Source organism: Caretta caretta, chromosome 9 (assembly GCF_965140235.1).
Source record: "Caretta caretta isolate rCarCar2 chromosome 9, rCarCar1.hap1, whole genome shotgun sequence".
Taxonomy (NCBI): domain Eukaryota; kingdom Metazoa; phylum Chordata; order Testudines; family Cheloniidae; genus Caretta; species Caretta caretta.
This window is the reverse complement of record NC_134214.1, coordinates 65359692-65431555: the sequence shown is the minus strand read 5'-3', so window position 1 is coordinate 65431555 and position 71864 is coordinate 65359692. Positions and strand designations below refer to the sequence as shown.

Sequence of the window (71864 nt, the reverse complement as noted above, 5' to 3'; positions counted from 1 at the left end):
TAAGCTTCTTATCTTCAGACCTAGTTGGATCACTGAGTTAACCCATTCCTTTCTCCCTTCCTCCCCCTTCGGCCTCTCGCAACCTGCAAAGGAATCTTTCCCTCCATACTCACGCCTTCAACCCCTCCCAAAATCCTTTCCCGTGCATATGCATATATAGGCATTAGAGATATACAGTGCTAGTGCTTACCCAGGGGACCCCATGGGGGGCAATTTTACTGTGACTGGGACATTCCTATGGGGCAATTTTACTGTGACTGTGACACTAGAGCCTGCACCCCTCCCCCCTTCTCCCTCCCAGAGTCTGCAACCCCACTCCCTCCTCCTGCACCCCCACCCCCTGCCCCAGCCCAGAGCCTGCACTCCAGATCCCCTCCCCCACCCAAACTCCCTCCCAGAGCCCAACCTCTCACCCCTTGTTTGTCTCAGAGTTTTTGGGGGGTGGAGTTTTGGGGGGCGGGTTCTGGGCAGCATGAGTGACATTATTGGCCCGCTGGGAGGATTTGAGGACTGGCACTGGCCCTAAGGTAAACTGAGTTTGAGACCCCTGATTTAGACCTTTCTAGTCCTGGCAGTTGCAGAGAAACACTTGAAACCATGAGCCCAAAAGGGTCAAAAGCCAGACAGCACATAAAAAGAAGCCGTTTATTATTTTTTAAATCTCGTGACTGTGCTGTCACTTTGATGATTTTGAGGGTCCTGGTTTATGATTTTTGACTTCTCAGGGTTTGCAATTTGTCCAGCAGAAAAGTTTCAGATACGTTGGTTTAGCTTCCTTGTGATTAACAGCACTATTCCGGTAGCGCAATTATGCTGTGCCATGGGAGGTATTCTGGGAATTATTCCAGAGAGCTTTCTAGTGCGTTCCTGGTTGTCTCCCTCCCAGAGTCCTTTAGGGTGAAGAGTTAGAGCCGCTTTCAAACAGCTACTCGGCCCGAGCCCTTGGGGGAAGGACAGAGAGGGGTGGGAGTGACAAGGCTGCTTTAAACCACCTTTGCATTCCCTGAATTCAGAGGTGATGGTGTAAGATAGAACAGCCCTAAGGTAGATGGTGTAAGATAGAACAGCCCTAAGAACTCGCCTTCCCATGGCCCCCCATGAGCCCTGGGAAGCAAAGAATAGCCATATAGTGCAGTGTATTCTGGCAACACCCTGAAAACATCTACAACCTGCCCCCTACAGCAGAGCCAGGGAAGCTGAGGGGCATTCTTAGGGACCTTTTCTGCCCCCTTTCAGACCAGAGCAAAATACAGAGGTCTAGGTGTAATGGAGACTCAGAGGTCCTCTGCTGCAGAGAGCCTGTATGAGCAGCAGAGTTTGGAAAGAGATCCCTCATGCTTTGGGAAAAGAGGAGATTAGCAAGGATGATTTCTCCTCTCTGTCATTAATCTGACATAATTTCTTTTCCACTGGTGGCTTCCAGGCTCAGCAGGTTTGTTACAAAATTCATTATCAGCTATTGCAATTGCAGTCACCTTTATTGGACTCTGCATTTATAATAATTAGACCAATAAACACTGATTTATAAAAATGACAAATGAGTGCCCAGTAAGTAGGAAGAATGGGGTTTCTTTATTGAACATTTTCTCATGGAAAAAAAGAAAGAAAAGAATATGCAGAAACCAATCATCTTAGTTTATGACAAAATTAAGCAGTTTTTCTTGGGAGCTTTCACTTGACCCCTCAAAAATAGAGACAGGCCTGGAAGAAAAATCCAGGAGCCAAATAACACAAAGCACAGTAGCATGATGGTCAAAGGGGTCCTGTGGGTTCCTAAGGTAGCCTTCTCTCTGACAGTAGGGGATGACAAAGCTGATCTATTACAAGTTCTCACTGCTGTGAATGCTAGCATGCTGTGAACATTAAAATGCATGGGAGATTAGATAGACAGGGGAAGCAGAGAGAGATAGAGTGATGGCTGAGCTAAACGTAGCTTGAGAACAATGGGTGATGCCAAGAAATAATGGTGGGTGAGGGTGCAGGAATGAGGGATGGAGGGGGGGAGAGTGAAAGGATGAGAAATGGACAGAAGGAAGGAAGAGTGTGGGGAGAAGTTACAAGAGAGACTGGCTGGGAATTAGGAATGAGAGACAGAAGGAATAAGAGAACAAGGAAGATGGCAGAGAGAAGGAAAAACAGTGAGAGGAAGGAGAAATCAAGAGGACACGGGGGAAAGAAGGGGAGAAGCAACAGGGAAAGCAAGGGAACAAGAGAGAAGGATAGAAAGTCAAACTAGGGGAAACACTGAAGAAGATGGAGCAAAGATCCTGCAATATACAAAAGAAGGAAGAAAGCTAAGTGGTAGAATGGAATGGGGACGAGAAATAGAAGCAAGAGAAACAGAGAGTTTCAGGCCAAAGTTTTACAAAAAGACTAAAAGTACATACAAAATGGTTTGTATACACAAATGCATTATAAACATAGTAATGCACATTGGAAAATAATAATCCCAAATATATATATAAAATGATGGGGTCTAAATTAGCTGTTACCACTCAAGAAAGGTTTCAGAGTAGCAGCTGTGTTAGTCTGTATTCGCAAAAAGAAAAGGAGTACTAATGGCACCTTAGAGACTAACCAATTTATTTGAGCATAAGCTTTCATGAACTATGAAGTGAGCTGTAGCTCACAAAAGCTTATGCTCAGATAAATTGGTTAGTCTCTAAGGTGCCACTAGTACTCCTTTTCTTTTCACTCAAGAAAGAGATCTTGGAGTCATTGTGGACAGTGCTCTGAAAACATCCACTCAATGTGCAGCAGCAGTCAAAAAAGCAAACAGAATGCTGGGAATCATTAAGAAAGGGATAATGCACACACCTTGAACTCTATATAAATCCATGGTATGCCCACATCTTGAATACTGCATGCAGATGTGATCGCCTCATCTCAAAAAAGATATATTGGAATTCAAAAAGGTTCAGAAAAGGGCAACAAAAATTATTAGAGGTATGAAACAGCTTCCATATGAGGAGAGATTAATAAGACTGGGACTTTTCAGCTTGGAAAGGAGACGACTAAGAGGGGATATGATAGAGGTCTATAAAATCATGACTGCAGTGGAGAAGGTAAGTAAGGAAGTGTTATTTATTCCTTCTCATAACACAAGAACTAGGGGTCACCAAATGAAATTAACAGGCAGCAGGTTTAAAACAAACAAAAGGAAGTATTTCTTCACACAACGCACAGTCAACCTGTGGAACTCTTTGCCAGGGGATGTTGTGAAGGCCAAGACTATAACAGGGTTCAAAAAAGAATTAGATAAGTTCATGGAGGATAGGTCCAGCAATGGCTATTAGCCAGGATGGGCAGGGATGGTGTCCCAAGCCTCTGTTTACCAGAAGCGGAGAATAGGCGACAGAGAATGGATCACTTGATTATTACCTGTTCCATTCATTCCCTCTGGGGCATCTGGCATTGGCCTCTATTGGAACACAGGATATTGGGCTAGATGGACCTTTGCTCTGACCGAGTATGGCCATTCTTATGTTCTTATACATTCTATGTACACATGCATATGCACAAACTGAGTATGTAGAAAAGGGAGATTCTACAGTATCTAGATGTTTTGAGACACAGGCAAATCAGCATAGCTCCACTGACTTTAATCAAGTGATATCAGCTGCAGATCTGGAACATAATGCATGTCTACAAATACACAAAGATACATATCCTGGTTGTGGTGGTGAGAGTCATGCCACTATCAGTGTAGCAAGGTCTCACCTGGCTCGGGAACTCTGCAGGAGAGGGGATTCTAGGAGCCTGCTGAGAAAGGAAATCTCAAAGGTAGACCCTCTGAGCCAAGCTCTTGGGAAGGCAGAGCGAAAGGGAGGCGTCATAAATATAAAGGGCAGGGTAAATACCTTTAAATCCCTCCTGGCCAGAGGAAAAACCCTTTCACCTGTAAAGGGTTAAGAAGCTAGGATAACCTCACTGGCACCTGACCAAAATGACCAATGAGGAGACAAGATACTTTCAAAAGCTGAGAGGAGGGAGAAAAACAAAGGGTCTGTGTCTGTCTGTGTGATGCTTTTGCCGGGGACAGAACAGGAATGGAGTCTTAGAACTTAGTAACTAATCTAGCTAGATATGCATTAGATTCTGTTTTGTTTAAATGGCTGAGAAATTAAGTTGTGCTGGACAGAATGGATATTCCTGTCTGTGTGCCTTTTTGTAACTTAAGGTTTTGCCTAGAGGGATTCTCTATATTTTGAATCTAATTACCCTGTAAGGTATTTACCATCCTGATTTTACAGAGGTGATTCTTTTACTTTTTCTTTAAATTCTCTTTCATTGTTCTTAAGATCCAAGGGTTTGGGACTTTGTTCACCTATGCAAATTGATTTTTATCAAGCCTTCCCCAGGAAAGGGCAGTGCTTGGGAGGACATTTTGGGGGGAGATGTTTCCAAGTGGGCACTTCCCCTGTTCTATGTGTAACACTTTGGTGGTGGCAGCGTTTAAGCTAAGCTGAAGAATAAGCTTGGGGGGTCTTTCATGCAGGTTCCCACATCTGTACCCCAGAGTTCAGAGTGGGGAAGAAACCTTGACAGAGCTGTTGGAGGATCTCCTAAGGAGCACACTGGACGAGGCTTGGCTCCAGAGGAATAGTAGCCAACATCTCCCTGTTGTGTATACTCCGTAGATAGGGGTTCAATGGCTGACACTTGGCTCCAGGTTCAGGTTTCAAACCTTGTCCGTGTTCAGGGCTCTCTGGATCCAAGGCTATGGTGCTGTAAAGGGAGGAGCCATTTGCGGAATTTGGCTGCAGAGCTGAGTTTGGGTTTCAAACACCTCTATAGTTCAAGTGTGCTGAAATCCAGCACTGCAGTTCTGTATAATCACACCCCTAAAAGAGGGAAAAGATGTTAATCTGTTTTTATAATCGCTGTATGTTGCATAATATGTGGCTCTCTAAAGGTATCTATAGTGCCTATTGCTGCAGCAATGGTAGCATGCTTTTGACATACCCCTGTGGGGTGTAACTTTTGTCTGGAATAAGCACGTTCCTTTTTCTTATTTTGTCTTTGCTCCTGGCAAAGCATCACCTTGGAGTGACTCGCATGCCAAAGTAACAGGTACAAACCCACAGCCAGTTCTGTGCAGGGTGAGATCTTTAACAAGATCCCACTAGATGGCATCACTGGGCCAACAACTGATTCACCTTAGTCTCTTTAATTAATATTTGGTGCTTAGTGCTAGTTAGATGGGTGAGTATCATTGTCCCCATTTTACAAATGGAAAAACAGAGACAAAGAGAGAGGGGAAGTGACTTTCCCAAAACTACACAGCAAGTTAATGGCAGAGCCAAACTCAGGAGCTCCTGAGAGTTAGCCCTACATCCAGTCCTCTTGTCAGGCTACCTCTCCATCCCACCCTCACCCCACTGGCCCTGCACAATTTTAATTCCCTTCTCGTTCTGTCAAATAGACAAAGGAGGAAGAAATCCTGTATATTCATGTAACCACCTGGTCAGTGGATGTACTATGCCCTCTCCTTGCCAGATCCAGTCGAACAGCGCTCAGCTGGACACAGTAGCTGCTGAATTGGCCATGCTGGTCACACTTGCAGGCTGTGAACAGCTACAATGAAGGGAGAGTGAATTTGATCCAAGACCTTCTCATGGGGCATCTTTGAGAGGATCTTACAGCATGTCCTAAACGCTCTGCAAGCTGAGAAGCCTGATTCACACAGTACGATGTATCAATAGGTACCAATGACGTAGGGAAGGGTAGGAGAGACATCCTGGAGGCCAAATTTAGGCTGCTAGGAAAGAGACTGAAATCCAGGACCTCTCTGGTGGCATTCTCAGAAATGGTTCCAGTTCCACGCGCAGGGCCAGGTAGGCAGGCAGAGCTTCAGAGTCTCAATGCGTGGATGAGACGATGGTGTAGAGAGGAGGGGTTTAGATTCATTAGGAACTGGGGAATCTTTGGGGATAGGGGAAACCTATACAGGAAGGATGGGCTCCATCTAAACCAAAGTGGATCCAGACAGCTGGCAGTTAACATTTAAAAAGGTTGCAGAGCAGTTTTTAAACTAAGAGATGGGGGAAAGTCGATTGCTGCAGAGGTGCAAGTGGATCAGAGGGAGACTTCTCTTAGAGGAGAGTCTATTGATAGAGATTCTCTAGGGTTTAGTCAGGAGGAGAGGATGAAAGAGGACAAAGTATGGGCCAGATCAGACAAGAAACATTCACATAAAGAATCTGACATATCAGAAATGGACAGACAAATAAACAGTGACAAGTTTTTAAAGTGCTTGTACACAAATGCTAGAAGTCTAAATAATAAGACGGGTGAACCAGAGTGCCTTGTGTTAAAGGAGGAGATTGATATAATAGGCATCACAGAAACCTGGTGGAGTGGGGATAATCAATGGGACACAATCATTCCGGGGTACAAAATATATCGGAAGGACAAAACAGGTTGTGCGGGTGGCTGGGGTCAGGGAGTGGCACTATATGTGAAAGAAAATGTAGAATCAAATGAAATAAAAATCTTAAATGAATCCACATGTTCCACAGAATCTCTATGGATAGTAATTCCATGCTCTAATAAGAATATAAATATAATATAAGAATATAATATAAGAATAGGGATCTATTACTGACCACCTGACCAGGACAGTGATAGTGACGATGAAATGCTAAGGGAGATTAGAAAGGCTATCAAAATAAAAAACTCAGTAATAGCAGGGGATTTCAATTATCCCCATATTGATGGATGGATACATGTCACTTCAGGATGAAATGCAGAGACAAAATTTCTCGATAGTTTAAATGACTGCTTCTTGGAGCAGCTGGTACAGGAACCCACAAAGGGAGAAGCAACTATCGATCTAGTCCCGAGTGGAGCGCAGGATCTGGTCCAAGAGGTAACTATAACAGGACCACTTGGAAATAGTGACCATAATATAATAACATTTAACATTCATGTGGCGGGAAGAACACCTCAACAGCCCAACACTGTGGCATTTAATTTCAGAAAGGGGAACTATGCAAAAATGAGGAGGTTAGTTAAACAGAAATTAAAAGGTACAGTGACTAGAGTGAAATCCCTGCAAGCTGCATGGACACTTTTCAAAGACACCATAATAGAGGCTCAACTGAAATGTATACCCCAAATTAAAAAACACAGTAAAAGAGCTAAAAAAGAGCCTCCGTGGCTTAAAAACCATGTAAAAGAAGCAGTGAAAGATAAAAAGGCATCTTTTAAAAAGTGGAAGTCAAATCCTAGTGAGGTAAATAGAAAGGAGCATAAACAGTGCCAAATTAAATGTAAAAACTTAATAAGAAAAGCCAAAAAGGAGTTTGAAGAACAGCTAGCCAAAAACTCAAAAGGTAATAACAAAATGTTTTTTAAGTACATCAGCAGCAGGAAGCCTGCTAAACCAGTGGGGCCCCTGGACGATCAAGATACAAAAGGAGCACTTGAAGACGATAAAGTCATCGCAAAGAAACTAAATGAATTCTTTGCTTCAGTCTTCACGGCTGAGGATGTTAGGGAGATTTTCCAACCTGAGACGTCTTTTGTAGGTGACAAATCTGAGGAATTGTCACAGATTAAAGTGACAGTAGAGGAGGTTTTGGAATTAATTGAGAAACTTAACAGTAACAAGTCACCGGGACCAGATGGCATTCACCCAAGAGTTCAGAAAGAACTCAAATGTGAAATTGAGGAACTATTAACTATGGTTTATAACCTGTCCTTGAAATCAGCTACTGTACCCAATGACTGGAAGATAGCTAATGTAATGCCAATATTTAAGAAGGGCTCTAGAGGTGATCCTGGCAATTACAGACCGGTAAATCTAATGTCAGTACCGGGCAAATTAGTTGAAACAATAGTAAAGAATAAAATTGTCAGACACATAGAAGAACATAGGTTTCAGAGGAACAGCCGTGTTAGTCTGTATTCGCAAAAAGAAAAGGAGTACTTGTGGCACCTTAGAGACTAACCAATTTATTTGAGCATGAGCTTTCGTGAGCTACAGCTCACTTCATCACATCTGATGAAGTGAGCTGTAGCTCACGAAAGCTCATGCTCAAATAAATTGGTTAGTCTCTAAGGTGCCACAAGTACTCCTTTTCTTTTATAGAAGAACATAAATTGTTGCCCAAAAGTCAACATGGTTTCTGTAAAGGGAGATCATGTCTTACTAATCAATTAGAGGTCTTTGAGGGGGTCAACAAACATGTGGACAAGGGGGATCCAGTGGACATAAATTTCCAGAAAGCCTTTGACAAGGTCCCTCACCAAAGGTTCCTATGTAAATTAAGTTGTCATGGGATAAGGGGGAAGATCCTTTCATGGATTGAGAACTGGTTAAAAGACAGGGAACAAAGGGTAGGAATAAATGGTAAAATTTCAGAATGGAGAGGGGTAACTAGTGGTGTTCCCCAAGGGTCAGTCCTAGGACCAATGATATTCAACCTACTCATAAATGATCTGGAAAAAGGGGTAAACAGCAAGGTGGCAAAGTTTGCAGATGATACTAAACTGCTCAAGATAGTTAAGACCAAAGCAGACTGTGAAGAATTTCGAAAAGATCTCACAAAACTAAGTGACTGGGCAACAAAATGGCAAATGAAATTTAATGTGAATAAATGTAAAGTAATGCACATTGGAAAAGATAACCCCAATTATACATACAATATGATGGGGGCTAATTTAGCAACAACTAATCAGGAGAAAGATCTTGGAGTCATTGTGGATAGTTCTCTGAAGACGTCCACGCAGTGTGCAGCGGCAGTCAAAAAAGCAAATGGGATGTTAGGAATCATCATCAAAAAAGGGATAGAGAATAAGACAGAGACTATCTTATTGCCCTTATATAAATCCATGGTACGCCCACATCTTGAATACTGCGTACAGATGTGGTCCCCTCATCTCAAAAAAGATATACTGGCATTAGAAAAGGTTCAGAAAAGGGCAACTAAAATGATTAGGGGTTTGGAACGAGTCCTATGTGAGGAGAGATTAAAGAGGCTAGGACTTTTCAGCTTGGAAAAGAGGAGACTAAGAGGGGATATGATAGAGGTATATAGAATCATGAGTGGTGTGGAGAATGAATAAGGAAAAGTTATTTACTTGTTCCCATAATATAATAACTAGGGGCCATCAAATGAAATTAATGGGCAGCAGGTTTAAAACAAAAGGAAGTTCTTCTTCACTCAGCGCACAGTCAACCTGTGGAACGTTGTTGCGGTTCAAATACAAGACAGAACAAGGCTTTAAGCAAGCAAGCAGGCTGGTCTGCCAACGGGCTGGTCTGCCTGTCAGCTTTCCACCCTCTCTTTTATTTCTCTCCCTCCTCCTGCACATTACATACTCCAACAGATAAAAGGAATACACTGGCTTTGTTTAATATTCTTATTTACCAATTTCTATCTACCGCATTCCTTGCTCTCGGGCCTTGAGCCCAGTCCTGGGAGGCTTCCCACGGTTCATGTCATCTGGGCGAGTTTCCAAGGTTCATGCCCTTGAGAGGAGCCATGTGTGCACTGCTCCTACACAACACTCAGGGTGTGCCCTGAATGTTGCCAAGCGCATGAACCCTGTATGAATCCTACAGAACTCCTTGCCTGAGGAGGTTGTGAAGGCTCGGACTATAACAGGATTTAAAAGAGAACTGGATAAATTCATGGAGGTTAAGTCCATTAATGGCTATTAGTCAGGATGGGTAAGGAATGGTGTCCCTAGCCTGTTTGTCAGAGGAGGAGATGGATGGCAGGAGAGAGATCACTAGATCATTACTTGTTAGGTTCACTCCCTCTGGGGCACCTGGCATTGGCCACTGTCAGTAGACAGGATACTGGGCTGGATGGACCTTTGGTCTTATGTTCTTATGTTCTTAATAGACGGGCTAATGCCAATGCTTTCTGACTCGCCTCCTCTCCTTTATTTGGGCCAAAGGCTGCTTAAGCGGCAAAGCTGTTTGTCAGAAAGGACAAAGGAAAGACATGGATTAGGCCTAGCAAACAACATTGTCAAGTTCATCTCTACCAACGAACAAAAGAGGCAATGGAGAGACGACAAAAATAAAAGCCGCTGAACTCACATAGCTCCTTTTACCCCAGCATCTCAGCGCCGGAATGGGGCGCTCTGCAGGTTTGGAATGAGGCTTCAGGCTGGTCAGAATGCTTCTGAGAGACTACAGTGGAGAAGACAACAAACAGCACATTTACCCTTAGGAGTCGCTGAGCCAGGAACATCTGGGATCACTGCCTAAAGGTTTTGGGACCACTAGGGGAAAGGGTTTCCTCTCCATTGGGGGGTAAAAAACAGGCCCTAGGATGGGTCAAGTCACAACCCTCCTGCCCGAGACACACATACTTGGAACCCTTCCTCCCCACCCCACACACACATGTGACCTTCTTCCCCTTCTGCTGCTTGCAGGTCCTTCTCTAGGCTGGGGGGCCACATGGGAGGCAGGTCACATGAGAAGCTCAGGCAGCTTGAGGCAGAACCAGCAGAGCAACTCCATGCAGGGAGGGAAGAGGGCGAACCTGAGGCCATTAGCCCATGGGACACATGAGGATAGACATCAGGTTACTAGCATGGGCATGACTATGCTAGTTCCTGTCTTCAGTCTCTTAGCATGCCCAGTTGGAATTAGGGCTTCAAGAAGCCTGACTTGACTCAGGCTGAGCCCAGAGCTCGTGCCATTAATAAAAATGTTGGCCTGCTCTCCTGAGTGCCTGTTAAATGTTGCAGGAGGAGCAGGGTGTCCTATAGCTGGGGGAGGGGAGACAGGGGGTTGGGCAGGGCTGGGGGACCAGCTAGAAACAGGCTAGGTAACTGGGAGAGATCTCCTGTTTTGAGGGGAGGAGGAGGAAGACATGGCTCTTGCAAGGGGGAGGATGGAGGAGCTGGAGTACAGAAGAACCTGAGTAAGGCCAAATATCATGGTGCCTGTGCTTCTGTTTTTCACCACAGGTGGCCAACTGATGGGGCCAAACATCACACGAGTTCCTCCCAGTATCTAGCTCCTGGACAAGAGCAATGGCACACAGCAACGCAGCTCTCCACTTATTGATGCCACACAAATGTCTCCCGGAGAGGTCGTCCAAAGCCCTGGAAACACAAATCCAAGGACAGAAGCAGATTCCTTTACAGGTTCTCTTCAGCTCTCCAGTGCAGCTCTCCAAGAGGGGCTCGCACTCAGCATCCAGAGGGTTAAACTATGTCATTTCTAGTCTCCCAGGGAATCCAAACAGATCCTGACCCCAGCACCCAATCCAGGCTCTCCACTTATTAAGGTGGCAGTTTTGTTTGCTCTACAGTGAATTTAGTGTTTTTGAATGCTGCTCAATCCACACTTCAGCAAGGAGATGAAATCCAGTTGAGAGCAGAGATGTGGCTCATAGGGGAAGCAGCAGATAAATATCCCACTTGGCAGATAGCTTGGGAGAGGAGGTGAAGGCAGCCGGGCTGGGGCAGAGTGACACATGGCAGAAGTATATAAACACAATACGAAAGGCAAAGACTCACCGAGTCAAAGCGGAGAAGGAGATGAGCAGCGATGACCCCGACATGTGGAAGAAGAGGAATCAGAACGACTCAACCTACATGCTGGGCTCCAGCTTGGCAGCATGGCCCACAAGGGAACCCAGTTAAAGAACTCCTTAAGGGATGTCTTCACCACACAGTTAACCCAGGCTCCTGCCTGCATTTGAGCTCCCATCTACACACAAAAACCCCTGACCTGAGTTTGGAGGGACTTTAAACCTGGGCCTGCTTACCTGGCTCAGGTAAGGGGCGGCAGGTTTGTATAATTTTTCGTGGTGCCCAGTACGGGTCCAAGTCCCCCCCATACACACACTTGCTTTGTAAGATGATATATGTTTTTTTTTAAATAATGTAAAAATGGACTGGAAACAGTAAGCATTTAACAGTTTCCTTAGATTGCACAGTGTGGGGGTGGGGGGGATGAGGGCTCTGGCTGGGGGTGAGGGCTCTGGGGTGGGGCTGGGGATTAGGGGTTGGGGTGTGGGAGGGGCTCAGGACTAGGACAGAGGGTTAGGGTGTGGGGGGTGAGGGCTCTGGCTGGGGGTGAGGGCTCTGGGATGGGGCTGGAGATGAGGGGTTTGGGGTGTGGGAGGAGCTCAGGGCTAGGGCAGAGGGTTTGGGTGCAGGGGTGAGGGCTGCAGGATGGGGCCAGGATGAGGGGTTCAGGAGGAGGCTCAGGGCTGGGGCAGAGGGTTGGGATGCAGGTGTGAAGTGAGGGCTCTGGCAGGTGGTGCGGGCTCTGGGGTGGGGCTGGGGATGAGGAGTTTGGGGTGCAGGCAGGCTGCCACAGGGTTGGTGCCAGAGAGGAGGACTCCCCCCAGCCCTCTCCTCGCCATCAGCAGTGAGCTCCGCACACTCACCCCGCACCACTGTCACTGCATGTGCTCCTAGGGCCCCTCTCAGGTCCAGGGGGTTACATTTCTCTGGAGTAAGAAATCCTCATCCAAAAACAAGAGCGACAAGAGTACAGAGGGAAAACTGACAATCAACAAACTTTTCCCCACCCTCAAAGGAGCTGCTCACGTGCAGGAGGTGCAGCGAGAAGTCCTGCTGGCCATGGGGCAGCAGGAGGCACATTGCACCCAGGCAGACAGAGGGGAAAGAAGCTGGCTCAATGGGAGGAGGGAGGAGGAGAAGCGGTGAAGTTGTTTGCAGTGAGGAGACAGGAAAACAGCCCAAATTTCTCGCCCTAAAGTGGAGATGGGGAGGAGGAAGCGGGGGGGCAGAGTGCCCTGGCTACAGCCACAAAGAAGGGAAACTAGCAAAAGAAAAGAAAGCGGAGGAGAGGAAGGAAAAGAAAAAGCCCAAAGCAGGCTGAGCAGCCACCTGGGGATCCCTGAGCTGCCGCAGCCACTCACTCACTCCTCTGAACCGCCACCCAAATGCCTCAGCCTGCCGCCGGCGCGCTCCCTTTTGTAGCCAGCCACGGCAGCAGCCGGCAAGGGAGTGCAGCGCAGAGTAGCAGGGCAGTTGCCCACTGCTCAGGGTGCAGTCAGGGACGCTCTGGGGGAGGCACGCGGGGGTGGTAGGTGGGACCCAGCCCCGAACATTGGTGGAGCCGGGCCCCCGGGCCCTGAATATTGCCCGAGCACTGGCACTACAGGCCCATATAACTCGCCGCCCCTTATAGTGTAGAGCCTGGGCTTTGCTTTAACTCAGCCTGGAACCTACCTACTTTGCAGTGAGGACGCAGGCTAAATACTCAAGACCCTGAAATGCTTCAATGCCTTCCCACAATTCCCCCAAAGGCCAGACAAGTTCTCCTGCAATTGACACACTTGACTGGGAAAGGATTCGAGAGTGTCTCAGCACTAAGAACCATGGGATATGCCTCCAGACATGCACAAGCAAGTGCAGAAACAGTGAGCTTTGCAGGGGGGATGCTCAGACCGGTGTTAAGCTAACCCAGGTGCTCAAACCCAGATCACCTGGGCTACATCTGCAGTGAAGACACATCTGAGAGACATAGTGAGAGGATAGGAAGTCATTCATGGGGGTAACATCTAAACCAAAGGACCCACATTGAATTGTCATATAAGATCCCCATCTCTTTCTCTATGCTGATGGAAGACCATTCAGAATTATCCTGATGGCCGCAAAACAGCAGCTGTCTCAGGACAAGCTGAACTCAAGAATTCAAACAACCATGTGTACTCACCGCACTCAGTGGGGCCCAATGCAATGTTCCTTCTGGTGTGTCTTCACTGCAGAGTTAGCTACGTGATCAGCACCTGGCTCTGAGCAGCCACACTCGTGTTGCTGCATCCAGCACTTACCTGTGTGAGGTGGTAGGACCTCTAGGTGTATTACAACAATTACAACCTCCTGGTTGTTAGCACTGCACTAAACTGCACCATGCTATGAATACTTTCACAGTGTATGGTGGGAGAACTGTCTGGCATTCTGGGCCCCTGTGCAGAAGTTCTCTTAGCCCCACTGCTAAACCACTTCCAGCTTGGCATGCTCTATACTTCTGTCTCTGGCCATCATTCCAAGGCATGGATCCAGCTCAAGACAATGACTGCTTCCAGCTGTTGGCATTAATGCCATGCCCATTTCCACAACCTGTATCAGAGGGCATGAGACATGGTGGAGGGCCATTTGGCAGCAGCTTGTTGCTCTGAGAAGGCAATGACCTACCTTGCTCAGGGGATCATGTTGGCTGCATGCAGTCATGGAGATAGCAGACACAGGTTTAAAGGCCAGAGAATCCCTCTCTGGTAACAGGTGGTTCTGGGAACTTGTGGGACACATACTCATGCAGACATGGGTCGACCAGCAGTGGGTCCAGAACTTCCACATGAGGAAAGCCACCTTCCTGGAGCTGCTGAGGAGCTTGTCCAGGCCCTTCAGCACCAGGGCCCTCAGATGAGGGAATCTGTACCAGTCCTGAAGCAGGTTATTATTCCACTTATGTCCCCAAATGATTGCAGGCCTTGTGCGAATGGGGTTCCAGAGCTGAGCTGGAGCCATCGATGGCACATGAGCCCATGGTCTGCCCCCCACCCTCCTACACAAGATGCACATATCAACCAGATAGGACTCCATCAATCTTGAGCGCCTTCAGAGCAAGGTTCATAGGCACCAACACGGGATGCACCAGCAGGGTGCACAACAGCAGGGCATTCCAAGAGGTCCAGCCATTTCAAATTTGGATAAGTTGGGACTTTCTTCCCACCCAGTGATATGGATGTCAATGGCGTATTAGTTTGGGAGACCCATCCTATCCCGTACTGCCCTAGCTTAGGAAGCCCAACCCTGGTGTGAGAGTATTCGTCAGAAGAAAGTTGAAGAATATAATGAGCAAGAGCAGCATGGTGGTGGAATGGGCATTAGGCATGATGGTGCGGCCAACAAATGAAGGCAAGATGGTGCGGCCAACAAATCCATTGGAACTGCAGCATGTATGATGCCACTAATTCATGAGACTGGGGTGGACTGTATTCTGCACAGCATAGGTGAAGGGAAGGAGAGTAGCTGGGCCAGAAGTAGGCCAATGCTTGTATTGCTTTACAGGCTCAGAACAGACAGCTTGTCTCTGATGGCTGGGGCAGGGTTCAGGAGAGCCAGGGAAGTCAGGGAGGCCTGGTGTGCCCACATCCTTGCTTTGGAGGGGGAGATGTAATAATGTGACCATGATCACACATAAAGTGTGTACCACATGAGTGCACTGTATCAATTTACCAGTGAGAGAGAATAATGTATTGTTAATCTGAAACTTTACTTTGAACTTCCTGCCTCTCGTCCTTGTTTCCTAACCTCTCAGACACGCAGGGGTTGGACAGCAAAGTCAACAACACAGGCAGGCCAGCTGCCACAAACTCAAGAAAGTGCAGGCATAACCAAAGCGCAAAGAAAACAGGACATGAAGCCAATCAGTGTAATGTGCCATGGAATGGGATTGCACAGGGTGGAGCGCACTACTGGGCACATCTGCTCACGTGTGCTGCAGGACATGGTTGTATGGAGGGGAAGCCATTGTAGCAGGCTGGAACAGGACTTGGGGCTGGGCTGGCATGTTTTGCTGGACATTATGTCAGGCAGCCACCTGAACAGCTCCTTTTACTGCTGCCATTCTTCACATTGCAGCTGCATCACCTGGTTGCAGTCCATCATCATCCTTTTCTCCATCTTCAGCGTGGTCTGGGCTGCAGCCCACATCAGGTGATCCTGCTCCAACATCTGCCTCAGCTGTTCCGGGCGCTAGTCTGACTGGCTAGCAAAGCTCTTCTGCATGACCCACAGCAGGTCACCTCTGGCCTTCTTTCTTCTCCCCCAGAGTTCAGACCCTCTGGCTAACAGTCAGTGCCCTCCTGGGCAGTTGCCTCCCCTGCACTGGAGTAGATGAATGAAACATTTCATTATACTTCTGTCCAGGGGGGAACAAAGTAAAGTTTCTTCTCTTTGACTTTCTGCCTCAAGCAAGGGAAAAGTTGTACCTTTTCTCTCCCAGGCCTATGTTCTCCGCCATCTCTGCCCTGCTCTGCTCTGATGCAGCTACTTCCCCATTTCTCCACACCAAGACAATGGGAAGTGTTGTATATTAATTATTAAAAAAATTTAAAATTGACTTTTGTGCGCTTGAATGTGTGGAGAGGACAGGTCAGGGACCTTTTACCAATGACGGTCTCGACATTATTTCAAGCTGTGGTGGCACTGGAAGATGGAAACTTGCTTCAGATCTCAGAACGGAACAGAGAACAGCTATTCCAGGCCTCTATTAGAAAACTATCCATCTGTGCCATGCAGCTCTTTCATCACCGGGTGTCTGATGGGCAGATTAGTAACTAGAGGGGACTAGTGAGGTACACAGAGAAGGGGGGGGGGGGTTGCTCTGCCTAGAAACCTGACAGACTGTTTAGAGTTCCTGCTTCATGAGACATTCTTCTGCATCATTACCCAGGAGTGAACTGAAGTTCAAGCCAATATAAACAAGATACTGAACGAGGATGTGGCAGCATACGATCATCAGCACCACCACCAGATGTGCCTTTGCAACACCTCCCACTCCACCCATGGAAGGTGCAGGTTTCCATTGAGGATGAGGACTGAGAGGTCAGATATACAGTGATCGCCTTTCAAAAGACATGCCTGGAAGCGTAGGTTCATAACTTTGCTAGACACTTAAAATCATGGACTGAATAGAGACACTAGATGTATGGCTTGTTACAAAAAGAAAAGGAGTACTTGTGGCACCTTAGAGACTAACCAATTTATTTGAGCATAAGCTTTCGTGAGCTACAGCTCACTTCATTGGATGCATACTGTGGAAAGTGTAGAAGATCTTATTATATACACACAAAAAGCATGAAAAAATACCTCCTCCCACCCCACTCTCCTGCTGGTAATATCTTATCTAAAGTGATCACTCTCCTTACAACGTGTATGATAATCAAGGTGGGCCATTTCCAGCACAAATCCAGGTTTTCTCACCCCCCCCCCTTTTCCTCACACACACACAAACTCACTCTCCTGCTGGTAATAGCTTATCCAAAGTGACCACTCTCCTTACATTGTGTATGATAATCAAGGTGGGCCATTTCCAGCACAAATCCAGGGTTTAACAAGAACGTCTGGGGGGTGGGGGGTAGGAAGGTAGCAAGGTAGCCTATTTCCCCTTGTTTTTTCCTTTAGATAAGCTATTACCAGCAGGAGAGTGGGGTGGGAGGAGGTATTTTTTCATGCTTTTTGTGTGTATATAATAAGATCTTCTACACTTTCCACAGTATGCATCCGATGAAGTGAGCTGTAGCTCACGAAAGCTTATGCTCAAATAAATTGGTTAGTCTCTAAGGTGCCACAAGTCCTCCTTTTCTTTTTGCGAATACAGACTAACACGGCTGTTACTCTGAAACCTGGCTTGTTACAGTAATCTATAACCCACTAATCCCTCCCCCTCCCCCAGTTTTCAGTCCCTCCATGACTGGAGAGGTGTTAACAAGCCACTTCACCTTGAACGGTTCCTTGAAATATGTGTTAACTACCTTTGCTGAACAATCTGTTCCACATTGTATTTAGCTGTGACACTTGGAGTACCTTTCCCAGACCTCTGTGTAAACTCAAAAGCTTGTCTCTCTCACCAATAGAAGTTGGTCCAGTAAAAGATATCACTTCCCCCACTTTGTTCCCCACCTTATTTCCACTTTGTAGTACACTTCATATGTAAAAAGAAAAGGAGTATTGTGGCACCTTAGAGATTAACAAATTTATTTGAGCATAAGCTTTCGTGAGCTACAGCTCACTTCATCGGATGCATTCAGTGGAAAAACATCCGATGAAGTGAGCTGTAGCTCATGAAAGCTCATGCTCAAATAAATTTGTTAGTCTCTAAGGTGCCACAAGTCCTCCTTCTCTTTTTGTAACAAGAGAGTGATCACTTAAGGTGCATGTTGGCGGAAGCACTCTATGTAGAAGTCCAATCTGTTGTTTCGAATTTTCAGGCTGAAATTGTGGAAAAGCAGCATCACTTGCCCCATAACCTCAGCCGTGCAGAACACAATGCCATCCACAGCCTCAGAAACAACTCTGACATTATAATCAAAGGAGGTGCTGTCGTCATCATGAATAGGTCGGAATATGAAGAAGAGGCTGCTAGGCAGCTCTCCAACACCACTTTCTACAAGCCATTACCCTCTGATCCCAGTGAGGGTTACCAAAAGAAACTACACCATTTGCTCAAGAAACTCCCTGAAAAAGCACAAGAACAAATCCCCACAGACACACCCCTGGAACCCCGACCTGGGGTATTCTATCTGCTACCCAAGATCCATAAACCTGGAAATCCTGGACGCCCCATCATCTCAGGCGTTGGCACCCTGACAGCAGGATTGTCTGGCTGTGCAGGTTTCAGAGTAACAGCCGTGTTAGTCTGTATTCGCAAAAAGAAAAGGAGTACTTGTGGCACCTTAGAGACTAACCAATTTATTTGAGCATGAGCTTTCGTGAGCTACAGCTCACTTCATCGGATGCATACCGTGGAAGCTGCAGCAGACTTTATATACACACAGAGAACATGAAACAATACCTCCTCCCACCCCACTGTCCTGCTGGTAATAGCTTATCTAAAGTGATCATCAAGTTGGGCCATTTCCAGCACAAATCCAGGTTTTCTCACCCTCCACTCCCCCACACACAAACTCACTCTCCTGCTGGTAATAGCCCATCCAAAGTGACAACTCTCTACACAATGTGCATGATAATCAAGTTGGGCCATTTCCTGCACAAATCCAGGTTCTCTCACCCCCTCACCCCCCTCCAAAAAACACACACACAAACTCACTATCTTGCTGGTAATAGCTCATCCAAAGTGACCACTCTCCCTACAATGTGCATGATAATCAAGGTGGGCCATTTCCAGCACAAATCCAGACTCCCTCCTCAGGCCCTACGCTACCAGCACTCCCAGCTATCTTCGAGACACCACTGACTTCCTGAGGAAACTACAATCCATCGGTGATCTTCCTGACAACACCATCCTGGCTACTATGGATGTAGAAGCCCTCTACACCAACATTCCACACAAAGATGGACTACAAGCCATCAGGAACAGTATCCCCGATAATGTCACAGCAAACCTGGTGGCTGAGCTTTGTGACTTTGTCCTCACCCATAACTATTTCACATTTGGGGACAATGTATCCCTTCAAATCAGTGGCACTGCTATGTGTACCCGCATGGCCGCACAACATTTTTATGGCTGACTTAGAACAACGCTTCCTCAGCTCTCGTCCCCTAATGTCCCTACTCTACTTGCACTACATTGATGACATCTTCATCATCTGGACCCATGGCAAAGAAGCCCTTGAGGAATTCCACCATGATTTCAACAATTTCCATCCCACTATCAACCTCAGCCTGGACCAGTCCACACAAGAGATCCACTTCCTGGACACTACGGTGCTAATAAGTGATGGTCACATAAACACCACACTATACCGGAAACCTACTGACCGCTATGCCAACCTACATGCCTCCAGCTTTCACCCAGACCACACCACATGATTCATCGTCTACAGCCAAGCTCTACGACACAACCGCATTTGCTCCAACCCCTCAGACAGAGACAAACACCTACAAGATCTCTATCAACCATTCTTACAACTACAATACCCACCTGCTGAAGTTAAGAAACAGATTGACAGAGCCAGAAGAGTACCCAGAAGTCACCTACTACAGGACAGGCCCAACAAAGAAAATAACAGAATGCCACTAGCCATCACCTTCAGCCCCCAACTAAAACCTCTCCAACGCATCATCAAGGATCTACAACCTATCCTGAAGGACGAGCCATCACTCTCACAGATCTTGGGAGACAGGCCAGTCCTTGCTTATAGACAGCCCCCCAACCTGAAGCAAATACTCACCAGCAATCACACACCACACAACAGAACCACTAACCCAGGAACCTATCCTTGCAACAAAGCCCGTTGTCAACTGTGTCCACATATCTATTCAGGGGACACCATCATAGGGCCTAATCACATCAGCTGCACTATGAGACTCGTTCACCTGCACATCTATCAATGTGATATATGCCATCATGTGCCAGCAATGCCCCTCTGCCATGTACATTGGTCAAACTGGACAATCTCTACGTAAAAGAATAAATGGACACAAATCAGATATCAAGAATTGTAACATTCAAAAACCAGTCGGAGAACATTTCAATCTCTTTGGTCACTCACTTACAGACCTAAAAGTTGCAATTCTTCAACAAAAAAACTTCAAAAACAGACTCCAATGAGAGACTGCTGAATTGGAATTAATTTGCAAACTGGATACAATTAACTTAGGCTTGAATAGAGAATGGGAGTGGATGGGTCATTACACAAAGTAAAATTATTTCCCCATGTTTATTCCCCCCCTCCACCCCGCACTGTTCCTCAGACATTTTTGTCAACTGCTGGAAATGGCCCACCTTGATTATCACTACAAAAGGTCCCCCGCCCCGCCACTCTCCTGCTGGTAATAGCTCACCATAAGTGATCACTCTCTTGTTACAGTGTGTATGGTAACACCCATTGTTTCATGTTCTCTATGTATATAAATCTCCCCACTGTATTTTCCATTGAATGCATCCGATGAAGTGAGCCATAGCTCACGAAAGCTTATGCTCAAATAAATTTGTTAGTCTCTAAGGTGCCACAAGTACTCCTTTTCTTTTTGCGGATATAGACTAACATGCTGCTACTCTGAAACTTAATATATAGACTACCTCTGAAAATGCTCTAATGCTAATGCCAGTGTAGATAGATAGATAGATAGACAGATAGATAGATAGATAATGTCACCCATGTGCGTGCGTTTGCAGGCATTGTTTGGCCGTACTAACAGCCCCTGCTTAGTACACATGCAGAAGTGGTTGCCACAAGAAATGTTTATCATTGTTTCCCCCAGTTTAGCCTCTAACTTGGATTGCGTGTGCTGGGGGGACGGGGGGAAAGAGACAGAATGGAGGTTCTTCCACTCTCAGTTGAAACTTTGCAGGAAAAGCCTCACCCACACACATAACAGCCCCCATCACAGTAATGAGACTAGCTAAGCCTTATGTTGCAATATCCTCCATAACAGTGACAAAGATGGAGGCTTGCATCTTACCCAGCTGCTGCAATGCTGGTTCCTCCCTGGTCCTTTCCCCCCTGTCTTCTCCCCGAAGAGGTGCTGGGACTCCAGCCTAAGGTCATCCTGGCTGTGCTCCATGCTCTCCAGTTCCAGTGCTCCCAGTGGCTGCTCCAAGTCCTCTCGTCCCCTCTGCCCCCAGTTGAGTACTAACACCATCCAGAGTCAAAAGCCCAATCAGCATGAAAGCAGGCGCCATACTCGGGGCGTGAGAGTGCTCAGGGCCAGGGGAGGGTTTGGGGCACCCCATCCATTTCCTTGTAGAACAGGCTCTGGTGTCAGCCTCTGGCCAGCTGGCAGCATGCTGGGGGGGATGATTTACCAGATGCCATCTCTTTTCAGGTGCTGTGCAGCAGAAACATAGCAGAGGTTTAAATGCCAGGCCAGTATATAGAAACTGGTAGGTGACTTCTGATGCAGGAGGGAGCAGACAGAGGGGAGGAAAATATGGCCAGGGGGAATTGTGGGAAGGCAACAAAGAATGATCAGCAGTTAACGTGATTAGCCTGTGTCCACAATGCCAAACGGGTGGGTTACCAGCCCGAGTGAAACCCTGCCTCAGATGCTAGCCTAGAGCTCCAGTCTGGCTAACTAGCCTGGGTTGAAAGCAACACTAAATTTGGGTCAGAGGGTTTTGTATTTGGGCAGAAGGAGGCTTAGGAGCATCACCCAAGTAAAAGGCCAGGTTGGCTGCAGTGTTGCAGCAAGACCCATGTATAACTTGCCCTCCCACCTGACTGGAATTGGGAGAGCCCACAACACAATGGCCTTCATTTTTCTTAATGTATCTGTTAATGTGGGGCACCCCATTTTGGGGTGCTCAAATTGAGACCTGTTGGACCTGATTTCCAGAGATGCTGAGCAACCGCAGCTCCTGCAGAGCTCAGCTGGAGTAACAGTGCTCAGCATCTCAGACGAACCAGGTTCTGGAGGTCGCACATTGAGCATCCCAAAAGAGAGGCACCCTTAATAAGTCGACACTTCTGAAAATTTAGGTCAACAAGTTTTACAATTATTCATATTCCTCCAGAGCTTTCCAACATTTTGTGAAAATTGGAACAGAGACAGGTTTCTTTTTAAACAACTTTTGTTTTTCTCAAAGCTCAAAAGGGTTCATGAAACCTAAAAACACTCCTCCAAATTCTCCAGGCCCTTTTTAGAATATTCTCAAGAACCCAACACATTATTATTACACTTGCATGTGTCTCATGAAAGACCACTAGATGGCAGCATTGCACCTGTCAGGGTCCTTGTTTCTCCCACTACAAAAAAGGAGTACTTGTGGCACCTTAGAGACTAACAAATTTATTAGAGCATAAGCTGTAGCTCACGAAAGCTTATGCTCTAATAAATTTGTTCGTCTCTAAGGTGCCACAAGTCCTCCTTTTCTTTTTACGGATACAGACTAACACGACTACTACTCTGAAATCTCCCACTACAGTAGAGGACAGCTTCAGACCCCATCATCATTTTGCTAAACATCGTAAAAAGAACAACTCAGAAGCTAAGTCTGTCACAGTGAAATCACGAAGTCACAGCTCTTCCTTATGTAGGGCAACATGGAGATCTGCAGGAAATAACCTCTGAACATTGGTCTGGGGGTGGGACAGGAACGACAACAATCCTTGGTACTTTTCATCTCAAATCACTTTACTAATTAATCCTCATCACCCCCTGGGAGATGGGTAAGAGAATAGATTGTTATTTCCACTTACACACAGGGAAAATGAGGCAAAGTGGTGAAGTGATTTGCCCTCGGCTATGTACCAAACTGGAATCATCACTCAGAGTTCTTTCTCCCAGGTGTGTGCTCTCAGACCACACCTGTCGGCACTCAGGAATATCACCCGATCTTTGCTCAGTGGATGCTGCTCTCAGAGCATCCCCGGCTATGCCTCAGAAAGAGGCCAGCATGATACCTGAATAACCTAGAGACACAACGGATTAAGCAGAAGAACATGTGGGGCAATGGGGGGAAGAACAGGGAAGGTTGATTGCTGTAGCTTCAATTTAGAGAAACTAGAGATGGATGGGAGGTGAAACTCCAGAGCCACCCATTACCCCAAGCCTTTGGGAAAGCAGGCTCTAGATCCAAATTTCATAGCTCAGGCCCATCTCTAAGCAGAAATCAATGGCTGGATAGTGAAGTGTTAGCTTGAGAAAGAGGATCAAGCAGATGTCCCACCTGATGAGCTCTGAGAACGACTTAGAATGGCTGCAGAAACCACCAGACGGAGGAGGCCAGAAAAGTCTGCAGGACCTGCCCCTGACAGAGAAGCAAATACCCTGAGCTGCTTCCTATCTGCTGTCCCCAGGGACGGGGCAAGACCAGAGGCAGCCCAGACCAATCTCACAAAAGAAGAGGCTGCTAGGAAATATTGGAGGGGGCACCATCGACCCTGCCTGGAGCCCAGACAAGCTGATCCGTTCAATCATGCCATAATCTGCTGCTGCTATGCCAAGTCAGAGATCTGTACTGAGCATGCAGAGTGGCCAGTGTTACCGGCCAGCAGCCTGGGCTCGGCTTGCCTGGCTGAGCCCCTGGTGCCGTGCTGAACCAGGTACCTCCTGAGCCTCACCCTCCTCCAGTGACATTCATCACACTGCAGTCACCCAGAGATAAGGGAGCAAGCTCACTTTCATTGGATGCAATCTCCTTAACAAAGGCTTTCTCCCAAAATTGCATCCTTCTAGTAATGGGAAGCCACCCTGAGGGCCTATTAATATCTGCCTTACTGACCCCTGTCTCCGCAAAGATCATATTGCCGGTGTTCAAGCTTTTCATACTAGACCTTGGTATCTGTCAGCCTCCCAGAGCTCCACCTCCTGGCACAGTTTTGCCATGGAGCAGAGCACTGGGGCCTTACAGCTCAGTCCCTTACTGCGCTGGCTCTTATTCTGGCAGCATGAAGACAATGGGAGTTTGCCTGAGTGAGGACACCACGACTGGGCCCTTAGTTACCAATCTCCTATTGCTTTGCATTGGCTACTCCCGCCCTTGTTAAAGAGCAAAGGGGGGCTTGGGGGCTGTTTGCTAGATTTTAAAGCCCATGATAAAAGTCGACAGGCTGCAGCGTTCCATGGTAAGCGGGGTGATTTAGTTACTGTCTGTGGAAGCACCCAGTCAATGTACTAGCCACATTAACATTACAGCTCATTTTTAACTTTACTGCCTCCGTTGTTCTAATTTCGTGCCGCTCAGAGATGCTGCCGCTGACCGTAATGGGTTTTTCATCAGAACAAAGAGCAACACATTCAGCACGACTCACTTTCTGCTGTAGGTTTCAGAGTAGCAGCCGTGTTAGTCTGTATTCACAAAAAGAAAAGGAGGACTTGTGGCACCTTAGAGACTAGCCAATTTATTTGAGCATAAGCTTTCGTGAGCTACACTTCATTGGATGCATACTGTGGAAAATACAGAAGATGTTTTTATACACACAGACCATGAAAAAATGGGTGTTTATCACTACAAAAGGTTTTCTCTCCCCTCACCCCACTCTCCTGCTGGTAATAGCTTATCTAAAGTGATCACTCTCCTTACAATGTGTATGATAATCAAGGTGGGCCATTTCCAGCACAAATCCAGGTTTTCTCCCCACCCCACCCCCCCCCCAAAAAAGAGTGATCACTTTAGATAAGCTATTACCAACAAGAGAGTGGGGTGGGTTTTTTTTTTGAGGGGAGGGGGGAAACCCGGATTTGTGCTGGAAATGGTCCACCTTACACATTGTAAGGAGAGTGATCACTTTAGATAAGCTATTACCAACAGGAGAGTGGGGGCTGTTTTTTTGGGGGGGGGGGGAGGGAGGGGAGAAAACCTGGATTTGAGCTAGAAATGGCCCACCTTGATTATCATACACATTGTAAGGAGAGTGATCACTTTAGATAAGCTATTACCAGCAGGAGAGTGGGGTGGGCGGAGAGAAAACCTTTTGTAGTGATAAACACCCATTTTTTCATGGTCTGTGTGTATAAAAACATCTTCTGTATTTTCCACAGTATTCATCCAATGAAGTGAGCTGTAGCTCACGAAAGCTTATGCTCAAATAAATTGGTTAGTCTCTAAGGTGCCACAAGTACTCTTTTTCTTTCTGCTGTAGGTTGCTGCCCAGACTGCCCTACTGCTTTGGGGGAGCTGCTTTTTATACAGAGCCTAGCGAGGGCCTGGATTGAATTTGTTGGTTAAAGGTTCCAGACACACAGATTTTACACAACTCCCATCAGATTTATTACTGGACTCAGAGAATGGGTTGCAGCAGCTGTCTAGATTATGGATGTGATAGGTTTTCCAGGGAAGATTAGAGTTGGCCTTTTATGGCGCAAGAGGCACAGAAAAACTTTGGAAGCACCAACCAACGGCAATAAGATGAGTCTCTTATTGTCCTATATGAAAATCAAAAGCCCTTTGACCACATGTGATGTTCTTCCAGGTACGGATTAGTCACACATTAATCTCAGAATTGCATCTTTTCTTTAGTTCAGACCAGACTAAAGTCTCCTCTGTTATATGGGTTCATCCTCATTGGCTTCTAGGATAATTTGACTCATTTTCTATTTCCAGTGTTTATTGCTTCTTCAGCAGGGCTGGTTGAAATTTTTCCATCTAAACCATTTTTTAATGGAAAATTGGATTTTCAGCAGAACACATTTTGTCATGAAAACTGTCAGCTTTTTGCAGAATATTTCAATTGTTTTGTCAAAAGCCTAAGTGCTGAAAACGGAAATATTTCAATCTGAATATGCAACGGCAGTGCCTCATGGGAGCTGTAGTTCATTTGCCTCATGTCCCCATTCTCCTCTATGATCTAGGGTCCCTTGGGGGTTGCTGCCAGTAGGGTTGTCTGTGGGTGGCACTTCCTGTGGTGCTCAGTGCCCTAGGATTTATAGTGCATGGACTACATCTATCCTGGTGCATCCCAGCCAGGGACTCCCATAATGTTCCTTCTCCCATTTTCAAGGGGGAGACCACCGTGCACCATGTCCAACCAGAGAGCCCGGCCTATAGAAGAGAATGGAAGGACAAGGTGCACAAACTACAACTCCCATGAGGCACCAGATGACATTTCATGGTCCTTGTTTGTTTGTTTCCCGCCAAAATGGTGGGTATTTCAATTTTCAACAAAAAATTGAAATTTTCCACAAGAAAATAAAACATTTTTCAGGATTTCTTCGTCCTTCCCTGCCCCCAGGTGTCTCTCTTTCTCTGCGTTAATTTTCCAGTTGACACACAGCACAATTTCCATGCACACAGCTGTTGACATAAATACATTTTCTGGCCACACAGGGGGTTTTTTGTTCATAGAAACTCATAGTTCAGGACTAGCTATTAAAAAGCCTCCAACTTGCTGTTTACTCGGGAAGTCTCTTACTGGAGGGAGTCATTTTAGTGGCTATCTCTGAGCTCTGGGTTTCAAAATAGATTGTTTATTCCAAACAGCAAGTGTTCCTTAGTCAGGGGAGTTCAAAGTCCTGAGCTGGGCTCATGGGGTTAGGAATTGTTCCTGAAGTCCACAAGCTCAGCATTTATATCTCAGCCAGCATAAATCAGAACACAAGACATCCTGCCTGAGATCTCTTTGACCTCCCAGCTGGTTTGACTCTCACAAATCAGTTTAAACCTCATGCCAACAGTCATACAGATTTCTTTCCAAAGGGTGTTTTTGGACACTGCCATTTGAGTAGTAAAAAGAGACTTCCCCAGGGAACCATCTGTTGACACTCCCCAGTCCCTGTTTCTCCACCATGATGGCAGTTCTGAAGGGGCCCTGCTCACTTATGTCACTGACCCTGTGGCCCAGATCCTCAGCTGGTGTAAATCAGCATTGCTCCATTTACACACATGGGGCTCTGCTGATTTACCTCAGCTGAGGATCTGGCCCTGTCTCAGTCTCTGGAGAGCTGAATATAAGCTGTGTGAGACTCCTACTGCTTACCTGTTCCTACGTGTTCACATGGCAAGTGGTCATACATTTTGCGCTCTGTGCAATCAGCTGGGTCCCATCACCCTGACTCAGATGCTGCCCGCTTTCCACCTTCACTGACCTCCTGATCACCACCCAGTTTATACCCAAGGGCTAGCACCTCGCCCTAAACCTCACCAAGAACTGACAGAAACTGAGTCCATTTATTATGCTTCATTAACTTCGATGCTTGTGAATCACTCACCTCTTGGTGCTAGTTCTGATGCTCAACTCATGCTGGAGCTACAGTGGTTGCCATGAAAATAAATGACATTTACCTTGTAACCATAATAAAATAATAACGCTTAATTCCCTTTATGGATGCTATTTGCTGTTCATTAATCAGAGTAAAGCAATGACAGCTTGTTCAATGGCACCCACTATACCTCCCTACCAAATCAAAGTGCCCTTTTAATAGAGCCTCTCCAAAGTTTTTCACTGAAACGTTATATTTGACAAGGGGACAAAATGGCTTTTTGTCCAAAACAAACATTTGTGCAAAAAATTTCATTTTGATTGAAATTTTTCAGTTATTCAATGAAAAACAGAAAAAAACAAAATTTGGGGAGTACACATCTTCAATTTTCGGCACAATATTTAACGTTTTGATTCAGTTTTTGGTTTAAAAAAATCCACTGGTTATTGAAAAGTGAACATTTTTACCAAAAAGCATTTTTGAAAGCCAAAAAATGTGTGTTTTTTTACTAAAAATGTTTTTTTCCCTAGTAAATTAATGTTTTCCCCAATGTTCCCTCAAAAATAAGTGGTACTGACCAGTTTAACTGGTTAACATCATCCCCTTTGCGTGCTGGCCACTCTTTTCAGATAAAAAAACCAAGCCTACTAGGCCCTGAACTGACAGCCCTTGAAATTTAAGGAACACAGTTTCTATACTAGGCTGCACAGCCCATGGTTAAGTGTATATATGGTGAAGCCCACCTCCAGCCAGTAAGCCCTATTCCTAGATCTTCACTTAAAAATATAGAGCCAAGTTGTTACAAAAAATAGCCTCCTATGAGCTTGTATATGCTAATACTCACGCCCACATAAACACTCACTCTCTCTGGTATATTACAAGACAACCACTCTGTTCTGATTTATCTTCAGGGTGCTGTCATGCTCTCAATACCATATTGAGATGATTTTACAGTTCTGGAAGAAATAAAGAGGGGAAGGATAATAAAATTATTAGGATGCAACCACATTCAAAACATTGTAGGGAGGGGGATAGGACCGAGAGAACCCATGAATGAGGCCCTGAAGCTACATTGAGGGGGAGCACACAAGAGAATGGTTCAGACGTTCCCCGCCTAACCCCACTGAGAGGTTGCACTTATGAGCTAGGCTACTAAACTAAATGGACTTTAAACATTTTGGATGAGATTCACAGCCCCCCTCCAGCCCCTTTATACCAAAGAAAGGAGTTGGAGCAGCATAAAGGGGCTTTACAAGCCCCATATCCAGCCGGGAAGAATTCCTCAGGACAAGCACTGCAGAAGATGGCTGCTAGCTGTCCCCCAAAACCCCTTCACAAGCCCTGCACACAGGCTGTGCATGGAAGGAAGATGTGTGGGCAGGGCTGGCCCACAGCACCTAATGGTGCAGAGATTTTGGGAAATGCTGCCACCTGTAGGGTGGCCCTGGTCTGAGATGCTGTGGTTATTTGCACAGGCCCCCAGGGCTGTGTTACGCCAGGAACCACTGCAGCTCCCCAGAACAGCCCAGATATGGGAAGGCACAAAGGTAGCTTAAAGCCTCCATAGCCCCCTCTCCCTCGGCTGTGACTTTTGTGCTATACCTCTTGGATGCCCAGCTACACACTGCCAACACACACCGCCCTTCCCACCTCCTGTGTCTTCAGTGAGGCACTGCTCCGGCAGGAGAGAACAGCCCAGTGGCATTATGGGTACTTCATTGCCCACTGGGAGCAGGAACAAAGCTCTCAGCTAAAGAGTCAGCTAGAGTGGAGGAGGGGGCTGGCGAAGGGGACAGCAGGACATGGGTCAGTGGTGAGGAAGGGGACGTAAAGAAACAGGACATTGTTTTTTCTGGAAGTGAGTAAATTCGTGCTCCCCTGACAAAGGATAGGGAAGAAAGAAGCAGACTCTCTTCTCCTTCCCAGGTGAGGTATGGCAGCAGGCATGGAGGATATGTCTACACAGCCTGCAGAAGTGAGCCTCCCAGCCCGGGTCACCAGATTTGGGCTATCATAGCTCATGCTAGCGCTCTGAAAATAGCCATGTAGACAGTACTTTGAAATTGTGGCTTCAGGCTGGAACTCAGGCTCTGAAGCCTAGGGAGAGAGGTGGGCACACCCACATACAGAAACACCACAGAACCATTGAATAGCTTCCCTAGCCTAGTCAGGCTCCTATACCAGACTCATCACCATGGTATCTGATTGCCTTCCAGCGGTGTGGTAAGCCAAGTAACCTGTCTCAACCAGGACGCGAGCGGTCTGGCCTTGCAGGTAGGACCAGGAGTCAGGTCTAGTGGTCAGATCAAGAGTAGGGCCTGGTGACTGGAGCAGGAGTCGGAGCCAGGCATCAGAGCCAGAGTCAGGGATTGAGGGGTCAAGCCAAGGATCAGAGCCAGAGAACAGAGCCGGAGTCCAAAGCAGGGAACAAGCACAGGGTCTGTTGTAGCAACAGTCAAGGTACTGCCAGCTTACACAGATAGCGTCCTGGAAGTCCCTCCGTTCATGAGTATTGCACCTGGACCAATCAGAGGTCATGGGGGTTATTGCCAATAGGGTCGTCTGTGAGTGGCACTTCCTGTGGTGCCCAGTGCCCTGGGACTTATAGTGCATGGATTGCAGCTCTGCTGTGGCTGTCAGGTGGCAGCATGGAAGTATTCTGCAGCTGAAGCCCTGCAGACTTGGGTCCTAGTTCTTCTGACCCTTCCATGGCCCATCACCTGCAGTTCTTTCTCCTTTTCTCTCCCCGTCCCCGGTGCTCAGACTGCGTGTGGATTTTTTAAGGCAACTTTAATTAATGTACAATGCACTATAGGGTTTTATTAGTAAAAGCAGGTTGGAAAAGTGCTCTTGGGAAAGAAAATGGAGGGGCTGGAGGTGGTTCTTAGCTGCTGGAGGAGAGAGATCCATAGCTTTGGATCAGAGCCCTAGGAAGGCTCTTTTTCTGCACATTGAGCCAAAACAGAGGAACTGTCAAAGGTAGGCGTGGTCCTGGCACATGGGGTGAACAATCCCAGAACCCAGAGCAATAACAGCCATGGCTACAGGGACAGGGATCTTGAAGCTGACACACTCATCTATGTTGGGGTCCAATGGTTAGAGCAGTAGCCAAGATCTTGGGAGATCCCACCAATTCCCTCCTCCACCAAAGACTACCTGGCTAACCTTGGGAAGTGCCAGTCTCTTTGCCTCCCTTCTACACCTGTACAATGGGGATAACAGCCCTTCCCTACCTCACGGGGGAGTTGTGAGAATAAATACATTAAAGAGTGTGAGGCACTCAGATTCTATGGTAATGGAGCCAGGTAAGTATATAAGGCAGATTGAACATAGTGTGTAGAAAGCAAATTTGGTACCAAAGGAGCTGCAGCTAACACACAAAGGATCCTGCAGTGCTCATGAACAGTAGCGGTTCACCCACTGGGGCACTGTCCCCTCCAGAATAATGGGGGAAATAAAGTCAAAGTAACATTAATTGACCTTTGTCCCAGTTCTGTAACAAGCATGTCTCCACCTAGTGGCCAATCCCAGGAACTAGAATAGCCCACTGCTTACTCAAAGCTAAGGCTACGATTTAGTCACAGAGGTCACAGCAGTCACGGAAGTCATGGATTCTGTGACTTTACTGGACCTCTGTGACTTGTTCAGCTTCAGCTGTCAGCAGCTGGAGTCGTGGCAGGGGTGGGAGCCGGAGCTATGCTCCCCACATAGCCCCGTGGTGAGGGCCACAGCTGGCCGTGCACCCTTGCCCTGCGGCTTCCGCCGGGGCCATGCACCCCTTCCCCACGGTGGGGGCTGCAGCTGGGGCCATGCAACTCTGCCACAGCTTGTACTGTTATTTTTAGTAAAAGTCACGGGCTCTGTGAATTTTTGTTTGTTGCCTGTGACCTGTCCGTGACTTTTACTAAAAATAACCGTGACAAAATCTTAGCCTTCCTCATAGCTAAAAGAATTTCCTACAGTGCAAGTGACAAATATGCCTGTATTTGGGGCTGAAAGTCCTGTGCTCCCGCCCTGCTGAAGACAATGTATGTGTTGTGGTATATGTAAGACTAGTTTGTGCCTTGAGTGCTTTGTAGTCAGACCTTTGCAAAGTAGCTTCTGAATAAAGAGAGACATTGCAGGAGCTCAGGTGTGGTCTCCACGACGGATCTCTCTCCAGCCTCTGCAGTCAGGCATTATTAGCCACTCACACCCCTTGCATGGGCAGAAAGGTGAACAACAACACTACAATGAGTTAAAAGCACAGCGGACATGTGTTTTAATAAACTTTTTAAAATTATTCCTTCCCTGCGGAAGCGTCTTGGCACCTCCTGCTTCACTGATGATATCCCAGAATGCATCCTGCTGTGAGATCACACCAAGCGCAGATTCAATAGGTCTGGTGGGGTACGTGAGGTCACATGCTGGGCCACATTCTGGGAACCAGGACGCGTCAAGAAGATTTCACAGAGGAAGATACGACTTCAAAAAAAGGTAGTTAAAACTTGTTTCTCTACTGAATGCCCCGAAGCTGGGGGGTTTGGGGGGAGTGGGGCCATTGGTGCATTTTGCCAGGCTTACCTCCATTTTCATGTTTGCATTACAGTTCAACATTCAGTGCCTAGTCGAAGCAGATGCCATTTAAAGTCAATGGAGCTCCGTTTATTTACACCAGACTTGAATTTGACCTAGTGCTTCCAGACGAAGGATCCAGGAGGGGCAGAGTGCTACTCTAGTGTCCTAGATGCTGTAGTCATTCCACTGGGGGGCTCCAAAGCAACCGGCAGCCAGATATCAGCGAGGGCACCCCCATTTCATCTCCCAGCTCCACGGCCGCAGAAAGGACCAAGGGGCTGCTTCTGAAGTGCCCTTAATAAACACACATGCAGCAAGGGCTACGGTACCTCACCGCCAGCTCTGATCCAGAACCCCACTGGCTGGCCCTGACTGGTCTAGTTAAGCAGCTCACAAAAGACCCAGGTGTCAGGAGGGAGAGAGTTAGAATGGGGTGGGAGGGGCAACATTAGATTTACTGAAAAAGCTGATGTGAGGCACAGCTGGAAAGGTGAAACAAAGGGAGAAAGAAGGGGGGTGATAGGGCAGAACTCTTTGGCTGCCCAGTTTTAGTAAGCGTATAAAATGCTTATCCACTGCCTCTGTAGGTACAGAGTGAAAGCTGTTGTATTATAGCTCACCCTCAGTCACTTTCCCAACCCACAGGGCAATCACTTGCACCCCGTACACCTCAACACCAGCACAGATGCAATAGGCACCACACACATATCCACACTTTGACTGGTGCATTATAGACTCCTGTAGTAAAGCAGGCTTCAGCATGACATATTGGAGTCATTGTAGCACAGAATTTCTCCTCACTGGCATGTGCAGTCCTGATCATTTGTAACTCCACCTCAGCAGTGGTTTCTCCGACCTCTCTACACACACAGAGAGAGAAGGAAATTTTACTTCGAGACCATGGAAAAGAATTCTCAGGAGAGCCCCGAGGTCTGTCACTTTCTAGATGTAAGTTAATGATTTTCTTTACCATTGTAGAATTTCCCATGTGATATTTATTACCTAGAGCATAATAGCTGTCTGATATATATGTGTATTCAACACTCCTTGGAATGATAAGCAGACCACTGGATATTGCTGTTTTGTAATTAATTAGGCAAAAGCATCTAAGACAAGAAAGAAGATCTGCAAAAGATACAAGATCTGTGGATTGCTCTTCTGCGTACTGGTGATTTTTCTTATTCTGATATTTTTTGGTGTCAAATATTTCTGGAACCCGTCACCTAAAAAAGTAAGTAAATATTCACTGATCCAGTATTTTAGTGTGTCAATTCTACACAGTGAGATCAAGAAATCTTTCTACAATATTATATCTATCAATACTGCTAACTGCTCACTCTAAAAATCCATACAATATTGTGATAAACATTTCTTACACTACAGAATATTCATGCTGACCTTTTTCTTTTCATTATTCAGATCTAGCCTTTAGTGTTTTTTGTGGAATATTTTCATAATTAATAATTGCACCAGATGGGATCTCAGCTATAAAGAGTTAAAATTACTTTATTTCACCAGCAGCAAATTTTATGACAAGTACAAAACTATTTTCCATTTTGTTTCAATTATCTTACCATAAACTGGTGGAAAAGTCATTATGCCATCACATAAAGAGGAGAGGAAGCTGGAATCCAGAATGATTGATTGTCATGATTTATATTTCTTACTTTAATGTGTTTGCAATGTTAAGGGACAATGAGACAGACTTGCTTTCAGAGGAGTTTCTGCTAACTGGATTGTGTTCATTTATTTTCAGTTCCTCAGCCTGTAGTCCTCTTATCCCCATTGTGCATATCTAGAGTAGCACAAAGTAGATTGAAATAAAACCACATCAAGGGCCAAAGTGTAACTCTGCTGACTCCACTACCTCAATATTTCTTGGTTCCTTGGGGGAATTCCACTTTTATAGGATCATTATCCTTAGACACATATTTCCTGTTTGATGAGATATTCAAATAGCAGCGATTAGAAAGGCATGTATTTTGGAGCCAATCTACATGTGATAGGCTGGCTACCTTCCCCTCCAAACCTGAACCTCCTCCTGCACCATCTTCCTACCCCACCAGTTAGGAGCATAACAACTAACACCCCATCACAGGTCTCTGTGGTCCATAGAGTCCATTATCCTGTCTACAACAGTGGCCAATGCCAGGTGCTTTAGATGAAGATCTGCTTCAAGGAGGACCCCAGATGGTGACCAGTTCATACCCTGAAGCACAAAGACTGCAGATCTTATAATTTTTTAATAATACTTTTATTAGTTTTACAATATGCAAAATACAAAACTTTAGAGGCAGGAATGTTATTATATGTGTGCATTAAACACCTCTTTGAAGGGGAATTGCAACATGTTTGATGGGCATTAAGATTTACGGTAAGGGGAAGTCCTTTTTATTTTAGCCAGTCTATGGCCCCGATTCAGGCCTCTCACATCTTAAGCAAGATTGCTAACCTCTAAGCCAACAAGCTGCTTGTGCTTTATCCTTGCCCCCTTGTGGGGAGGAGTTTCTATATTAGGCATTCTCTCAAAATTGGATAGGTACCATAGCTTGCAAGACTGCTCCCCGGGCTCACTCACGCCGAAAGCCGGACTCATACTTGGAACCACAAGCAGATGGGTGTCATGTGTCCCACTGAGAGGGGTCTGTCTGCCAGGCACAAGTCCTGACCTCAGACGTTGAAAAGACACCACTTATCACAACCCACGTAAACACCTAGCAGGGAATGTAAACCCTGAAGCAAGAACATGGACCTCGGCACCAACAAGCCGCTTTGTGCCTGGTCTTTGCCTTCCCCTGTCCTTTTGCCCCCTCCTACCAGGATTCTGTTTGCAGATAAAGTCCCAGTACAGACAGCCTGGGGTTGGAGCTCGCTGAACCAGCTATCAGGAGCTGCTGTCTTGAGCACAATGTGGGAAACCTGGGTCATGGGCTAGAAGCCCAGCTCTCTCAGACTCACCCTGTGGGCAAGACTCACCTCAGCACAGAGGGCCTGTGCAAGACCTAGGCACTGCTTGAGCCGCCCTTCAGTCCTTGCCCCAGGGCTGAAGGGGGATTGCAGTGGTACCTACACAGGCCTCGCACCCACTGTGCAGGGCTGAATTTCACTCTGCGCAGTAAGGGGTGGTGAGAGGAGGTTCAGTCGGGGGGATGCAAGGGGCTTGATGGGAGGAACTCTTGTGAGCTGGCTCTGGTGCTGCATGTGTGGGCATTTGCAATGCTTGTGTCAGCTCTGGGGCTGCCTGGAAGCCTGGTCTTGCCTCTGTTACTTTACTTGACTACATCTGTTTAAAATAAGCTGCTGTGATTCAGAGCCGACATCTGGTAGAGATATTTTCATTCCAATCATCTGCGGCCATAAGCCCATTGCCAAGCAGTAGGTTTGTAACCGAGTACGGCTGAGAGTCCTGCTATGACAGCATTTGTTTGGGCACAGAGCTCCTGCCTGGGGACATGTGGATCATACCTCGAACGCCATCGAATTGTCTGAGCTTCGGGAAGAGCTAGCCTCGGCTGCTATGCTGACCTCCAGGGAGCTACCTAGCTAGCAGTGGGCAGTGAAAGGGGCCCTGGCCTAGTCAGCCAACAATTGCCGTAGCAAAGAGCACTATGAACTCATTGTGACACAGACTCCAGCAGAGATATAGAGGGGGCAGGTTATACCACCCTTAGTCAGGGGCCACTCCCTGCTGCAAGCTAGGGCTGCCCCGAGGATTGTCCTAATTTGTGCCCATATTTCAGGAGCCTTTGTGGGGCTTTGCAGAGGTGCATAATCACCAGGGTACTAGTCCTCCCCAGCCATGTCCCCTCCCACCGCCAAATCTACCTCCTTCCTCTCCTGCCCTACCCACAACTTGCCTCCACCCTGGTCACAGCCACCCCACACACTCAGCGCTGCGGCAAGATGGCAACCCAACTTACACCTGTCCTAGGCCCAGAGGGGCCCAAGGGCAACAGAGAATCAGGCCCTTTGTCTAGCAGACGAAGGAGAGGATGAAGACTTCAATCACGTCACTCACCAAAGTTCCTGACATAGCAACTGATTTGGAGTGCAAGAAGCTCCAGGTCAAGCCCCAGCAGCAATAGATTAACCTCATCCTGACACTGATTTCCAGTGGCTTAGATGTGACAGTTTGGTGAAGTGCAGAAAGGACTCCGTTAATCTCGTAAAGGCCTGGAGAACAATAGACCTACATGTGGGATAGCTCAGTGGTTTGAGCATTGGCCTGCTAAACCCAGGGTTGTGAGTTCAATCCTTGAGGGGACCATTGAGGGATCTTGGGCAAAAATTGGGGATTGGTCCTGCTTTGAGCAGGGGGTTGGACTAGATGATCTCCTGAGGTCCCTTCCAACCCGGATATTCTATGATTCTATGAGTCGTGGTACTAGAGGCCCCATCCCTGGAGATGAGTGCCCAGTGCAGCTCTCTCTCTCTACGGGGATGGGTCTGGCTGACACAGGTCCAATAAAAGATATTACCTCACCCACCTGGTCTCTCCACAGATCCAAAAGGCATTGGTCAAGAAAGAGACTCCCCTTTAAACACGCCTAGCTTTACAGTGTGAAGACCATTTTTTCAAAGCACAATGCACTTTTAAACTGTCAAACAGTCCAGGCCCCAAGTGTGATCGTTCTATTCAGATAGGAAGTGTCCCACTTCCTGAAAGTTTATTTTCTTATCATCAAAAAGAAATAAAAGCCACACACATCTCCAAGCTGCTGCTGGGACCTCACAGAGTCTCTACTGTTCCTCTAGTTACACAAAGCTTGCCAGCCACACAATGGGAGCACAAGCTGTTAACCCTTTCAGGAAAGGTCTTCACCACGCTTAAATGAAAGCTTACGGGGGATGGACTGCACAACATAAACATCACTACTGTATCTCACAGCTACCGCTGCACAGAGAGGCAGGGGTAAAGCAAAAGTAAGGGCGCAATGTTACCCAAATGCATAAAGGGCCAAGCTGCTAGGGATGGAAATATTACTTACAAACATCTAGGAGACTAAATAATAAAAAATAAGGAAATTACAAAGTGCTCAGGAGGAGCCATTTAACATTACAGTGGAGAGTCAAAAAGAAAACATTTCTAGCAGGAAAGACAAAAGACCCCGGTCTTTTAATTATTAAAACAGAAGTGGCCAGCAAAGAAAAGGAATGTTGTGTGTGTGCCCTTTGGGCTTCATTGTAATGTAAAATGAAAGCCAGAAAAGTTTGGGGGGAGTTTCCTACTTGTTTGGGTTATTTTAATGTTAGAAATATCAGCTCTTGATTTTGAGTTTGCTGGAGGACTTGAGACCAGTCCTCAATTGAAGGAGGATGCATTTTTTAATCTTTTGCAAAGAAAGATTTTTTTTCCCAATGATTTGGTAGATGTTGAAGTAACATGTGTGTTAACAAAAGCAAAGCAGATTTAAACAGCCTGACCAAACATCCTTTCTCCTCTCAACCGCTCTGATTCCAGTCGCTAGTGATCTCATGAGACAACTCTTTCTCCAGCAGTCCATCAAGTCTTCCTGGAAAATCAGGGTATGCAAGGGTTGAATTTCTAATGTTAAAAAAAAAAAAAAATCAAGAGTAACAAAACCCATCTGAAAAAAAAAAAAAGCCTTTCTGAGTCTCTTCATGGGACTTTAAGAAGTAAAAAAGTAGCAACAAACCAATTTTCCCCTTTGCAATTTTCCTTTGGAGCCATGCACTCCACCATCATACAGTAACACTGAAATAACCTGAACCTGCCATTTAGTAGCATTACATGGACAAAACAAAGATGACAAGACAACAAACCGAAATGATTAACAGTGCGGAGAGCTGGTTCCGCATACAAATTCTGAGATGACTCTCAAAACTATCAGTATCTCTTTAGCCCAATTAAAAATTTCACAACTCTCCAAATAATGTGCAGCGAAGCCAAGCCTCCGAATGGGTTACTTGGCCAAACTCAGAGGAAAAATCATTCCCCTGAAACGGAAGGGGATTCTAAAGTAAGTCTACAGTATGGTTTCAGATTCTTTCGTGGATGATTTAAAGCACAGCCCGTATTTTGTCTCTCTGAGCAGGCAACACTTCAACATTTTCTAGCCTTTAACCTAATTTTTCCATACATTAAAATCTAACAGCGGGTATATTTTAAAAAATTCTGAATCTAGCTATCGAGAGATGCTTATGATTGTCAGGGAGACACCGAATAGTCTTAATGCATTTTAATATTTAAAGTGAGAGGCAGTGTGGTTGGAGCATTGGACTGGGACTGAGGATAGCTGGGTTCTATTCCCTGCTCTGCCACTGGTTGCCTGTGTGACCTTGGGCAGGTCACTTTAACTGCCTTGTGCCTCAGTTTCCCCATATGCAAAATGGCAATAATGATACTGACTACCTTTGTAAAGGGCTTTGACCCTACAGACAAAAAGCACAATATAAGAGTTAGGTGTTGTTATTAATAAAAGCCCTTTTCCTGCCTCTCTGCACAGTCAGGCTGCCCGGGCTTAGGATTTGGCTCCATGAGGATTGTTCCCTTGATAGCCCTGGAGACACAAGCTTCTGTTTATCCACAGAATGAGTACAACCCAGTGCAAGCTCCCATCAGCCCCACCCAGTCTTTGGCCTCTGCTGAGAATGCCAACAGGATGCCAGATCCTCCCAGCTGTGTGTGGACATGTTTCTCCTAGGAATTGGATGGAGACCCTCCAATCTTACTTCGTACAGGCCACTGACCAGCCACAGGGTGGTGAAGACTGGCTGCAACTTGTCAGTCTGTGGGGGAGGAGCTGTGCAGCCCCCCACCAGACCCCTGAGCCAGCTTTCGGTCATTCATAAGAAAGGATAGAGAGCTCCAGAAAGGCACCTGTAACAGCAGCCCTGGAGACCCAAGTGCTACTTTTATCCAGACAGGACATTCCGCAGGGGCAGCAGTGAAAGCTCCTCGGATTCTACCCCACACCCCCTGTGCCACTGACCTGCCCTAGAAGGGCTTTCTGCAGGGATAAGAGGAGCGTTTGCCTCCCCAAACCATGCATCCCTCCACCTTGCTGCTGAATTAGAGAACAGATTGCGTCCAGGCACCGGGAGTACTGTCTTTTCCCCTCTTGGCTCTTCAGGGGTTTCTGTGTGCTTTGCTTGAGGACTCTCTTTAGAGAGACACTGTTTTATCCTTGAAGGAGAATCTCGAAGACAACTCACCTGCTTTAACTGCTCCAGGAGGATCATTTGTATGCTTCAAATAGCATCTTCTACTATTCAGCCCTTAAGAGTCACACAACAACAGAGACAAGAGGGCTGCCAAAAGCTGGCAACAGCAGCAAACAGGTACCTGTGAAGAGTAATACAGATTGTATCAGAGATACACGTCCGATGCGGTGAGCTGTAGCTCACGAAAGCTTATGCTCAAATAAATTTGTTAGTCTCTAAGGTGCCACAAGTCCTCCTTTTCTTTTTATTAACTCTCTGTTCGCCCATTTCAGCACAGGGAGGGTACAAGGCATGTAACATACGGTTATGCTGGAAGGTGTTCATAACTGCCTTCTGTAGACCATCACAGACCTTTCTACACCCTTCTTTCAGGCTAAAAGGAAAGAGCAATTAAGCCCCTTTATATGGAGTGATAACTGGAGACAATAGATACGACTGCCCAAGTGGGCTGTGGGGTTTCCACAGGACTAACTGCAAACCCAAGGGCTAGGGGGTTGCTTTTGTGTGAGAGGCAAGAAGCCAGCAGACACAGCCAGAGATGCAGTGGTGAGCATGGCTCAGAAAGAGAGCAGAGACGGAGCTCCTTGGGGCACAGGACAGGCTTGGAAATTGTGAGAAAGGCAACTGCCTGCTGCAGTTTGCTCCTGATATGTTCAGGGCCACAGGACTGAGAGCATGTGCTCTGTAAATAAATAGGATTGCACCACAGAACATACCTGACGCATATGATCCATTTCTCCTTCTGGTGGAAACAAACCCACAAGGCCCCAGTATTGGCTAACTGCTTGACCAAAGGGACAACAGTACAGTGCCCATTCCTCCAAACCTCATGCATGTCATTGGCCCTACTTATTAAGATTCTTGTACCCCATTATCTAGTGCACACCCTTAGCTATGGGATCACCACCATGACATCTCCGCCTAAGATTCCATTCCCACAGTGCCAGTGTTTCATCGTCTTCCTTACGGCTGGACAGAGGACAGACAGACACAACAGGAGCTGGCAAGGATTCTGCAGGCTTGGATGGAGCTTACACACCATTTAAAAAGGAACAAGATGAAAAGGACACCCCCACCCCAGTAAAGGCCAAGCACACACAGAGCAGGGTTTCCCTCAGCTAAAGTAATGGGGTAAGGTGGGACTGGCTATAGGCGAGTCCAAGGCAAAGGGCTAAGGTATAGCCAGCTTCAGGCACCTTCTGAGGAGAAGGAAGGAGTCTCAGCTCTGGCCTTCTTCCTAGAGATCTTTCTACTGTGACCCCTCCCCCCAGACTCACCCCCACTCCAGTCTGTCCTTCCTATATAGCACTGCACCTCCCTCGTTTTCAGGGGTAGCTGAACCTCCATCCCAGCATGCTGTGGGTAAGGGAGGGAGGTAAGCGGAGAGAGAGGATGAAATGATCTGGCCCAGCCCTGCTGTTCTGCAAATCCCTACACTCAGGACAGGCAGCTGTGGTTAGGGTGACCAGATAGCAAGTGTGAAAAATCGGGACAGGGGGCGGGCGGTAATAGGTGCCTATATAAGAAAAAGCCCCCAAAATTGGGACTGTCCCTACAAAATCGGGACATCTGGTCACCTTAGCTGTGGTCCCACCACCAGCCAGAGTGAAAGGGTCCCTGCCTACCTCCATGGCCGGTCACAAGGCATTTGCTGCTATTTAACAGTCTGCTGTCTGCAGTGGAAGGGCTCAGCTTTAACAGTTGGTCGGGAGGGAAGAGGCTACTGAACTCCTGCTTCTGGGCCCACACCAGAGGGAACCTTCCTAGCACAGAGCTGAGCCCAAGGGTTGGGGAGGAGCATCTCCTGTTGCTTGGCATTGGCAGTGCCCCCTCTGATTGATACAGCATTGGTGTCAATGGGCCCTGGAGGAAGCTGTCGCAAGTCTTACTCAATCTGCATGATGCAGGACTTGAGGCACAGGTGAGCCACTGGTTCTCTCTGTGTGCAACCTCAGTTGTGCCGGGGGGATGGAGTCCCCTTGGGAGCACAGGGCCTGGACTGGCCAGTTTGCTAAATCATCCCTTAATCCACCACTGCCTTGAGAGTGAGAGGACTGAAGTGTGTGGGAAGATGAGGTTTTATCCCAGCTCCTAAACCCTGTCTACATTAGCACACCCATTGTCAGCCAGGAGTAGGCTATCTTGGCATAGAGTTGAGAACGGGTTAGACTTGTCTACACTAGCACCTGAACAGTCAACATCAGGTAAAGAATGTTAGGCTTGTCTACATTCAAATTGCAAGTGCTGCACCACTGTAGCGCTTCAGTGTAGACACGACCTACCCCCACGTGAGGGGTTCACCTATTGGCGTAGGTAATCCACCTCCACGAGAGGCACTAGCGAGGTCAACAGAAGAATTTGTCCATCCACCTAGCACTGTCTACACTGAGGATTAGGTCAGCTTAACTATGCTGCTCAGGGGTCTGGATTTTTCACACCCCTGAACGATATAGTTAAGCCAACTTTATTTTCTGGTGTAGACCAGGCCTGTGCTAGTGGAAACAGAGTTCTAGAAGGTGTAGGGAGTCCCCTACTGGGGACTGGAGTGAATAATGAATCTAGCATTACACCAGGAGCCAGTGGGGACACCCTGGAATTACTTTATAGATAAAAAATCTGCCTGTCACACAACATCATTATATAAAATACATGTGCAGCAACAGCAAACAGAACCAATATCAACAAGTCCTTCCTCACCCACGCAGCCCATTAACCTTCATCATTCCCCTCCCATTAATCTACTTACCTGACTTACTCATCTTCTCAGAGGCCCAGGAGAATAACTAGGCCTTGCCAGGTGCCTGCAGGTCACCTGATTCCAGCTGTGTTGGAAAAAGGTACATTCTAGAGCCAGATGCCTCTGACTGAAAGTGCGTGACAGAATGAAAAGGCTATTTCGTGAGCTCTTCTCATTATACAAGAACAGGGTAACATTCAATCAAATTAAAAGGCTGCAGATTTAAAACTACTACACTAAATTTCTCTCTCAAACAGCGCAGAGTTGACCTGTGAAACTCACTGCCACAAGATCCTACTGAAGCCAAGAGCTTAGCAGGTTAAAAATACAATCATACACTGATACAAAGAATGAAAACATCCACTCTTACATGAGATAAAATTTACAAAGTAAGAGATATAAACCCATCAGACACGAGCCAACTGCTAACTAAGGGAGTTAGTGAGAAACTTTCCCTCTGGATAAGTTATTCTAAATTGTCCATTTGCACCTTTCTCCAAAGCAGCAGGTTCTGGCCTATTGTGAGTTAAAGGACACTAGACTAGTCAGTTCTGGCAATTCCTAGTAACTTTGGAGAGCTTGAAATCCAGATCTGGATTCAGTTTTTGCAAGTAAGCTTTTTCTGTGTATTGGGCCAAACCAAACCCCCAAAATCTGGGTCAACACTTTGTGGGATGATTACTTTTGAAGTACACCCATTACTAATACATGAATGGCCTGAGGGTCTGATCCTGACTTCCTGGCTTGTGTTAAAGGCCATCTATCTATCTTCGTTTTTTCTGTAACATCTGTCGCCACTGTATGCAAGCATGGAGGTTTAAGGTATTTTGCTGGGAGTGGAGTGTAGGATTGAGCCCAAGGTGAGCAGAGCAGCTGTAAAAGCAACCAGCAGATACTTGAAAGCAGAGATAACCCCTGCTCCAAAGCTCTGGCCCTTTGGCATTGGTGCTTACGAACTTTTATAACCATCTGCAGAAACTATGGTACAAAACCAGTGTAACACAACAGAGGGTTTTTTTTAATTGCTAAATCAACAAAAAATAAAACATTGGGATGGACCTGACTGCCTCTGCATATATTTCTTGTCCTCCCAGATATATGATCTGGAGCACACATTCTTTAGCCATGGGGAGAAAAAGAAGATTCTGATGGAGATAGATCCTCTAACCAGAACAGAGACATTCAGATCTGGAAATGGCAGTGAGGAAATTTTAGAAATACATGACTTTAAAAATGTAAGTATGCCCATTTTTCTAAACCTTCTACAACGAGGCAACCAGATGGTCCAGACACAGTGGCGGTTTTATCTGTAAGCCCTCAGAGAGTGATTTAAGGGCATTATTACCATCAGATGAGTTTTCAGGGGCCTGCGGTTTCAGTCCAGTTTCTTGTAGGAAAGTGTCAATACCATAACTGGCACCACTGTTCATAGTCAGAGCAAAGACACCCAGTGCAGAGGGGGGAAACTTACTGCTATCTATGCTGAAGCCACTTCACACTGGGTATTTTCTTCTCTAATCAGTTCTCTTATGTTAAGCAAGGATAAGACTGGACAAATAGTTGGATAGGACACCTCCACAAATAAGAGTTGGGAGCTAGAGAATTTTTGCTGAGGATCTCCAAGTATTTTGCAATAACTGAATAATAACCCCCAGAGGTAAATACAATTACCCCCATTAGACAAATAGGAAAACTGAGGCATAGACAGGTTAAGTGACTTGTCCAACACTGCCCCGCATATCAGTGGCAAAGCCAGAAATAGAATCCAGGTCTTCTGATTCCCACTTCTGCCTGTACTTTAACCACTAGACCATGCTCTCCCATATATTAACTATCACACCCTATCCAAATTCTTAGTCCTATTGTTCCACCTTTTTGAATTCCCTCTGCAGTTCCATTGCAGAGTTAGTGTTCACTTACCCTATTCAAGATTGACTTCACTGTAGCTAATAATGTGCTTAAAATTAAGCACGTGATTAAGATCTTTGTTGGATTAGGACTCAGGGAGATCAAGTCCTAAAAGCTGTTGTGTAATGCTGCTCAAGTTAGCCCCATTTCATTGGCTGAGTGAGTGATGCCGCTCCACAGCATACTTTGGAGATCCTTCATAAGGAAAGATGCTATTCTCCCATTCACTCTCAGGGGCATTTAATACTGGAGCTCTTCACCGTGGGGATGGTGATGTTCCATGAAAATAAGATCTAGTCATTGGATGTATCCTTGCAGATGAATGTGACTGTAGTAAATCTACAAAAAAATGGCATGTTTGTCTGTCAGGAGAGCATTAAAACCTCATGACAAGATAAGATCAATATGAAACCTAATTATAATTCCTAGGGAAATACTCCGTTCAGTGACATGTCCTGAAATCTTCATCTAATCATCTAGCAAGAGTTAAAGGCTGAAGATTCATATATTCAGAATGGCCAGATTATACTTTATTCATTTATTTGTGACAACTAAAGCATGTGATAGTTACAAAGAAATGGGTATCAGGACCGCGTTTTATTAATCCCTTCCTTCAGCTATTTGTAAATAGCACCATTTTCCAAACCCTTTAGGAGATCTTTTTAGTACATCTTAGCACCATTGCTGAAGAGAGTTTGCACAAAAACTAACAAAAAACATAACTAAATTGTGATCCAGTGAGATTCTCCTTGTGCTGCTATTTAAACTTTCACATATCACTTGCCTGGCTGTTGTTGCTTTTAGGGAATAACCGGCATCTTTTTTGGAGGACTTCAAAAATGCTTCATCAAAACTCAGATTAAAGTAATACCTGAAACTATGGAGGCTGAGATACAGGAACCTGAGGTATGTAAATATAAAATAAAATAAAATAAAATAAAATAAAATAAAATAAAATAAAATAAAAATCTGCATAAACCACCCCATGTGAAGCTGACTTTGCTAGTTTCATCTAGGAATCAGAGCATGTTCTCACTGGAATTCCATCTGCTCCGTCGTTTACTGACAGTTTGCTATTATGGAAGAATGAGCGTTGTGATGGTTTCATAAAATTATCCTGTTTCAGAGGATTGTTGGTAAAAACGACAATTCAAAGAGACAGGATCAGACAGAAGACAGACAAAATCCAATCGGTACAATACCAAGAATCAAGAACAATAATGCAGTTAAAAGGCCACACGGCAGCTCAGGATTAGCAGACGCTAGCAGTCAGTCTAATGAGTTCTCCCAGAAAGATCTGCCTAGTGCTCTGTGAGAGAATTATGCAAAGGTCATTAAATAACAAGAGCAGCCACATTTAGGCAACAGTGAATCAGTAAGGCCCTGATTCAGGAAAGTACTTATGGATGTACTTAAATCCCATTGTAGCCAACCGAATTTAATCATGTGCTTAAAATTACACATGTGCAGAAGGGCTTTCCTGAATCAGGGCCTAAATTCTGAGTGGCATTCTCCCTTTGAGTTTTCAATCACAGATTCTTTGGATATTTCGTGAGAATCTAGTAGAGCTTTTGGGTCATCAAATAACTATGATTTTTTAATCTTTACCGAAACAGTATTTCCCAGGATAGAGAAGAGAAAGGGAAAACCCAGTGTGATAAACTAAGATTTAAGATCTAGTAATTTCTTTCTGTGCATGGCTGCATAGCTAAGAAAAACACACACGTGGATACTCTGATCAGCAATCATTTCTCTCCTCCACCCAATATCCCAATAATAAATAGATGGTGGTTAAAGCAGATCAAAATCTGAAGGGGAGCGTAGCCCCTTTGAGGGCTGTTGTGATGGGTTTTGGTGTAGTTTAGCAATGGTAAATAATAAATAGCATGCCAGCATTCTGCATATATGTGGGCATTTAGTAAATAGCTTAGTGCAATCCAATGCAATACTCTTTTCTATAGCCTCGTTCATAAAATCTGCATGCCAAAATACAGTACAGAATAATGTAATAGGAGACACATCTGGTATAAATGACAGAAAACAGTTGTGCAAAGGCATCTTGTGAGGAATAAATGAAAGTGCTTGACCACAAAATCAGTAACAGAAGGAGAGAGAATTTAAGAGGAATGAACAAGGGAGAAAGGAGATGTTTTAATCTAAGATTTGAAAGGAGTTGGAGAATTGATGAATCAGGGAATACAGAAGGCTGTTCCAAATGGCAGTAGTTGCAGAGGAGAAGGCTCTTGAAGCAAGACTGGGTACGTCTACACTGCAATCAGAGGTGTGATGTGACTGCAGCACACATAGACATACCCAAGTCAGCTTTGATCTACCAAGTTCTAATAACAACAACAGTGGATCTGCAGCAACACAAGCGGCAGCATGGGTTGTACGAGCCCATCTGGGACCCTGGGCATGGAGTGGCTAACCCATACTGCTAGTGTTATTGGAGCAAGCTACCTCCAGGCTAGCTCGGGTATGTCTACATGTGCTGCAGTCTCACCTCTGACTGCAGCGTAGACATACCCACTAAGTGACTGGAGAGAAGAGAGAACTAGTGTTAGGCTTAGTTCTGTTGGCTAGGAGCGTGAAAAAAACCACATCCCCTAGCCGACAGAGCTATGCTGGCAAAGCATTCGTGGCATAGGCAAGCCCTCAGATAAGCAAAGGAACTGCAGGAGGCATAGAAAGAGACAACGTCCCTGATTATTCTGCTGTCACGTCCACAGGTGTAAACCAAGAGTAACTCCATTAAAATCAATGGGGCTTACTCCATGGGGCCATGTCTACAGTACACATGCTACAGCTACGCAGCTGTAGTGTAGACGCTTCCTGCATTGACGGAAGGGGGTTTTCTGGCGATGTAGGTAATCCACCACCCCAAGCGGCAATAGGTAGGTTGATGGAAGAATTCTTCCAGCATCTACGCTGGGGGTTAGGTCAGTTTAACTATGGCACTCAGGGGTGTGAATTTTTCACACTCCTGAGCAACTCAGCTCATTTGATCATAATTTTAAGTGTACACCAGGGCTAGAGGTCAGAACTGGGGCCCTAAACCTGTAAGGCAAAATCCATGGAGCTTTAAAAACAGGGAATGTATGTTTTGCACTGTTTTAACAAGTCATGTCTTTAGCAAAGGAATCTGAGGAGGGGTAGAAGCCGTGGAAGGTGATAGGGTCTATGCCAGCACACCAAGGTGACACCTCATTCTTCTTTCAGGGAGATGAAGTGATGACAACCTACTTGGAGCAATCCATGGTCTGGATTCCAGAGGAAAAACCTATTGACAACAAAGAATTTCTCAAGAGCTCCAAAATTTTTGACATCTGCAAAAATGTGACCATACACTGGATCCACCCAACTCTGATCACAGGTAAAATTGCCTTTTCCCTCACTCCTGCAGACTCCCATAAGAGATGTCATATGTTAACCAACCCGCATCTCCAGGAACAGCTTTGCAGTCAAATGAACAGTTCCCATCTTTCTCTCTGAAATCTTGTATGCTGCGAGCTGGCCCAGAACAGGTTTCCAAAGTGGAGTTATAAATCAGAGAAATGAATGTGGACAGATCCTTTACTACTACCACCACGAGAAAACAACCCATGTAATATAACTAGCTAGGCTTTTTCCCTGCAAAAAGTCAATCTGTCCTTCATTATCAGCCCTCAATCAGCCTACCCTCTGTCACAGGAATAAAGAGAAACATTTCTTTGGCACCTGAAAGGAAGTCAACAGTGTCTAGAACAGATGAATGGAAACAAAGACAACTAAATTCTGTCACTGATTCACTGCGTGACCTCAGGCAAGTTACTTAGCCGCTTGGTGTCTCTTTCCCCATCCGTAAAGTGGTGATAATAACAACACTTACCTTTCTAAAGCAGTGTTGAGAGCCTGTGAGGAGAGGTACTAGAGTAACGGCAAATACTGTTCTATTATTGAAAAGAGAACTGTGACTGTTGTGTTCGGAGTAATAACTGTCAAGAGTGTGGAGGTCAGTTAGAAAGACAACTGCTCTGTTGTGAAGCTCAGTTAAAGTGGAGGATCAGATAGTTGGAGTCTCCTGCTTTTACCAGAACTCCACCCTCAGGCAGGGGTGGTGGAACCAAAGTGCGCTTGGGGGGACAAGGCCCCCGCAATGGAAACTTCGAGGGGATGATTTACGTTTCCGCCTCTGCCACAAGCAAGTTGTCTGATGTGCTCAGGCGAGGCTGGGCTCCGCGGCTGCTGGGGAAGGAGGCGAGAGCACGACCCTTGGGGCTGGAGAGGCTGCCATGGCAATGGGGAGCAGGTGGGAAGCAGGGTGATCAGGCCAAGTTTCAGTAATTCCCCCTATGCAGACCCCGCATCCCGCTCCCCTCCTATCCCTGACACCCCAACTGCCCCTCCCGCCATGCAAACCACCCACCCCAATCCCATCCTACCCAACACCCTGACTGTCCCTCCCCCTATGCAGAGCACCCACCCTGCTCCCCTCCTATCCCTGACACTGGACTGCCCCTCCCCCCATGCAGACTCCCTCTCCCGCTCCCCTCCTACCCAACACCCTGACTGCCCCTCCTCCATGCAAACCATCCACTGTGCTCCCCTCCTATCCCTGACACCCCGACTGCCTCTCCCCCACCCTGCTCCCCTCCTACCACGATACCCCAACTGTCCTTCCTCTGCCCTGCTGCCCCCACCTCCCTCTGCTCCCAATGCAGAACGCCCACCCCAATGTCCTCCTGCTGCCCCTGACTCTCCTCTTCCCCAGCCCCAGTCAAAGCAGCTTCCACTGCCTCTGCCCACGTGCCAGCTGCCTGCAGCATGTAGAGTGCTACGATAAAAGCATTGACCAAATTCTGACTGGCTGAACATTCCGCAAGGGGGCACCCTGCACGATTAAGCCTTTTGTGGGTCTCACCCACAAGACAGGCTGGTGCCATTGTGGGACTGTGAAGGAACAATGTCAAATCAGAGAGATCTGCATTTGTGCCCAACAGAACCCGTCCATGGGCAGGATCTCCTGTGACTTGCTTTGAAAATATATCAGTTTGTAAGGGCTGGCAGACCAGACGCTCTGTGCCATGGGCCAGTGTCTGATTCCATTAAGGCCCATGACTGTATAACGCTCTTCTCTCCATGCACATACCTGCAGCATCCTCCAGAATAACTGTAAGCTAGTGGGATGGCTCAGCAGACAACACCCAGGTGCAGTCAGCACGTTCTGTGACCCCAGGTGTGGAGCCTTCTCTTCCCTAGCATTCGCCTCTCTCTCTTTCCTAAAAGAACGAGGAGTCCTCGTGGCACCTTAGAGACTAACACATTTATTTGAGCATAAGCTTTCGTGGCCTAAAACCTACTTCATCAGATGCATGCTGTGGAAAATACAGTAGGAAGATATATATACACACACAGAGAACATGAAAAAATGGGTGTTGCCATACACACTATAATGAGAGTCAATTTACAGCCCTTCTTCCAAACACTGGTGCAAAGGAAGGGGGAAGGTGAGCTGAAATGAACCCCTTTTCGCTGGAGACAAAGTTCTCCCCCTGCTCCTTCTCACAGCAACACTGCAGGCATTTTTTTTGCTAGCTTTCCAGTTTGTATAACGTGGAGCTGTCCGTGTGTTGTGCACAGAGAGGCGGATGTACATAAGGAAGTAATTCTTCACCCAATGCACAGTCAACGTGTGGAACTCATTGCCAGGGGATGTTGTGAAGGTCAAAAGTATAACTGGGTTAAAAAAAAGAATTAGATATATTCATAGAAGATAGGTCCATCAACGGCTATTAGCCAAGATGGTCAGGAACACAACTCCATGCCCTGGGTGTCTCTAGGCCTCCGACTACCAGATGCTGGGACTGGACAACAGTGGATGGATCACTCGATAAGTTGCCCTGTTCTGTCCACTCCTTCTGAAGCATCAGGCACCAGTCAGAAGACAGGACACTGGGCTCAATGGACCATTGCTCTGACCCAATGTTCTTACAATGTTGGGCGTGGTTTAATGCTGTTTTGGGTTTAGTGGGGCCTTGTGCCATATTATGCTAATGGTGAGCACGCCACCTGCAACTTTTGTCCCTGCAATCTCTCCAGGATAGTTGTTTCTAATGATTGTTTCCACTGTTCCTCTTAGCTCCTGAGCTGCATGACTTTGAAGATGGAGGGGAAGATGATGTCCCGTTCCTTGTGACCAAACAAGACGGGGCTGAAAGACAGAATGAGCACCATGTGGATAAGGATGCAAGGCCAGGAACCAAACGCCGGGCCCGGCAGCTAACTGAAGAGGATCTTCCAGTAAATGACTATGTGAGTCCTTGGGAATAATTATTGGGCAACTGTCAATATTTCACTCTCAGGCTGAACTTCAACAGTAGGAACACTCTCAAGCTACATCATCTGGCCTACGTGATCACCTTTTTCTGACTTCTGTCTGCCCCTGACATGTGACTCTTAGCCACCTTAGAGGGTATTAAAGCACTGCATTAAAACAAGAATCCCAATAAATGATGATGACATGAGAATGGCGTGAAATGGTCATGCCAATTAGGGGGTTTGTTTGAGCTAATGCCCATAGTGTCCCCAAAACATGGTTAACTCATAGCACAGCATAACAGCTGCAATCCTTCTTCATAATAGGAGAGGCCACAGTTCTTTGGTTGTAATGTCACATTTGACCTGCCTATGGAGAACTAGGGCAGATTCATAGATACTAAGGTCAGAAGGGACCATTATGATCATCTAGTCTGACCTTAATGGTCCCTTCTGACCTTAATATCTATGATAGCATGGTCTAGTGGGCAGGGCACCGGCCTGGGACTCAGAAGACCTGGCTCAACCACAGACTCGCTGTGTGACCTTCGGGGAGTTCAGTAACCAACTTGTGCCTCAGTTTCCTGGCTCTACAATGAGGATATGCTTCCTTACCTCCCAGGGATGCCGTGAGGCTAAAACCCATTCATGACTGCAGAATGCTCAGATATTAGTGATGAGGGCTGAGGAAGTACCAGACTCAACAGAAAATGGTGCACTACAAATGGCAATTTCAACCAATGCAAAGACTTGGTGGGCCACTCAAATTCCAGAATAGTCACCTCCAAATGTTCACATTGACTCTGTTAATTGTGTGATGTGCTCATGCCCTCCTCTATGGAGCCATGTTATGACTATCCCCCCAGCAACAGCATTACCACCTGCTCCTCTTCCCAAGAATTACCCAATTCTGGTGAATAACTCAGGTAACCACTGGGTGACTTTACTAGATTCTCACTGGATCTTGTGTGGACAACAAAACCAATATAGCAATGTATAGTATCAAAGTGCTGTATACATATTAATTAATCCTCACTGCATCCCCATAAGTGAGAGAAATATTATTAGTCACATTTTGCAGCTGGGGAAACTGAGGCACAGAACAGTTAAATCGTTTGCCCAGCGAGTCGGAGACAGGATTGCACCTGAGAAATCCCTGGCTCTCAGTCTTGTGCTCAGACTATGAAGCAGCAGCATTTCTAAGACAAGCTGACCGTCTTGCTTTGGGTCCTGTTCCTTCTAGGGCCAAAGAGAACCAGATGAAATAAGAACCAATTCAAACCTCTATCCAAACCTGGAACCATGCCCAAAATGAACCTTCAGAAAACCCGGATTGTCATGGTCACACCTGCCTGGAGAACCGGGGAAAAGCTGTTCCTGCTGTGCTCCAGGCACTGGAATCCATGAGTGCTTTAGTCCAGAGGGGTTCGATTAGCTCAGATCTAGCATCCGAACTTTGGGGTGCTGCCCCGAACCTCTGACCCAACACTCGTTCCATTGCCATCCAGCAGACTGCTCAGAAATGCTGTCAGATCTCAGGGGTCTCCCAATATTCAAAGCCCCTCCCCTGAATTTAAGCACTACTGAACAGGCCCTCTTCCCCTTGTCACTCACGTGCTATGACCATCCCAACCCACACTCTGCCCCCTTCCCCAGTCCCTCATGGCTCTGCCTCTCTTCCCATTCCCAAGCTCCCAGTGGTTCTGCTCCTCTCCTCACAGGATCGTCAGGGACTTAGTGGCTTTCCCCAGCCTGCTGCTTCTCTGCTCTCCCTCCTGGTACCCTCTGCTGCTTCCCCACAGAAGGCCCATTGGAAAGAAGGGGCAGAAGCACTTCTTGGAGCATGACCCCCTCTTGGAGGACAGGGAGCATGAAGCTGGCAACAAGAGGACTGGGAAGGAAAGGGATGGGAGGAGGCTGGGATGAACCACCAGCCAACAAGCAGAAAGTGAGGTCCAGGGTTCAGATTAGTCAGATGCCATCACGAGTGTCCAGGGGCTGAGCTCTGAGCTGGGAGAGATCTGGCTTGGCCTCCCAGCCCTGCTGCTCCTGGGGCCTGGCTGTGCTCCACTGGACTGGGGTATAGGTGCTGGGTTCATCTGACGGCGGCATTTATGGCAGCATAAGCATCCCCCAAGCGTTTGTGGGGGCTAGTACCCCGGCGGCGCAGCAGCAGCTCCCCATAAGTGCCCCCAGGTTTGTGCTCTGCCCCCGGCACTTTCTCCCTCCCACCCTCTCCTGGTTGTTTTCTCTTCCAGACGGAGAACGGACTTGAGTTCCACCCCTTGTGGGATGAACGAGGCTACTGCTGTGCTCAGTGTCGCCGCGCCAACCGATACTGCCAGCGGGTGTGCGAGCCTCTGCTGGGCTATTATCCATATCCCTACTGCTACCAGGGAGGAAGGGTTATCTGCAGAATCATCATGCCGTGCAACTGGTGGGTGGCACGCATGTTAGGGAGAGTGTAGGGCCACACAACTGCTGAAGCAATGGAACTATAACCAATGTATGCCCTGGCTGTATAGAGGGGACCCTATTGTATGCTGCTGCTCAGCTAGCCTCCCTGTATTACAAGCCTGTAAAATGCAGGCTGTTAACTCCTTGATTCCTGCTGTGTGCTCCAGCCACTCCTGGCTGAGCGCCCCGCCTGTCCTGCTGTTCTATTCTGTTCGATACCGCGCCAGTCCCTGCAGCATCTGAGCTCCTGCTGATCACAGCCGGTGCGACCTAAGGTTCCCTTGCTTGCGGCGAAGTGTTCATGGACAGCATGCAAAGGATGAACGGACAGGATTGTACCTGTGTTTAGTCCTAAGAAAGGAGCCAAACAATAAACGTTTTCTATGAGCAATTGCAAAGGAAAGTCATTTAGACTCAGTCTGTGCTGCTTAGTGGGTCTGACAAGGGAGCTCACTGTGCAGCTCCAGAGCCAGCTAACACATGGAGCTCAGGTGGCAGGTCCCTCGCTGGGCTCAGCTAGCTACGGTCATACAAAGGCGAGTGAGGGTTACAGCACAGTATCCATATCACTGTTTGTGCGAGATCGCATACAGATTGACGACACCGAGCTGGCCATTCCCTCAGCACCTCTCTAGAGACAGAAACCCTCCCAGGACTCCCTAGGCACTTAGATCATCAGAAATCCAGGTGCTGGGGTCCCTCCGAGTCAGCATCTCAGCGCGATGCTAGGGGCTGTGGTAGATGCCTTCATCTGGCTGAGATACTGGAACAGGTATCCCATTTGTAGTCATTAAAATAGCCCATGACACTTCTCACAAGTCCTGGCCAGTTTCCTGCTCATGCAATTGCATTCTGCCTTCTCACATTCCCCCTGCCTTTCCAGCTGAACACAGTAGTCTTCACTTCCATTCCTAAGGAAAAAACTGCCCCTACATTCAGGTTACTGCATATTTATCCACTATGGGGGCTGTACACTTTCCTCCAAAGCATCTGCTGCCTGCCATAGGTCACAAGGCTAGATGGACCATGGATCCGACCAGGATGTAAATTCCTACATTCTTACTTAAAAAACGTTGTGCAGCATCGCTGGTGCAGAATGACTGCCTCCCTCCACAGCCCAGGTGGCTGTGAGGCCTAGAAAGAGCGCAGGGTACAGATGCTACAGTAGCCATATCACTGGCCTAAACCACAAGCAGGTGCACAAGGAGGAATCACGCTGCATAGGGAAGCCAGACACAACCAACTAAGTGCTTTAAGCAATCAGCAGCAGGTTAGATCTGCAGAACAACGATAGGGCATCTACATCTGCCAGGGCAATTACAAAGAGGGGTAACCTGAGTGCTGAGAGGTAAAGAAAAACCACTTGAAACTGCTGTCCCACCCTGAGCAGATTGTGGATGGGGGATCACGGAAGAGGCAGACAAACTTCCACACATCAGAGGCTGCAAGTTGGGCAGTACCTACTCCAAGGAAGCTCTCACTAAATGAGGGCATGGTAAGCCAATACATGGGCCCCATTGTCCATGTAAAGAGAGGTCACCAAAGAATAATACTCAGTACTACATAGCACCTCCCATCAAGGAGCTCATCCCCTTTACAAACATCAAGGAATTCACCCTCCCAGCCCTGGGAGGCAGGGATGTATTGCCTGCTCCAATGCTTTAAATCACAATGATACCACCTAGTTCTTAAATAACCCCAGAGATCACCAAGTAGTTTACCAGGGAAGTCAGTATCATTATCCCCATTTTACAGATGGGCAAACTGAGGCACAGAGAGGTGATATGACTTGCCAAAGGGGACAGCTGGTTGGAACAGAACCACATCTCCTGAGCTGCAGTCCAGGGCCCAATCCACTTGACCACCCTGCTTCTATAGGATCATCTCTCCTCTACACGCAGATTGCCTAGCAACTTGGATGTCCCCTCTACTGCCTTCAAAGGAACAAGGCCCTATAGATACAAAACCAAGTACCTTGGCCACTTTCCTCCTTGTCCCCATTGACTTCAAAGAAATAGATACAACTTTTAAGCTGTCAGGACTAATCACATACAAAATCCATTCAGCGTGTAGCAGTGGTATGGGTTAACAGTTAACAGCCCTTATTTTTTTTTCTTCATTTGATTTTTTGTTTCACTCTTTAAAGCACTTGTTTTAGTAAAAGGAGGAGTGTTTTGACCACAGGACCGGTATGGTAGAGGATGGGCAAATGGGGATAGAGCAATACACCCTTATAAAGTAGAAGAGACTAGCATACACTCTCCCATGCTTCATTTTTTTGATATAAAACCTTGAAGCTACATTACCACTGTTCTTTTTCATAACAGTTACTGAATTTCCTACAACATAAAGTCTCACTTATTGCTGAGAAACCTTAAAAAGTCTAGTGGGTCCATTCAAATGAGCCTCCAAACCCTCAGCTCCACATCTCTTAAGCTTCTCTAAATCTCCTTGGCTTACAGACTGGGCTGGAGGTGTCAAGAGATTTCCACTGAACTAGAGTTTTATACCACTTTCATTTCCATGGCATCCAAGCACCTAATTCCTGGTCCCAGGTGGACCAGAAATTCCATGAGACTGGCCTCCACCATGGGCTTGGCCTAGACTAGGGACATTTACAAAAATGTCTTGCACTATTGCTCAAACATTGCAGCTCCATCAGTGGTAACAAGGTTGGAAGCCCTACAGTAGCCAAGCAGCAGGAATGTTAAGCATCAGCTCGTTCACAGCAGATTTTATCAAGTGTACTTCAAAGGCTGGCAGTGGCAGCAGTCAGAAGCTCTTCCACAGGAGGGCTCCCAACATTAATAACCTCAGGGGAGCTGAACCAGTGTCTATTACTGTTATCATTTGGATTGCATTAATGCCTAGGAAACCTAGTTATGGACCATTGTGCCAGGCACTGTACAAACAGAACAAAAAGATGCCCCCTACCCCAAGGAACTTACAGTGTAAGAGAGAGGGGCATTTTTGAAAAACAGTATAGCCAGAGATCTTTCAGAGTTTCATCTGTTTCTTAATTTAGTCGGGGACCAAAAGTGAAGAGGCACGTGCAAACAAAAGGGAAACAATTGCTAAACTTTTCCAAGCCTCAACAATGTTTCAGTTCAAGTTTGAAAGACGGTTAAATCAGTTTATATTACTTTTAGCCGGTTCACCCATCCATAGGCCTCATTTGGAGGCATTTCTTTCAGATGAACAAAGACATGGAACTCATGCCAAGATGAACAAAGACATGGAATTCTGTCATCAGGCTGATTCTGTCTTGCATTCCCAGGACAGGCTGCGCTTCTCTCTTGGATTTTTCACCCCTGCCTTGCATGAAAGAAAGAAAGAAAAAGCCCTTTCATTGTATCATCATCACTGTGGACTCACAATCCCCTTGTAAGATTCTGAGTCATGGCAATGATCAGTCTCTAGCTCTCAGAGAATAAGCTGTTCTCTGTCTGGGCTGCTCAGAGCTATTTTGCACTGATTTATGCAACTCCCAAAAGAAAATCTATCCCAGAGCTATGTGTCAGACCCAGGGTCTGGATGGACATAGAACTGCTACCTTGGCTCCTGCCATCTGAAGCGCAAATCTTAATGAGGTGTATCTGGGTGGTCTCTGTTCCAGTCACTTGGTTCATGTCAGGGACTATGGGGATCCTTCTGTACCCTAGAGCAGAATTTCTTTATTCTTTTCTTTAAATTCTATTTATAAGCCTGTGTGGTGCTGTCAGACAAGTGTTTCCATCAAAGGAAACCCAAGGTATGCTGCTCACTGCTCTAAATCTCAAGGAAAGTAATATCACAGAGTTAAATCCAGAGAGCAGCTTGTTAACATCATCACTGGTGCCACACATCAAAGAGGGACGAGCAACGATAAACGGCCTCGCTGGAGCACTTACGTTAATAATCCAGTGCCTTCCCAACGTGACTTCAAGTAAGACATGAAACTGCGCTTGAATCCTATTGAAAATTTTGGGGCTCATTGACATAGCTCGCTCCTGGGCACAGCGCAGGTGACAAAGGTGACTTTGAGTCACCCTCCAGCTTCCCACAATCCTGGCGGTAGCCAGGGGCCAATCAAATTAGAGCGGCATGAAGGGTGCTCTAATTTATGTCAGCTTGTAGTGGGCTCCCCAAGGGACTCTTACGTCAATGAGGAATCTCAGCTGTCCCACTGGGGCTGCTTTCCAGCTAGTTCGCATTGCCCATGCAGCACAAAGCAGCCAGAAGTAGAGTGAGGATCTACCCGCTAATTATTTATTGATGAATGAGCAACTCAGAATCTGGTGGATTCCTGAACAGAGCGGCCAAGCCAGAGCTCAGCTGTAAATTAAGTGAAAATGCATGAGGCTAGCAGAGGCATTGAGGGGCATCAACAGGAAAACAAAAAACTGATGGGGAGTAGGGGGAGCAGAGAGAACACGTCTCCTTCAGACCTCCCAGGGCTGCACTTATGAACCAACTCTCATTTCAGAGACCAGGCTTCTACTGTGAAACTCTGCTCCATGCTCAGTGTGTGACCTTACCCCCTCTCTGTACCTTTTCCTTCATCTGGAAAATGGAATCCCCATCACCTCTGCAAAGTGCCTGGAGATCCTTGAAGGAACAAAATACAATATATTCCTTATTCTTCAGGTGCATAAAGTGCCTGCATTCTCCCTGAACCCCACCCTCCATCACATAAATCTAGTATGTTAGCAACACCTATTCAAAAATAAAGTCTTTCTGCTGTGGTACAAGTTGCCTTTAACACATTCTGAGTATCTGAGCGACATTGGCCCCTGCTTAGATTATTAAGCTCCTGGAGGCAGGGACCACCTTTGTGATGTGTGTTTGTACAGCACCTGGCATGACGGGTCCTGCTCCACACCTGGAGATCCTAGGAGCTATGATGATACAAAGAATAAATAATAATTGCCGCATTCAAGTCATCCATCCTGCTCTCATGCACTATGTTTCTATTACACATTTTAATGATTAGTCTAGGTATTTATAGCACACTTGTTGGCCCGGCATCTGAGCACAGCGTCCCTCGTTAGCAAACCCACAAAATGAGGAGGGGTGGCTGGGGTTTCCCCCTCTGGAGAGGATTCAGAAAGGAAAGTGGGAGAATTCCAGATGGACAGGCTCTGAAATCAATATGCTCTCTCGGTGCTGCTCTCTGCTGGCCATGGGGTGGAACTACAGCTATTTCAGAAACTGAATTCAGAAACCTTTCCTGACATATAAATATTGTATGGAAAAAACATAGCCGCATATACAGACCCTACATCCCCATCAGTTACACCCCATAACAGGAGAGCAAAGGAAAGACTGCAATTCAGAAGTCAGCCGGGGCAGGGTGCAGGAGACTAGCCCTGTGATTTGCACGAACTCATGCTCAGGTGGCTCTCTCTGGAGTTGAAGTCAGAGCTGTTGCCAAAAGACCAAGTATGCAGAGTAAGAGAAGACAGTAATGTCAGGGGCGAGTGCTCATGGCTTATTTATTGCAGCTACATTCAGGACAAAGGAACAACATGTGAAAGCCACCGTGGAGCAAGATAAGGGGCTCCTTCCTTTTTTAACTCACCTAAGCAGCATTAGCATACGCTCTCACCTGCAACAGCTGTTACAGCAGCTTCTCACTAGCGGCCCTCGATTGCTACTCAACTCCTGCTGCTCCCTGCTTTGGACCCCGCAACAGAAGGTTTTAGAACAGGCAGGAATGTGGAGCATCCTTGTCGCGTCACAGCTTCCACAACTTACCTCAGTGCACATTTCTAATGCCCCCATCCCCAAAGGTGCTTGGCACTGTAAACTCATCAGTAGGATTTCTGAGCCAGCTGAAACCCACTGTGCAACAGCTGATTTATGACAGGTCACCAGCAGCATCCCAACAGAAGGAGGAGAAGCAAGAGTCCAGCATGGCGGGATCAGTTCTGATGGGTCCGCAGAGCCTGCTCCAGAGCTGGAACCCCAGCAGCTGACATTGCCTGTGCTCTTCCAGTGTGAACACAGGCACGGAGCCAGGCGAGAGGGGTATGTCACATTGATCCTATCACCAAAAGGAGGAGGTCTGGAAGGTCTCAGGGGAGTAACTTCAACAGGGCCAATTTTTTAACATGAGATGTATTCTGGAAAGTACCAGAATCCACACAGGGTGTGACACAGGTAGCACAAAGACACACCTCTGTAAAAACATACCTCAATGCTGGCCTTGGGAGACTGCCTCTAAAGCTTATAGCAGGTCACACTCCACATTCCTGCAATCCTAAGCGTCTCTGCTGAGACCTTCCAACAAGAGGGCCGGTTAGTGCCGACTGTGGTGGTTTAATCATGTGGCCACCTGGCCTAAGTAAATCTAAGAACCACATCATCATCGAGGTAAGCCACAAACCAGCTGTCAGATCACAGTGAACGTCAATCAGCACGAACTTTAACAGCAAAGGATAGCATGAGGTGATTAGCACCAAATAGGATCCAATGTGTGGCAGGACTTTAGATACAGCCCCCAAAGGGACCAAAATAACTTGCACAACCACCACTTGAGGACTTGTCTCACTGAATAGGTAGGGCGCAGCACGTTGGAGTGTGACTCTGCCCCGCGTTAGCTAGTGGACACTGCTACTGCACACTAACACTTCCCTGATGCCTTCTGATCCACTCCACTTTGAAACGGAAGCAGACCAAAGTGCACCAGGGAACATTTTAGGCATGACAGCAGGGTCCACGTGGATAGTGAGTGCGCAACAGGCTAATGCACTGTCAATTTAACAAGCAGAAAGATGGGGTGCAACTGTTCAGCTAGACAAACCCTGTTGATTTTGAAGCAGATTAAACTAGGGCTGCACTTATTGGCCTATATGGCGCAGCACACAAGCCAGCCGAAAAGGAGTATGTGCAGGCTCATGTCTTTGCACAGGCTTTCCGATGGACACAGCTTCAGTTAGACACGTCCCTCCATTAGCATGTTTTTATCCAGGCTGTCCAGCCGTTAGCTGTAATTGGACAACGTCTATATTGTTATGTTAATGGTCAAAAGTGCTAATGCACTTTGCCTTGCCTTGAAAACCCTGGAGGCTTTTTAACAAAACCATCTGGGAACTGACATGCAAGAGTTTGATTTATTCTCTGACACTAAACGGAATATTAAGTTTTGTAGTCAGAAATGAAGCCAGTTTAATGGGCTACCGCTAACAAAAGAACTAAAGAGCTGCCATACCGGGTCAGACCATGGTATCCTGTCTCTGGCAGTGATCTGTAACAAAGCTTCAGGGGGTGTACAGAACAGGGCAATTATGTTCTGCTGGAACACTGATGTAGTTCTGCTCCTCCATTCAGGCTTCTGGGGCCAGGGCAGGCTGCCTCTCAGCAGCACTGGTTTTGGTGACAGGAAGGGCAGGTTAATGGTGTGAAAAGCACTCTCTGCATCAGGGTGGAGACCCTTTGTTATTGTCCAGTAGCTCAGCCAGCACTTTCTAATCCCTCCTCTTTTCATGCTCATACAGTGATTACTAGAACAGTGCTTGGCAAACTGTACCTCATCCCCCTCTCCGACTTTCCTGAGCATTAATTCCCAATCCAGTGCACAGCACTCGTCTGACAAACCAAACCGTGCACCAAGCTCAGGTGAAGGAGGAGGATGCTATTATGTCTTCAGGATAGAGGGCCTCACCTCCGTGTGCTCCGTTATTGGAGAAAGGTTGGGGCCTGTCAATGGATTTGTTCACAGAAAACCAAGAAGAACAAATCCCCCTTCCTACAGTGACAGAGTACCTTTTCCTCTGAAGGATCCCAAAGCAGAACGGGCCAAATTCAGCAACAAAGATAGCAGAGGAGGAATGAACTTACAGGAGGAATGACCTCTGTCCTGCCTAAGGTTCACTCAGCAGAACTTCACCTGCAGCATTCCATGCCAGCAGTTGACGGTTCTCCATCAACAATGTTGCATGACAATTTTTAGAAAGAGAATACAAATAAACTTCTCTAATTGAAATTGAGCCAACACACTGATGGATTAGAGAGCATATGTGCTGCTATGCTACAAGGGTTATGGGCCAGGCCAGAATGGGGACATGAGTGGCAAACAAATCTATGCCTCCGGTAGATTCCTGCACTGAAATCAAGGTGGAATTTCCTGGAGACAAAACCCAACCGCGCTGATATTTTAGAGTAAAATATTTAATATTTATTGTGTTTCAAGACAAGAGGATTTCTATTTAATACAAAAAAACAAGTTAAAGCAGAACATAATACTGATGATGAAATCATGCCCAACTTGGTGGAGGCATACCTACAAAGCTATCGACACAGACAGCTACACCACCGAACCTCATGCTACAACTTATGAAAATCACTACAACCTGATCAGGAGAGAGGAACGAGGCCCTTTAAAAAATACAATTATAAAAAAAGTGATATAAAACCCTTGATTGGGAAGAGAGCGTGGAAACAGATGCTATTGAACACAGAGCCTCAGATAGACATGGCAATGTGTCTGCATAACATGATAGGACCAGCCAGTTGCAACATTAGGTGTTTCAATGGATCACTGACAGAGTGTGAAGTGAATAATATAATTTAAATGGCCAAAGGCAGAAGAGAAAGCAATGAGTGCTTCGTTCCTAATGCATACTATACACCTCCAAAATTAATGGTGCATTCCAGTTAAATAACTAGCAGAAAGTATAAGAATGACATAAGAGTACTGTCATATCATGCTACTTCATTGTGCAATCAAACTGAGGAGGTGGGGGCCTGGAGGAATGTAGTTATTATAACTACCTTGGGTACACTAATTACCCCATTCAGTGTTACAAAAGAGTAGTGTTTTGACAATTCCCTGACTGCGACAGAACAGCTGGTACACTCTATTCCGTGCGCTGATTCTGAAGAGGATCAGTCAGTTCAAACATGATTTCAGCAGGCTGGGACCAGGTGAAAACTGGAAGTCATGAAGTGCTCTCCAGAGGAGGGAGATCAGAGGAAATTTCCTAAAATTCAGAAAGCAAAGGGTTAATGAACATGTTTCCCAGCTCTAGAGATCAGGATTCCCACAGAGCTGAAGTCACACAGTGGAAGCAAGTTTGTGGGTCACATGCTACTCCACAGCAGATACTGGTCCTCACTGCGAAATGCACCAGCATTCAACATCTTCACCCCTGCTCTGAAAGGCCCAATATGGGATTAGCGGAGGGGCTGCGGGTTAGATTGAGGTGCAGAAGCAGAGCAGTGTGGTGAACAAGAGGAGGAGAGGCCGTACTAGAATAGCAGGGGGCACTGCAAGCTAGAACTGTAGTGCACTAAAAGAGCTGGGAAGAAGCAGAACTAGTACCATAGAGGGAGTGATGGGAAAGGTGGTCTAGGGTGATGGGAAGGAGGTCTAGGTAACTAACCAAGGTGCATGAACACACATGTGTAGGAGATTCAACAGCATCTGTCTGCTCTGTTCTTGCACATAGGTAGATCCATAAAGACTTTATTTCACTTTAAACTTTAAATGTCAAAGAACTGCTTACTACAAAATGTGGGTTCTTCTCTCTGCTAGATGCTTATAGAAGAAACACAGATTTGAGCAGACCCTCGCACATCCCTGAGTGGGTGGACCTGCACATGGGTGCGCATGTTTCTCTGCTCAGACCTTCCTGTGCACATACGCACACAGCCTTATGAAAGCGCAAGCCTACAAAAGATCTCCCTCATCCCTAGATCTGCAGACAGGCACACCATTCAGTGCACAGGTATATGAATACACACACACACTCCCCGGCACTGCAGGACAGACATACCTTGGTCAAAGGCTGGCTTGTTACACCATCTCGTACTGATTGTTTGTGATGTACCGGGAAAGGCAGCAGGCGAGAAAGATCCCAACCAACTGAAATGTAAAAAAATAAACTAAGTATAGGTCACCCAAAACCGGACATCCAAACTGCAATGATTTGGATACAATGCAACCGAGATCTGAAGCACTGGAGACTGTTTTGGTTTTGTAAAAGCAAAATCTGGGCTCCTTTGCTTTAGCGTGGATAAAGCTGAGAGTCAGAGGATCCTGGCAGCCATCAGTGAGAAGGCTCTCCCTGTGAGAGAAAGAGAACGTTGCTTCTTGTTAGAATTTGCTTTATGAACCATCTACTGTTTTATGGTAATTTCACAGAGATTATATGGCTCTCAGGAGCATCACAGCCCATTACACAACCAGTAGAAAATATCAACTGCCTCTTCCCCCTGCAAGGACAATGATGGAATCAAGGTTGGTGTGTTTCTGATGCGAAAACACTGAAGGACACACATCAGTTATGACTGTTGTGGGGCTCCAGGCAGCTGTTTTCTGTACCAAAGGCATTTAGGACCTGATCCTAAAAACACTCATGCATGTAACTGTACTCACAGGAGGCAAAGTTGCAGAATTGGGCCTTTCACTTGTGTGACACAACAAAGTTCACCTGAGAATAAATCATGAAATGTTTATAGGATTCTAAGCCCCAAACAATGACACGTTCCTCAATAACTGCAATCGCTACAATGCGGTTACCTGCCTAGAGCTGACGAAGGCACATGGGCCCACCCACTTATTCATCAAATTCCAGATGTCCTGTTTGGAATATAGATGTGGAAGCTGTAATAAGTAGAGTATGATATGTACATCCCAGGAAGGAGGGAGGAAATGGATAGCAGCTGAAAGAGACCAACTGGCTCCAGCCCTAGGAAACTGACAACAAAATGCAATGAAGACAGTTTGCAAATGTACCAGCTGCAAGATAAAGGTCTGTGCTCCAACCTCTCCCAGTCCTTGCTGTGTCTGTCCGTTACAGGGAACAGCACAGTGACAAACGAATATCAGAATAAAACAGGCTGGCCGAGATTCTTCTCTCTGTGCTTGTGCTATTACATGTTAAACCTTGACTCGGAAAAGATGTGCCTGTATACCTCACAGACTGCTTTCAGGCAATTTCCTTCAATGAAGAGTAAATTAAAGCTAAAATAAATCAAGCAATCAATACACAATCTCACTCTGCCAGTCTCTTCTCTGGTTTTGGGTCTGTGTACTCCTTTGCCTCAATCTCAAGCTGCTGTTTCTTCATACTCTTTACTCAAAAGCAAACACGCTTTGAAGAAAATAAGGAGTTCTGCCATTTGGAATTGATAGAGAGATCTGTGACTCTGTGTTCGAGAATTTCAGAAAGAATGGAAATCGCCTCGAAACAAGAGTCAAGTCAAGTAATGAGGCGTAGTTCATCTGTGTCTTTGTCTCTGTTGCCACCTTCCTTGCCGACTGCAAGGTGTTCGAATTCCTAGAAACAATCACAGCCAAATAACACAGAACACAGGCGATTTCAGCAAACCTAGCAGCTGCAGCAGAAAGACTAAGGGCTCAGACCACAACTGAGGCACTCAGCAAGACCTAGGTAGTACAGCAGATGATCTTACTTGACATACTATGCAACACAGAAACTTGTTCAGATATATGCCCTGTTACGTACCAATACACACTGATGTGCTGTCGCAGTTCTGGGAGAGCCTGTGGATAAGGAAGATCTGCACCAGCTATCTTTTAAATTCTCCCTAAGACATAATACTCTGACACACACAAGAATGAAAGATGACCCTACAGAGATGGTGAGAGCACATGCCTATGTGATAAAGCCATGAAAGAAACACATGCTAAGGGACACCATTTTGATCACCTTCTCAGATGACAGAGACTGAGACCAAACGTGTCAGGAAGCTCCATCAGCCAGACAGACCCTATATGAAGGCAAAACCTGCTAACCTTAGCCCACTAGGCAGGCTTTCAAGTGCTCAGGAACCAGAATTGAGGTCAAATTTTCCAAGCAGCTCAACTAAATACAGGCCAGATTTGCAAGAGTTCTCAGCACCAAGCAACTCCCACTAGGACACTTATGATCACATTTTCACAACTGCTCAGCACTCAACATGCACCCAATGTAGGGAGCTCTTCTGAAAGCCCACTTCAAAATGTTCCCCATGCACACAAGGAGCTCAGGCTAGAGGCCTCTTGCTTCCTACTGAGACAAGGTTGGTCAGATTAGGAGACACTAGTTCCGTCACTGCTTGAGACACGATGCTTCTTCACCACCAGGATAAAACCTCAGGTTGAAGAATCAGAGGGAGAGGAAGAAATAGCAAGGGGAGAAGAGGGAGTCTGTAATATTATGCACCCTGTTCTGCAGTGTGGCTAACAGAAGATGGTGTCATTGTATTAACTGGGTCTGAATTTGAGAGAGGCATTTCAGGATGTTTTAGGTCACCTACAAGCACTTTAAGTTAATTAAACTATCATCCTGAAAGGGCAGCTGAAGCAAGGGTGACAGTTTGTGCGCTGGAAGAAGTAATTCAGACAGCTAACACTGCATCAGAACAGGAGAGGTTTGGTTGCACTGGCATCTCTTAGAAGTTGGCTGTTTCCAGAGTGAGCTGTTCTCAAGCCATACGCAGGCTTGCTGGGAGGAAGCTGGCATTTTCATCCCCAGTTTTGGAGACGGGTGACTGGGCGGCACTTAAGCAAAATGGCAGGGGAATCTGCAGAACGGTCGACCATTTCCTCCTCTCTGAAATATGCTGTGCCTTTACATATGTAAGAAAACATTAAAAGACATTAAATACAATTACGAACACAAAAACTAAACTCAGAGCTCCTCAAGGACCATAGAAGAACAGCAAGGGAGAGTTTACCTGGAAGCAAGCGATGCCAAAGGAGATACCAGCCACAATGCCCATTTTGGACTCCATAACTGTTGTTACCAGACTGAAACAACCCTGCAGAAAAAAATAATTAGCATGAGAGTAGAGCATGGACAATTCCTGGCCGCCAGACACCAAGTGTACATCCTTCCAACCCACAGACACCACACAGGCAGCTAGAGGGGTGAACAAGCTCAGGAAGGAATCCAAGTAAAGGCCTGGGAGTCAAAACGTCCTGGGCTGTGTGCTGAATTCAGCCATTTGACTTGCTGTTTGATCTTGGGCGAGTCATTTAAAGCTTTGTACTTTGCACCTTTCATCCTGGGCACTTTGCCAAGGTGAGCATTAGCCTTGTTTTATGAATGGGGATGTATAGGTACAGAAAGGCAGCATGATTCACTAAAGGTCACAAGCATGTCAGTGTCCAAGCCAGGAGCGGAACTCAGACTTCCTAGTCCCGGCTTAGCCACTAGGTAACACTATCTGCCTCTACATTTCTATTCATTCCCCTGTATACTTTCTTCACAAGGGAGCTGTGAGGATTAAGTGTTACTGGAACATAAAGCATTGTACAACAGTATCTCACACACAGGGCAAATGATACACTGCAGGCAAGATGCAGACACAGATGCAGACACAGATCCTTTCCCACCAATAGGGAATAGCTGAGACTTCCAGAGAACTTGAGAAAAAACACTGGAGACAGTTTCTCTACACATCTTTCCCCTATCAGCAGCAACACGGCCTTCACCCCATTACTGCATACAAGTTTCCTGTGGCTCAATAACCCTCTTTCTGGAGCTAAGTTCCTTCTCACCTACAGGACTTGACTCTCTACCAGAGAAAGAAGATCCAAGTATCCCAGCTCTCCCCTCCCCACGCCTGCTTCCAGGACACATCGAGGGATAGTCTCTGAGATTCACTTACATTGCCATACACCATAGCCTTGGCTTTATCCAGCTCCTTCAGATCACTTTCTGTGCAGTTTTGGAACTTGCAGCAGCTCAGAGGGATTCCCTTCTGTGCAAAGTAGGTAGTGTTCACCCAGTCAAAATAGTTCTGGACTCCACAGCAGTGTAACTGGGGAAATCAAGTTTTAGAACAGTAAGGAGTAGTGCATGAACCCCAAAGTACCACATCTCCAAGGCTACACCAATCACTGCAAGCTCCCCAAATTTTCCCCCCTTGGCCTCCCCCTACGTCCCTCCTCACTGCAACCCAACAGCCCTGTGTAGACACCTTCCCCCACCTCCTGCCCTTTACCTCTCACCTCCTCTGAACAGCGCATAGCAGCTATTTTTCTTCAAATGCAAATGCTTTCAGACAGTCTCAGGGATACAGATATATGCAGGACAAGGACAGTGTCTGTACAGGGACAAGCACACTCTACGCACTCAGATAAGATCTGCATAGCACATACCCTGTAAGGCCGCCTGCGTGCACACAGCCGCCCTCTATGCTGTCCATCATAACGGCCGTCCCTCGCATGCCTGAGAACTGGGAACATTAAGGCAATACTGCTCCCCCAGTATTCTGAGCCAATCGCATGGGGAATGAGGCAAGGGGAGGCTGCAGCACACTCTCCTTCTGAGGAACAGCTCTGGCAGTAGCAGAGAAGGCATCTAATATTTAATGCCTCCTGGTAAAACAGGGCCTTCCTTGCGTTGTACTTTGCCCGTGCATGGGAGTCCCAGCCTCAGCTGCTGCACAACACAAGTATCGGGGAGTCCTCGGCCATGCATCTGGAGAATACAGGCTTCCCCACCAGTTTCTTTAGAAGGAACCAAATATGAGCACTCACAGTTCTCTGGATAGTATCCACCGCGTCGCTGTGGGGATCTATTGTTGCATTGTAGTTCCTCAGAGCAAGACTATAGTTGCTCTGAAAGTTGTTCTTAATCTGCAGAGAAGGGAAACATTTTCATAAGCTAAGCCTCCGAAGGCTACAGGTCCCAAAGAGTTCCCTGTCACAAGAACTTCTTTGCCTTAAAAACACAGCTCCATCAGAAAGAGAACCAGGAATGGCTTAAACCATGTTAGAAAGTCATTCCTGTTACTATCCAGATGTGAGACTAGCTATGAAGATGAACTGGGGATTAGGGAAGGGAGCACTGCACCAAGCACTGGAACTTAATTCTTGCATTTACAGGCAGACCTAATCACTGTGACATCACAATAAAATCATGGTTTGTGTGGGCCATATTTATGGCCAAAGACACTTGCAAAATCAATCTGACTGGCACGTTTCAGATGAAGGATCAAACTCACAAATTAAAAAGTCTGTTTTTTATAAAAATGTGCATATCTGTCAAGCTTAGTAGGAACTAGGGAATGGTCTCGGTTTCCACTTTCCAGTCCTTGAGGGAGATGTTCAAAGGCACAAATGGGAGGTAGGTGTCTAATAGCCATTTATGCCTTTGAACATCTCCCCCACCTCATTACAGTCAGGTTATTTCGAATCACTGAAATACTTTTCTACACGATTTAAGGCACTTTAGGGATTAATGACTAAAATTTCTCTTGGGCAGTATAATGCACCCATTATGATTATTTCTAGGCACTCTACATATAGTCTCTCTAAATCCAGTGTTACAGTTGTATTTCACAAGTACTGAGTTCAAGTTTAACTTTAATTTTATCTTTGCTAATATTTTGATTAATCATCAGCAGTACAACTACAAATTAATTCTTGTGATTCAAATATGTCCATCCCAAACATGTCACATGTAAACAAAAGTTAGAAAGAGGCCAGCTATGATTGGTTATGGTATGAGATTTGTGAAAAAACATAATCATGCTGGCAAAGGGAGTAAAGCTAGTTATTTAAAGGTTGTATCCAAAAGAAAACATGGATTTAGTCCCCACTCCCAGTTCAGAACCCCAACATGTGGGTCCCCCAATGTTGGCCCTAAATTTCTCTCATTTAACTTGCCTGTTCAACTAATTAAACTTTTCTGATGTGACTTTCTTTTTTTTAAGCAGTTTTTACATCTTTATATGATAAAGATTTTTCTTATTCAGCTTTTTTGTGCTTATTGAACATTTGGAATCAGAAACTGAGCCAAATTCTGTTCTCAGCAAGAACATTGTAAATCCAGACTACTTCACTGAAGTCAAAAGGATTACTCCAGATTTATACCTGAATAAAAAGGAGCAGAATTTGGCCCTCAGTATGCAGCAACTATGGGATTACACAAAGTAAGAGGAAACAACATGCAAGTGAGAACTCTGTCCTGAGCAGGTGCTGCATCCAAGTCCTGGCCTCAGGCTGCCTCAGGAAGAGGAGGGAAGGGGTTAAAGTACCAGAGAGATAGGTCACACCTGGACTCACCTCATGTCTGAACACAAATCCTACAACAGCAGCCACCAGCACAATCAAGAAGATGAGGGACAAGAACATGGCATACTGTGGACAGAAAAGAAGAGAGAGTCAATGCAACCAAAATACATTCCAGGGCTAACACAGGTACACAGAAAAGAAGGCTGCAGGAAAAGAATCTATTAGGACACACCCTGGACTCAACCTCTTTGGCAAAGTTGAGGTGCTGGGATTTGTGGCTACGTGAGAAAGTCAACGAATATATGGTTCAGTACTTAGCACTGTACAAAGAGGGGAGAGAGTGTTTCTCGAGGCAGACACACATACACAGCACAGCACAAAGGAGGAGCACATGCAGACAGCTGGTGAAGTCCTGGGTTGTAGAAGCAGGTATTTGATTTATGAGCCTTCTGGTAGTCAACAACCACTTACCAGTTTTAACATCCATGTGCTTCCACGGCAGGTGGCGAAACAGCCAAAAGTGCCCAGAAGGATGACAACAGTACCTGTGCCAATGAGTACGTAGGGGACATTGGTGGCCTTTTCATTTAACAGGGAGAAATACACCTCTAGGCCCACTTTGCCCCAGATGCCAACTGCCAGGAGGATAATGCCAGAGATCTGGAGAAATCAGAATTGAGACTCAATCATCGTGACTCCACTTGTCACTTTAAGCACTTTACTTAGCCATAGTCACTTAAACCCACACACTGAGAGACTAGGAGACACAAGATACTCTGGAAGTATGCAAAAACACAGGGATCCCATAGGAGAGAAATGGGAGGCTAAGGACAGATAAACTGGGGATGGGAGGGCAGCATGAGCAGAGGGGTTCCAGGAAAGACTGCCTGGCAGAAGTCCTTGAAAGTGGGCATTAAAATCATTGATGTGAGATCATTTTTCAGAAAGGCAGTGCTAGGAATCTAGGAAGCACTTGTATAATCAGAGCATTTCATCTCTGAACTTCAGTCCCTTGGGCATTGTATAAACAGGAACTCAGATGAATCTGCCTTTGGGAATTAAATTTCCCCAGGTAGAAATAATTTGCTCTGTTACAAACATGCCCATGGGTGCCACATTCCAGACCCCGTCATGCACGCGCGCACACACAGAGGGAAGAGAGGTACAGAGAAGTAAATGGGGGGCAGACGGGCTGGCCCAGCGCTAATGGATCGGACACACTCACCTGCCACAGTAGCCTGGGGAGCAGTGAAAGGAAAGGGACAAGATTACGGGGTGCACCCCACCCAGCACTGCTGTTCCCCCGAGGCTGCCATACCAATACTGGGCATGGACGGGCACGTCACCAGCCACACAGGTGCCCCTCGGGTCACACACGCGTGTGGACGTGCTACATGCAGGGCCATGACACGGGGTGAGGGGAGCCCCGTGATGGGCACAGACTGCCGGGGGGGGGCACCTGGCCAGAGGGTCCCTACAGGCCGGACAGGCGACAGAGGAACCCCTCTGGAGCCTGGGCCCTGCCCCCGCACCCACCCCTGGAGGGGTCCAGCCAGCCCAGCCCAGCCCCCCGAGGTCCTCTCGCCTCGGCCCCCACTATCCTCGGGGCCCCGCCCCACCCCCTCGGGACCCCATTACCCGCCAGGGGTCCCCACTTCTCCCCAGGCCCCTGCCCCGGTGCCCCCAACAACCCCCGGGACCCCTCCCCCAGGTCCCCATTACCCGCCAGGGCCCCCACCTCACCCAGAACACGAAGCTGTAGGTGAGCAGGACGCTCTTGAGGCAGGTGATCACCGGCTTCGTCTGCAGCCTGCGCGACGGGGGCGCCATGGCGGCCGGGCCACGCTCCGATCTCCGCCGCCAGCCCCGCCCCCGGGCGGCCCCGGCCGAGCCTGGCCGGAAAGCGCTGGGACGGGCCGAGCCGGAAACGGCCGAGAACTACCGAGGCCTGAGCCTCCTCGCACGTCCCTTCCCCGGCCCGGCTCGCCACCCCTCCCACCCGTGCCCCCGAGACGAGGCAAAGCTGCCGTGGCTCCGCTGGGTCCCCCTCCCCTCCCCTCCTTGTGGGCTGTCGAATCACACAACTCCCGATTTCACAGACATCCCCAGAGGTTTGCAAACCCCCCCCCCCCCCCCGCAAGCTGCGCTCTTGCAAGGCTCCCCCTGTGTGCCCGGGTGAGCCCGCGCCCCGGGGGCCCTTGGACCTGCTTTTGCACCCCCACCCCGCGCCTTAGGGAACTAGGCCCTGCCAGTGCCATCTCTCACGTCAAAGGCACCAGCTTCATAACCAAGTTAGAGGCGGTTGAAAAGAGGGGTTATTTATTGTGGCAGAGGATGGCTGGATGCAGCCCCCACTATGGGCTAAAAACAGGTTTCAGAGTAGCAGCCCTGTTAGTCTGTATTCACAAAAAGAAAAGGAATGAATGCATCCGATTAAGTGAGCTGTAGCTCACGAAAGCTTATGCTCAAATAAATTGGTTAGTCTCTAAGGTGCCACAAGTCCTCCATTTCTTTATGGGCTAAAAAGTCAGCTGTGGTGTGAGTTCAGCTTGGTTTATTTCAACTTTAGCCTGTGGTGAACTCCCCTTCCGCCCCCCAGGTCCAGAAAATAGCTCAACTTGACTAGCTGTTGTAGAGCAGACCATCACTTAATCAATTATAACAGTTTCCAGTTGGGGCACAGACACGAGAGGAGGAGACAGAGAGGCTGCAGACGAAGCAGTTGGCACCTACAGGTTCCTGGGTCACAGTACTATGCCCTGCTAGTGAGAACATGGTGAGGCAGCTTCCCTAAGCATCACCAGTGGGACAGGGAATTCCAGTGTCTCATGGGGAGCTGGAGATGAAGAAGCCACCATTAACTTGAACTAGTCTATTTAGAGCTCTCTCTGTTTCATCTGGTAAGCAAATGGCAGCGAGTGCAGCGCACACAGAGCACAGCTAAAATGCGTGCACATCAGCCTACCTCCTTCAGATGAGGGGGAGAGCCCCTCTGGACGAGCTGAAGTTTCCAGGGGACTTTCGTGTTTAAGCCTGTTGTTATAGTTCAGCTGAGAGGTCACAGTGGCATGGATGATTGAGGTGAGATCTGCATTTGAGAGGAGGGGGCACAGTGTCTTTGCTGGCTCTCAGCGAGACTGCTGTTCTGGTGGCCAGTGCAATCATGGAGAAGCTAAGAGCAATGAAGGCTCTAGCAACAGCATTGGACCACAGACCATCCCAGGTGTTGGAGTACCTATAGGCTTTGGTAGGTCCTCTAAATACTTGCCTCTGCTGATCAGCATCAGCTGTATCTTGTCTGGTTTAAACTGCAGCCAGCTGGCTTTTCTGTACATCCTAGTTTCTGTCAGGCATTGGATAAGTCTATCAATGATCATCATGAAAAGGAGACCTAGAAGTGAGAATTATCACCAGCATAGGATGACACTGACACCAACACTTTCCCACAGTCCCAACCACTAGCTTTATGTAGATGTTGGAAAGGAGAGG

General features: G+C 46.8%; 2 protein-coding genes across 2 annotated transcripts; one reads left to right on the top strand and one right to left on the bottom strand.

The window, feature by feature from the left end:
* Nucleotides 1–32336: 32336 nt before the first annotated feature.
* On the top strand, nucleotides 32337–52811 carry TNMD (tenomodulin). The gene is made up of 7 exons (XM_048864050.2): nucleotides 32337–32787; nucleotides 32936–33070; nucleotides 42856–42996; nucleotides 44474–44575; nucleotides 46889–47042; nucleotides 49788–49960; nucleotides 52222–52811. The coding sequence occupies exons 1-7, from the start codon at nucleotides 32740–32742 to the stop codon at nucleotides 52429–52431; spliced, it is 963 nt and encodes a 320-aa protein (XP_048720007.1). The 5' UTR covers nucleotides 32337–32739; the 3' UTR covers nucleotides 52432–52811.
* Nucleotides 52812–60555: 7744 nt separating this feature from the next.
* Nucleotides 60556–70305, bottom strand: TSPAN6 (tetraspanin 6). Its single transcript, XM_048864617.2, has 8 exons — nucleotides 70119–70305; nucleotides 68847–69035; nucleotides 68427–68501; nucleotides 66897–66995; nucleotides 66023–66175; nucleotides 65087–65170; nucleotides 62179–62267; nucleotides 60556–61383 (listed from the first exon to the last, which is right to left on the bottom strand). The coding sequence occupies exons 1-7, from the start codon at nucleotides 70203–70205 to the stop codon at nucleotides 62199–62201; spliced, it is 756 nt and encodes a 251-aa protein (XP_048720574.1). The 5' UTR covers nucleotides 70206–70305; the 3' UTR covers nucleotides 60556–61383; nucleotides 62179–62198.
* Between the last annotated feature and the right edge of the window lie 1559 nt (nucleotides 70306–71864).

Coding starts and splice junctions, on each gene's coding strand:
- TNMD (XM_048864050.2), top strand. CDS start 32,740: ATGGAAAAGAATTCTCAGGAGAGCCCCGAGGTCTGTCACTTTCTAGAT. Junction 47,043..49,787: donor CCACCCAACTCTGATCACAG/GTAAAATTGCCT, acceptor TGTTCCTCTTAG/CTCCTGAGCTGCATGACTTT. Junction 49,961..52,221: donor ATCTTCCAGTAAATGACTAT/GTGAGTCCTTGG, acceptor TTTCTCTTCCAG/ACGGAGAACGGACTTGAGTT.
- TSPAN6 (XM_048864617.2), bottom strand. CDS start 70,205: ATGGCGCCCCCGTCGCGCAGGCTGCAGACGAAGCCGGTGATCACCTGC. Junction 66,996..68,426: donor GATTTGTGTTCAGACATGAG/GTGAGTCCAGGT, acceptor CCTTCTCTGCAG/ATTAAGAACAACTTTCAGAG. Junction 62,268..65,086: donor TTGGCATCGCTTGCTTCCAG/GTAAACTCTCCC, acceptor TTTACATTTCAG/TTGGTTGGGATCTTTCTCGC.